Source organism: Tiliqua scincoides, chromosome 4 (genome assembly GCF_035046505.1).
Source record: "Tiliqua scincoides isolate rTilSci1 chromosome 4, rTilSci1.hap2, whole genome shotgun sequence".
Lineage (NCBI taxonomy): Eukaryota > Metazoa > Chordata > Lepidosauria > Squamata > Scincidae > Tiliqua > Tiliqua scincoides.
The window spans coordinates 41,296,033-41,368,121 of record NC_089824.1 but is presented as its reverse complement, the minus strand read 5'-3'; positions in this window follow the sequence as shown (position 1 = coordinate 41,368,121).

The following is a 72,089-nucleotide window of genomic DNA, read 5'->3' as shown; positions in this document are numbered from 1 at the left end:
GAGGGCTTCTTTTTGTTGTTTTCTCCCTAAATTATTTAGAAGAAAGGAACTGCTGATCCTCTGATAACCCATGTTGTGTTCAGCACCATCCTGCTTCAGTATCTTTCTGCTCCTTTCAAATGACTGATTAAAGGGGGAAAAAAGACTTTTTTTCTCATGTAAGTAGAGTGTAGCACTTTAGATAATATCATAGGCAACAATTCTCCATGGTATTCAAGATAAGCAGCCTCTCCTTGCGTTAAGGATATTCAAACTCTTCCCATAGTAATGGAATAATTCAATAACTTCACAGTTTGCTGGGTTTTTTCTTTAAAAAAAAAATAACTGGATAATTAACTGGGTTCTTGTTGGCATCCTTCGGTCTCGGAAGACTATGGTGTCACGCTCTGAATGGTGGTTCTGGAACAGAGTGTCCTCTCCAGTGCGCAAAGCCTGGGTAAAGTAGGTATGGAGGATAGGCTGTAACCCATGCAGCAAATCCCCCCTCTCCACATCGCTGAAATGGTCCAATGGAAAGGCAGAGGCCAATATGGTTGGTTCCAGCGGCGTTGCAGGAGTTGCCGGAATGTGACTGTGTTCAGCCATGAACTGCCTCAGGGACTCCAGCTCCGGATTTTGCCTCGAGGTTGACTCCTGAAGCCTTTTCCATAACTGGATGTAGCCACAAGGCAGTGGAGGTTTGGGATCAGAGTTTTCCTTCTCTAAGATGAGCTGCCTTCCCAGGCTGACGAGTCCCATCTACCCGGTGGCTGTTTATTTGCCTCTTACGACAAGTACAGCCAAACTGAGGGCCTATTCTTATCCCCAGCCCCCAGGGTTAACTGGGTATACCTGGATAATTGTAGGTATGGCTCTCACTTTGGTCACCTCTGACCGTACCAAATAGATACATTTCCACCATGTGACCACCATAATAATCGAAAATGGTGCTTTCCAGCCCTCCTTGTGCAGGATGGAGCGGGATGGAGCATAGGGCGAGTTGATTAGCTGTCTTGCTTCAACAATCAGCTTAACCAGCTCATACAGGGCTGCATCTGCTTAAGGCAGCTGTGTGTTCCTTCAACTATAATTCTTGGTCATGGGTCACACCACCAAGTCCTGGTTATGTGAATTAGCTGGATGATGATGATGATGATGATTTCAAGCCATTCAGCTTAGCTGTAGCAGGAGGTGAGGCAAGATAACCCAATGGGCAGCCCAATCCTGAGTTGCCCGGAACTCCTGGATCTGGTGGCTCCATGGAGGGCTGCCATTGGATCCTGCACCTCCCGCGCTACTGCGGGAGGCTCCTCGGGAGAAGGGGATATTCGTCTCCTTCCCCCGAATAAGGGAAGCAGCCCTGCAATGGGGCTACTCACTACTCCGCAGTGGGGCTATTCACCAAAAGGTCGCCGCTAAAGTAAAGGCGCTCGTGTAGGGCAAGCAGCCCTGCACGAGTGCCTAGGATCCTGCTGAGCTCGGCTCTGTGAATCCGCCTCCCCACGCCCCCGGCCACACCTCTCCCTCCCCAGAAAGCCTCCCCCATGCCCCCGGCCATGCCCCCGCCTCCCATTCCGCAGCCTGGCAGTCCGGGGGACCGTGGAACCTGGGCAACCACTGGGTGCTAGCCTAGTGCTGACCGGCGCTGGGCTAGCTCTGGCGGAAGCCCAGCAGTAAGCCCCACAAACGTGCCTTATGGCATGTTTGCAACTGAGGTCCGCAGCACGGAGCCATACCGCGGACCCCAGGATTGGGCTCTCACTCACTTGACTTGGCTGGTGAAACCAACCACCATTTGGTTTCATTTCTCCTGAGCAGCCTTCGCACCTGATCATTACATAAACCACAAGACTGGGTACACAAGTCTCATTTTCCTCTTCTCTCTCCATCCCTTTTCTTTTTACACGTGTCTATTAGATTGCAAGCCTGTGAGCAGAGCCTGAGTCATGTACAGCACCTTGAACAATTTAGGCCCAAATCCCAACCAACTTCAAGCACTGCCACAGCTGTACCACTGGGGCATGTGCTGCATCCTGCTGTAGGGGGGCAGTGACAGAGGCCTCCTCAAGGTAAGAGAAACTTTGTTCCCTTACTTTGGGGCTATATTGCCCTTACCTCAGTGCTGGGAAGTTGGTTAGGATTGCACTCTTAGGCACTTTTAGCACAGGGCAAAGAATGCTTTCCTTTCTTTTAGACCAGGGGTGTCAAACATAAGGCTCGGGGCTCGAATACGGCCTGTGGAAGCTTTTTATCCAGCCTTTGGCCTTTCCTAGCACCACCACCAGCTGCTCCTAGCTGCTGAGGTGTCACTGCTGGAAGAGCAGCCGGCATAATAACTGGGCTCTCCCATACTTTGAAAACATGATCGAGATTTGCATATTTTCTCTTCTGACACTTGCAGTTAATGAGTTCCTAAGTGAGAAAAAGGTACTTATTTCTGGTCATGACATGTTTAATGACATCACTTCCTTATTAATGACATCATTTCAGGCCCTCAGCAAGCGTCATGAATGCTATATGCTTGCTGTATGAAATGAGTTTGACACTCCTATTCTAGACCTCTGTTTCTCCTTTTCCTTCTCTTTTTGCCTGGTCTCTCCCCTCACTCTGCCAAGTTCTGTATTGCCTTAGGTTTTCCACTGTGCTTCCATCCTAATTTTCTCTCTTGAATTGTGTCCATGCCTCTCCCTACCAGGCCTTGCCCCTCCAGGCCACTGCTTCCACTAGTAGGAATCTCTAGATGACATGCTGTTCATGCATTTTACATTAGCTCCAGATGCCCTTAAAGCCTTCTGTCACTAAGGGATTGCAAAGGATAAAATATGCAATAACATACCTGGAACATACAATGAGAGTGAGGAGAAAGCAACAGCTAGCACAATAGCCAGGAAAAGAAATACCATTTTTGAAGAATCATCTAGCTTGGTTTAATTTAAAAAAAAATGTCAGAAACCATATTAGAATTAAGAAAATATTCATTGGTTAAAAAGCTGAAGGTAAACTTAGCTTTAAAACAAAATCACTACTCTGAAAGAGGAAACTGAATTTGCTGGAATAGTATTTATTTCAGTCACAACAGCATAGCTCTCAGATTTGTCTTGATAGATGCATAAATAGCAATTCATGATTTATGACCTTTAGGTAATACCAAAATTATCATATTTTCTGCGGGTACTGATGTTTCTTTTCTAAAAACTGGGTGACTATAACTGGGTGACTATAACTCCACCCTTTTCCCCCAGGCAATGACTCTTGTTAGCTTCATGAAGTCAATTCTTCAGGTTCACAGTCTGGAAGTTGTCCTGGATCCCTGGATGCTATCCCTGGATGCTAAAGTGATGTCTTGGGCCCAGCTTCAGCTGGTGTGCTGGCTGAGGCTGTTCATGGATCAGTTGGATCTGGTGATGGTGGGCCATACCCTAGTGACAACTTGTTTAGAATACTAAAATGCACTCTACTTGGGGCTAACCATGAAAACAGTTTGGAAATTGTAGTTAGTGCAGAATGCGGCAGCTTGGTTGGTCACCGGAGCTCAGCACAGTAGCATTTGGGGCTCGAAAATACCACAAAATGAGCCCGTCTGCTTGCACCGGCACCCATGTGGCTCCAAATAGAGCCATTTCTGGAGCCGTGGCTGAGCGTGTGCGGAGGAAGGGGGTGTCTGCGGAGATGCGGGGTGTGATGCGATGATGAAGGGTCTTCATCACATCACCCAGCCCGTGTTCCCGTCTCCCAGCTACACACTGGCTCAATGCTGATTTTGCCATGATATTGTTCCAACGGCTACACTAACTAGCCTTTCCTTTTCTCTTCCTCTGATTCAATTATCCATCTGTTGTAAGCAGAGATCTCACCAGGCTATTCCTGGCCAACTTCCTATTAGGGCCCTGTAGTGGACTCCACTTCCTCAACTGAGGCTGCAGAGTCCATGAACAGACCCCAGTAATTTAGCTTACTTCTCTGAGGATGTCACTTCTGAGCCAGGCTCAGATTTTGGGAGCATGAGACACACGTGCAGGTTTGCTCCACCCCGCCAGCAAGCCATTTGTCTCTCCTTTCTTCAGCTGCATCTTAGCTGCACTCACCTTTGCAGCCTTCCTGGTAACCAAGGTCATGACATTTCTCCCAAACTCTACCATATCGATCCCTGGCTCAATGTGATTTTTGAAACTGTACCGGCATACACTCATTAAATATCAATAGAACGAAAAGCGGAAAATAGCAAGCAAAAGCTCTTTGCAACTTTCCCATCTGCTTGAAAGAGTTCAGTGCCGCTCAAATATTAAACAAGGGTATGCTCCTGTAGGTGGGCTACAAATAAATTATTAAGTGTTATTTAGAGGCTGGTGGAACATTTTTCACATAGACTGCAACACATGTCATCACATACAGCAAAAGGATAAGCAGATTGACAAAGACCAATGATGACTTTTCCCTACACAGAACCAGTCCTATCCAGATTAAAGCAGTTGCAGCCAGTATAATCCTCCTCCTTGGCACTACATAATCATTAATATGTGTATATTGGAAAACAGCTTAAGTTTGCTGATTTGAAGACTTTTTTTGAAAGGCATATTTTAAAATGTATTTTAAAACTATTTCCATACTCATTCCAGTGTGCCTAAGGAAATCATTGAGGTTTGGCTACATTTGGAGTTATTTATTGCTGAAGTCACCTTTGACAGTTACTTGAGTATTGCTTGTAAGGACAGAACTAAGCATTCATAGCACACAAGAGACCTAGGGCCAAATCTTATCCAACTTTCCAGTGCTGATGCAGCCGTGCTAAAGGGGTATGCACTGCATCTTGTGGTGATGGGGCAGTCAGAGAGGTCACTTCAAGGTAAGTGAATGGTTGTTCATTTTATTTAGGCAATAAATCTAGTCCTATCATGTGTATGAGAATATGAGAAGTCTTGAAAAATATGGATTAGAAAAAGTTATTTCTGTTTATTTGTATAAATAACTTTTCTTTAGAGCCTTTTCTTTAGGAAAGTTAGAAAACAACCTTCTTTCGTTATTTGTATAAATAACTTTTCTTTATAACTTTTCTTTAGGGCCAGGTATGTACAAGGTATGTACAATCATAAGGTGAATACATAGTTGGCTGAAAGACATAGAGTAATAATTGATGATTCAGCATCAACCTGGAAGGGAAATATCAAGAGACATGCCACTGGGGTCATTCCCAAGTCTGGTGTTGTTCAGCGTGTTCATTATTGACTTGGATAAAGACACTACACTTATTAAATAATGTTGTACAAAACTGGGCGGAAACAGTTAACCGTTTAGGACAGCATTAAAAAAAATCTTGATACATTGGAATGGTGGCTTGATTAAAAAGGACATTTAACAAGGACAGAAAATCAGACACTAACGTAAGACGGGGAGACAACAATTAGATAAGCAATAGCCAAAGCAAGAAAAATCTAGCAGTTATAATATGAGATGTGCTTCAAGACATAAGTATCTGTACTCATATATTATCAGAAACCTTGTAGCTAATGACCCAATCCTATTCTCGCAGTATGTGGGCATACCGTGAGCTCTGTCATCATGGCTTCTCCACTGGTCTGTGTAGCACTGCCACTGGTGCAAGGGCTAGAAGGTCGTGTGCTGCCAGAAGCATAGCACAGATTGGCTGGTCAGCAGAAGGCCAGGAATCAGAGCAGATTGGGGTGCATTGGGGGGCAGGATGGGGGCACATCTTATAGGCACTGGTGTTTGCCATATCCAGAACCATTAGTTCAGGGGTGTTAAACCTGTTTCATATCAAGGGCCGAACATCATTCATAGTGCCTGTTGAGGGCCAGAAATGATGTCATTAGGCAGGAAGTGATGTCATTAAACAGGTCATAACCAAAAATAAGCACTTTTTCTCACTTAGGAACTCATTAGCTGCAAATAACAGAAGAGAAAATATGCATACCTTGATCATATTTCAAGATATGGGAGAGTCCAATTTTCATTTCGTCAGCCCTATCAGCAGTTAACACCTCAGCACTGATCAGCAGCTGAGAGCCTGAGGGCCAGATAAAAAGCGGGCTGCATCTGTTCCCCGGACCCCAGGATGTTTGACACCCCTGCATTAGTTCTTTCACATTAATTAGGGTGCAATCCAGAGGTGCCTATGGGCTGGTGGATATTTCTTGCACAGGCCCAGGAGGGTTGCAAATGTGCCATAAGGCACATTTGCGCCTCCTCAGGAAGAAGCTGGGCTGGCTCTCAGAGGAGTGCCGGCCTGTGGAGGCTGACATAAGCCTCCGTGTTGGCTTCCTCGCTGAGGCTTCTGGCAGCCTGGCTGGGCCGATGCAAGCCTCTGAGGTGGGCGGGGAGGAGACGGGGAATGAGGCATTCCTGGGTGGGGTAGAGTGGGCGGTGGGTGGCCCCAGGGGTGGTTCGGCAGGGAGCGGGAGGCGGGGCTGGGATGCAGCTCTTATGTTGGATCCCAACCCGCATTCCCAGGGAGCTCGGAGCGGTTTCAAGTCGCTCCGCTCTCCTCAGACTTGTGCCACCTCAGGAGGTGGCAAAAGTCCAAGGAGGCCCATAGGGGAAAAGGCGCCTTACCCAGAGGTTAGGGGAAAAGTTTCTCCTTGCCTCTGACTGAGCCATCTTGGACCCCTATCCTGCGCTGGATACAGTGCAAGCCCCCTGGCTTGCCTGTTCCAGAGCAGGTAGGATTGCACCCTTAAAGGCATGTGGTGATTAACAGAGTAGTGTAGCTGTTGAGGACCCTTTTATAGCTATGTGCCTGGAATCCTCTTCCCTAGTAAGTGGTAGCACAAGCTGGATCAGAATGGGCCACGGACATTTTGAAACTAGTTTTGAGACAAGGAAGTTTTGCTTGGGGTAGGAAATGCAGGTTATTCCACTCCAGACCAATTTTTAGATTAATTGTCAGTGGATTCTTTAATAAAAGCTGTGGCCTATTTTACCCTAATTTTTCTTTGATGCCCCTATGTTACTTCTGTGAACTATCTTTGTTTCGAATGATTTGAGTAGGTCAAAGCCCAATTCTCACAAGCTTTCCAGTGTTGATGCAGCCATACCAATGGGGCACACAGTGCATTTTGCGGTGGGAGGGGGCAGATGTGGCAATCTCTTCAAGGTAGGGGAATATTTGTTCCCTTACCTCAGGTTTGCATTGTGGTTGCACTGGTGCTGGAAAGTTGGTTAGGATTGGGCTATCGATATAGTTTGAACCAGGCCACTGGTCTATCTAGCCTAGTACTGTCTATTGTCACTGGCAGTGTTCCTTCAGTGTATCAGGCAGGGATCTTTCCCAGTCCTCTTACCTGAAATCATTTTAATTGGAGATTTCAGAGATTGATCCTTGGACTTCCCAAATGAACCTCTTGTACTGCACCACTAAGCTTGAGTTTTCCACTGGTTCAATTAGAACAGAGAATGTTGGTGTAATGCAAGCTATCTTTCTCTTTCTGTGACTAGCTCTCCTCATTATATAGATCACACTGAAGGTCCTAACAATTAGACCCACTGGCCACATCAATATGATGTGGTTAATAACTAATTTGAACAAAGTGCTTAAAAAAATCAGACAGAGTTAGAGGGGGTTAGAATTTTAGACATAGTTGGAACAAAGAAAACCAAATGTCCTATCTCTATATTGCCTTTTAAAGGAAATATGTAGGAAACCAATTAAAAAAATATGTGTACCGAATTGCTCTCTTGCCAAGAATAAATTGTAGCAAAAGGCAGATCAAGGAGAACTGTCCACTACTCGGTTGAGAGGAATAAAAACATCCAACACGATACCTTGGGGCCAGTAGCTCTAGAATTCCGTTCGTCATAAGCACCAATTCATTTTTCCTAACTGTGTCGTGCTTGTGAATCTTGAGGTTAATTTGTTAGATTATTCTAATATTCATCAAAGACTTTTGGGTGTCCCAAGTCTTTACAGTTTAATGTGTTCATTTTTAAAGAACAGGTAGGAAGAAATGAAAACTAATTAAGTGATTTATTAAAAGTCTTTTAAACATTTCAATTTTTCTTTTACAGTTTCACTCACTGGATCAGCTCAGCAATGCTAAAGGAAGTAAGGGTGAAATCCTACCCTGCACTGGAACAGGCAAGCCAAGAGGCTTGCACTGTATCCAGCGCAGTGTAGGGGCCAACAGTGGCTCAGGCAGAGGCAAGGGGTAACTTTTCCCCTTACCTCCAGGTACGGTGCCCTTGCCCCAATGGGTCTCCTCGGACTTGCGCCACCTCCTGAGGTGGCACAAGTCTGAGGAGAGTGGAGCGATTTGAAGCCACTCCGAACTCCCCGGGAATGGGGGTTGGGATCCAGCATAAGTGCTGGATCACAACCCTGCCTCCCCCTCCCCTCCCGCCTGCCCCTGAGGTCTCCCACCACCTGCCCCCGACCAGGAACACCTCCCTCCTGCCTCCTCCCCGCCTCCTCCCTGCCCACCCCAGAGCCTTGCGTCAGCCCAGCCAGGCTGACGCAAGGCTCGCTGCAGAAGCCACCACCTCTGTGTGCCGGCGTGTCTTACTACTGAGGAGACGCAAACTGGGACAGCACAAGGGACTTGCATCAGCCCAAGTGAAGGGCAGGATTGCACCCTAAAGTGCACTTCTTTTAGCAAGGTCTGAAATTAGTGAGATTTGCCAGTTTCCAGCCCTTGCAATGATAGTAGAGGGACAAGGCCCTAGGGCAGTGTTATATCAATGTATAAGGCAGGGATCTTTCCAAGCCTTGCTTTCTGAGATTATTTCCACCTGTTTTCAGCAGGTGGACCTCATTGCACAGTCACTGAAACCAACAAGCATCTTCCCTCTCAGGTTCTTTCAGATCAACTGATGCTAGATTATAACCTTTTTTTTTTTTTTTTTTGCCCAGTACAAATAGAACTTTGATACAATCCTATGTATGTACGTACTATGTTTCCATATCAAGGATCCACAGCCGAGGCAGGCATTGTGCTAGATGGCACATGTATTGAGAGATGACCAGATTGAAATGAGACACTGGGCATATCCAGTGCTGCATGGGTAATTTTCTTCCTAATGTAATTAGATTCTCTGAGCACTTTTGAGTGGAAAATGTACCTGTTTTACTGGGTTTGGGGCAATGAACTCATTCTATTATCAAATTGACAGCCCAGTCCTAACTCCTTGTGTGATGAGGCAGCAGCGACAACACGGGGTCTGCTGTATCCTGGGGCTGGGATTCAGCCTCCAGTGGCTTTCATGGGATAAAGAAATAGTTGTTCCCTTGCCCCAAGGTAAGCTTGTGGCAGCCTGCTAGGGCTATTCAGATCTGCACCTGCGATAGCACTTGAGCAAGTCCGCATGTTGCATAAAGGCAGATCGTGCCCAGGAAGGCAATTTGGATTTTGTGGATGCTGGTGCCACCAAACCCCCCTTCCTGTTCCTAATCTACCCTCCTCCCCGCTGTGTCACCACCAGAGATATAACTAGGTTAGAGACTGAGGATCACCTGCCCCAGGCGCTACAGCAAGGGGATGCATGACTGCCCCCCAGGCTCCACCCTAGTTACGGAATAGGTGCTGGTGGCTTTACTCCGCTCCCCATTCATTCTCCTTCAAAGGAGAAGGAAGCTGTCACAGCGTGTGTCACTTCCTCCGAGGAGAACCAGAAGTGATGTCACGATGTCACATGCTGTCATGGGTTTGGTCACTACCCTGTTCTGCCCACCCCACCCCATCCCATTCTGCACTCTCCTCTTCCCTTCCACCCCTTAGGCTTACTTACCAGTGCCAGTGGGCATCTGGGGGTCACTGGCCTGTGGAGCAGTCCACTTGCTGGCGTTGCTGGTGGCCAGCCTGTGTTCTCCAGTATGTTACATTTTGTGATCTCTGGAAAGCGCCAAGCACCATTGGAACACTAGGTCCAGTAGTGCTAGCCATTTTAGGATTGGGTTAAAAGGTTGCTATTTTGTACACATTTTCTTGGAGTTAAGCCCCATTGACAGGGGTGTTTGAAAATAGTTTTATTTTTTCACAGATTTCATGATTTGGAAAAAAAAATGAAAAAGGGCAGAAAGTGGTGTTATGTGTTTTTATTCCAGGTTCTCAATACACGTTCTCATTTTTATTCATTTTAAACACTTTAAAAGTATACTAGGTAGGTGATAGAAATGATAGTGTCAGCAGATGCAACCATTGTATTATTTCTAGTAACCTATTTTAATTTCTGGAAAATATCTTAAACACCAAAATGCGGTGTTTTGTGTTTTTATACTGATATTTCAAACACAAAATGCCATGTTTTGTGTTTTTAACAAAAACAAAACTCACCTCAATCCCAATGAATACAATGGGACTTACTTCTAAGTAGATATGCCTCTTATTGCATACGTAGATGCCCTCACACCTTAATGAACATATGGGCTGACAAAGCTGTGGTAGGAGCTTTTTAATTTGCACATTTAAATTCCTTTAGAAGTTTTGAAGTACTGTATACTCTGTTCTTTGAATAGCTTCCAGCAGACAAAATAACCTTCCTCTAATTCAATTGAATTAGCTTGCAACATACTCTTCCCATCTGTTTTTTATTTGTCCTTTCCTTGCAAATTAATATTCTGATTCTAAACTGCTGTGGCCAAGCACTATGTAAATAACTCCATGCTGTATTAAGTCATGGCATAGTTTTTGTCTCCCTACAGGGTCAATGCTGCCCCAGTTCTAGAAACAGTACTCAACACAGTATAAGGAATGGCAGAACTACATTCTGTCACAGTAGAGTTGAATTGTTGGGCTTAACAGCAACAGGATAGCTGTTGCTTCTGCATATGTGTTCTATGTAATTGGGAAAGAAGCAAGTGTGGGGCTCTGGAATGGCTCAGTGCAGAGCTACATTCATTTATCTAGCACTAGATTCAGTCCTCATGACCAAGTCTATTAGTATGTACAGTGAGTACTGTGATATCAGTGCCACTGCAGTAGGAGAAATTTTCCTTGTGCCTATGTGTGCTGAATTTAGCTTTCAGTGATGTTTTTTTTCTCACCCTGAATGTCTGGCATGCCTTTGACAAAATAAGAAACTGTTTAACCTTTCTGTGCTCCTCATTTCAAGCATACATAATGAGCATTCATGACACTACCTAATTATGTTTAGTCCATAAACCCCAGTCTTGCCCTAAAGTGACTCTAATTTCCATTGGGTGCTGAAATATCAAATTCATAGACTGCTCAGGTTTTTGTACACAAAGCTGCTGGAGCAAGCCTGCACTATATTACTTGGCTTGTCCACTGTGATCTGAGACTATCACTTGATAGAACTCCAGACAAAATGATGCTGCAAGGATGCTGCTGAAGATTGTAATTTACAAAACACACATTACATGTAAGTGGTCCATGTGAAGTAATACAGCCTAGAAGTACAATTAGTACAGGGAAGTACAGTTAAGATACACAAGGAGTCCCTCTGAGATGGTTGCACCCTTTGGGGTGTGCTACAGTTCCAGATGCCACCTGACCACCCAGGACGTGGGCACTCCTGTTCATAACAGGAAATTGTAGCATTGCTGTACCTCTCAAGGATGATGCACTAGCCCCAAACATACCCAAATGGCCTCGAGTGGGCTGCTAGTTCACTCTCTTGCCCCATATTCTCCATGTACTGTCTCTTTTCGAGGTGGCAAGGAATTTCAGTCCCAATCAAGATAAACTCCCACTCTGGAATGGCATGCCAAGATCAGGTGGTCCAATTTCCAGATCAAAAAACTTGTGCTGATCTGTGTACCCTTCTGTTATAATATCCTGGTGCCACCTGCCATCCCCAAGCCAGACTGACTCTTGACAGCACTGGGGGAGCAACAGTACTTGAGGAGGAGAATGAACTCTTCCTCTCTACATCCTTTCCACTTGCCCTTGCCTAGTACATGTATTTTTCTCCGCTATGAAGATACTAGCAGCTTCAAGAGTGATTTGCAATCTTTTCCCTCCTCATTGGCAGAGATGTTTAATCCACTCCTTGTACTAGAGCAGTGTTTCTCAACATTTGTCCTCTGCTGTACCACTTCACATGGTCCACCTATTTGAAGTACCACTGGAAATCATTGCCAGTTACTTCGGGGTTGAGAGGCCAGATGTGATATGCTAAACACCAGCATGCTTTAGAGCCCCCTACCACTGTTGTGTTTCTGGGCTTGCTGCCAGGAGGCATGTGTCCAGGGTCCCATGAGCACCACCTGACACCACCTCAAGTACCACTGGTGGTACCCGTACCATGAGTTGAGAAACACTGCACTAGAGCTACTCCTCTTATTCCATTTGGATTCCTCCTGCAATTACTTTTAAGTAAAATGGAGAACATCAGGAAATCTGATGAAGCACTTGTCATTTGTAGTTTGGGTCTTGAAGATGTAAAGTAGGAGGAATTGCTGTTACAGTCTCCTCTTGAACATCTTTATCTATTCCATATGCTCTTCCCAAGAGCTTCTGAGTCCAGGAAAGAGACTTTAATAAGTCAACAAATGCACACACAGTGCATGGATGCAATAGGTTAAGCCATTTCTGCCCAACATTGCATATACGCAACAGGGGTTAAATGTGTACACCTGTGGGCTGGGCAGAAATGGGTTAAATTGGGATTTGACTGAATTGTCTGCTGTTTCAGGGCTGAGCATGTTAGATCTGTGTTCTTCCTCTCTTGCCACATTCCTAAGTGTAGCTTTCTTTACCAGAGAATGTAGCTTCTTTGATTTACTGGAACCTCTCTATACTTCTACAGCTAGGGTGAAATATGGTATCACCATCATCCTAACCTGTGAAAATGAGGTCACTTCTCAGTTACTTGCATGCCACAACATAGGCTTAATAACTGTTGCATTGCCATCTTTGCTGGCAACTGCTGTCCCTTTGCAGTTTGATCTACATCAATTAGGAGGTTTTTTTCTGAATTGTACTGTACTGCATTGCACCTTGATCTGATCATTGTTATGGAATGAACCTCATTTAACACAATGAGATTTGCTTCCAAGTAAACAAAAGCAACCCCTTCCCCACTGCTGGTCTCCTTGTTGGGCCAGTAATCAGATGTTGAAGATGTTGAGCAGCTCTCACTATCACCCAGCCCAGCCCCAAAGATTTCACAGTAAGATGTGGATTCCTTTTTAAAAAAAAACGTTATTGGTGAATAACATACAGTAACATATAGTGATAAAATCTTAAAACAGAATATTATATAGTATATGCAATATAACAAAATACCGTATTGTATTACAATAGATTCAGGTCCATAATGTCCATGGAGTGTATGGTGAAGAGGGTCCCCTTGCACCTAACCCCATTTTTCCCATAGGCTCAATGATTCAGTATCTGCTAATTCGGTATCCACTAGTTTTTGAGGAACCTAACCAGAGCAGATAAGAATGGTATAAAAAGCCTCAGTTTCTGAACAGAGAAACCCCTCCCCCTTTCAACAGTAGGGGAAGTAATTCACTGCTGTTCCCCACAATTTAGATAGTATCATTTCAACAACAAGGTTTATACTCCTGTATTCTTTGATCTAGATGCAAATGACTTTATGCAACAGCCTGCCTTACCCTACAATTTCTGCCCAGTATCAGGAAAACTAAGCATATGCTGTTGAAATTCTCTGCCTCCAAATAATATGTCCTCAGCTACCAGAACCTTAATAATTTAGATCTCAGTTGGTCTAGTTACACTGCTGAACTAAGCACACTGGGCATGAGACCTATAGATAAATGACAAATGGATAAACCAGATGTTTTGTGGCACAGAGAAGGAGACCAAATACTATGCGGCCTGCACCACCTCATATTGATTTGATGAATATGTCAATTACTTCTGGCACCTGTTTTCCTCAGGTCACTTCTCAATTGAACCTCTGGCCACCTGCTTTCTCTCTGCATTCTTTTTGGCTGTATTGATTGCATTCATTGCCATAAGGCATGCATGGGGTGCAAACACCCTTCCCGCTTGCTGTGGAATGGTTAGAAGGACCGTATTGTGGAGAAACACTTTCAAGCACCACCCACCAGCACTATTCATACAAAAGGACCACTGTGCAGGGTTGGCACTGAAATGTTAAAAAAGCAAAATTCAGTCTGAACTTCATGGTTCCTCCCAAGCTGAACTGTGGGAGAACTTGGAAGGAAAGTCAAATAGAACAAAGAAAAGTACTGTATTCCTCCAAATGGAAAGAATAGCTTTCCCTTACCAGTGAACCACTGCAACTTATCCTTGCCAGCTCAGAATTAAGGCTCAGGGATTTCTTCAGGATTGTACTTTTACAGGATTGTACTTTGTCTTAGTGTCTCTTATAGTTTCTGCTCCAGCAGCTTCCAAAGTCCATTCACACATCAGCCCTCAATTCCTCTGTCCTTCCTCAAGCTTTGCTCCTTTGCTACCCACACCAAACTCTCCCTTCATCAGGTGCTTTTATGCCTGAGAGCCCTATTACCTTCAAGTGGCTGCAGCTGTGCAGCACACTCTGCTGGATGCCCAGGCCTTACCCTTAAAGGGGCCACTGCTGACACCACATCTACCTCCTCGCCAGATCTTCCGAGATTCCAATACAGCTCTCTCCTTTCTCAACAGCATTTCAAAAACACTTCTACAGCCCAACCCTAACTAAATGCTGCCTGCAGGGCACAGCAGCGCTGGCATAAGAACATAGGCCCATCTAGTCCAGCTTCCTGTATCTCACAGCGGCCCACCAAATGCCCCAGGGAGCACACCAGATAACAAGAGACCTCATCCTGGTGCCCTCCCCTGCATCTGGCCTTCTGACATAGCCCATTTCTAAAATCAGGTGGTTGCGCATACACATCATGGCTTGTACCCCGTAATGGATTTTTCCTCCAGGAACTTGTCCAATCCCCTTTTAAAGGCGTCTAGGCTAAACGCCAGCACCACATCCTGTGGCAAGGAGTTCCACAGACCGACCACATGCTGAGTAAAGAAATATTTTCTTTTGTCTGTCCTAACCCGCCCAACACTCAATTTTAGTGGATGTCCCCTGGTTCTGGTATTATGTGAGAGTGTAAAGAGCATCTCCCTATCCACTCTGTCCATCCCCTGCATAATTTTGTATGTCTCAATCATGCCCCCCCTCAGGTGTCTCTTTTCTAGGCTGAAGAGGCCCAAACGCCGTAGCCTTTCCTCATAAGGAAGGTGCCCCAGCCCCATAGTCATCTTAGTCGCTCTCTTTTGCACCTTTTCCATTTCCACTATGTTTTTTTTGAGATGCGGCGACCAGAACTGGACACAATACTCCAGGTGTGGCCTTATCATCGATTTGTACAACAGCATTATAATATTAGCCATTTTGTTCTCAATACCCTTCCTAATGATCCCAAGCATAGAATTGGCCTTCTTCACTTCCTCCGCACATTGGGTCGACACTTTCATCGACCTGTCCACCACCACTCCAAGATCTCTCTCCTGATCTGTCACAGACAGCTCAGAACCTGTCAGCCTATATCTAAAGTTTTGATTTTTTGCCCCAATGTGCATGACTTTACACTTACTGACATTGAAGCGCATCTGCCATTTTGCTGCCCATTCTGCCAGTCTGGAGAGATCCTTCTGGAGCTCCTCACAATCACTTCTAGTCTTCACCACTCGGAAAAGTTTGGTGTCATCTGCAAACTTAGCCACTTCACTGCTCACCCCTGTCTCCAGGTCATTTATGAAGAGGTTGAAAAGCACCGGTCCCAGGACAGATCCTTGGGGCACACCACTTTTCACCTCTCTCCATTGTGAAAATTGACCATTGACACCCACTCTGTTTCCTGGTCTTCAACCAGTTCTCAATCCATGAGAGGACCTGTCCTCTAATTCCCTGACTGTGGAGTTTTTTCAGTAGCCTTTGGTGAGGGACCTTGTCCAACGCCTTGTTGAACGCATGAGCACCATTGCACCCTGCAGACAGCTGGGGGCACAAAGGGAAGTAAAAGAACGTTCCACTTAGCCTCTTCTGCTCCCACATGGTCCGCAATGGTTGTACTCGAACATGCACCAGCTATTTAGCTGGCCCAAGTTTGAGAAGTGTGAAAGAGCAATCAGGGACAAAACAGGAGTTAGGATATCGCTGAGCTCTCTCCACAGAGACCTACCCCATCTGCTCTCAACATGGCCCCCTATCCGCCCACTCCTGCCTTGTTCAGCCCACCCTCCCTTCCCCATCTGGTGGCTTACCATGGGGGCAGCAGCGCCTGGCAATCTTCTTCTGCTACTGCTGCCTCTTGTGTCAGCACTTGGAAAATGGCTGCCACCTGCCATTTTATGGCAGAAAACCTTTCTGCTGTATAAATGGCTCCTAGTGAGGATTGGGCCATAAGTCTTTTTAAAATAAGTGACAGCACTGCTAAACCATATGTCATTACTCCAAACCCAACCACAACAGAATCCTTTCAATACTGGGCAAGGAAAGCTCTGAATGATTCTCTAGCCAGGACATACAAACCTAAAACCCTGTAAACCCAGAGAGAATTATGCCTCGGTTATAATTCTCATTGATCAAGTGATTTTTACCTAAATGTTTAGGGCATGAATTGTCATATTAATGTCCTCAAACATAGATTCTGGTTTTCCAGTGCAACAGGCTTGTGAATATAAGAATTTGTGTGTTTTTTAAAAATTCCCAGACTTCTTTCAGGAAAAAGAAAAAAGCAACATCCTAGGTTTTGGCAGGCCGTATTCTTAAGAGTTTCTGCTCCAGTTGTCATCCTTTCACCTGACTTGTGAACAGCCCATTATCTTTATGGTCTAAGGACGCTGGCTACAACTTCATGGTCCCAAAGCAATGAAGCATATCAAGCTATCTTTTATTTATTTATTTGGATTTTTTGCTCTGCAAAGAGATGTAAGTGAGCGAAGTGTTCTGTCAATCAGAGTTAATTACTGTAATGCTTCTTTGGCAGGTCCTTCTTAAAATCTGTGGTCTTGCATCCAAAATGATGTTGATTCTTACCTGCATAGGACTTCATCAGTGCATGTCTTCCACTCCATGCAAACTGAGCACTTCCAATTTTAAAGTGGTACAGAAACTGAGCCAGTTTTAGAACTGTCAAGAGTGCTGAGAGACAGAATGTTTATATCTTTCTGACATTGGTCAGAATTATTGGCTTTCCATAACATCACTTCATTATGTTTGGATACTTGCATATTAAAACCTTCTATATAAAAATGCAATGCCTGGTTTTTCATTTTGAATATTTATTTTTAAATCAAAGATATTTGATGGAAGTGGCCTCATTAAAAATGAATATCCAATGACAGTTTTGTGATAGGGAAACTTCTCTTGCTTTTAGCATCTTTGTATCTAGTGATCTCTTGCATGTGACATAAACTATTACACCACTCAAATGCTGTAGACAGGTATTTCCTCATCTTGCATCAAAAGTTCATGGTTTGTGGTATAAAGCCAACCACCTGACTGATGGATGGGTGCGAGGACCATCATCTCACACCAGCTCACAGAGATGGAAAAACACTGAGGTGGCTGTTATCCAGCACAGCCCTGCCCCCATTCCCATGATGGCTCCAATGAGCTGTTGCCTTTAGGCTCACCTGCGCTGTGGGAGAAGGAACATCACACCTTAAGAACAGTACGGGATAGGCAAAAAAATTTCCCCATCAATGGTAAATCAGGTAAGAAGTAAAAAAAATTCCTACCCAACCCCAAAAAGTGACTGACTAGACTCAGACTATCCTGACCAGTAGGTGTGGAATACGTGCAACAGCAACAGAATGCTTGAATTGTGAGTTGAGGCTTGCAACAGCAACATCTGGCTAAGCTTCACCACCAGCTGACCCAGACACCCAATCAGCTTGCCTTGCATGGGGGTGGGATGGGGCAAGGGATCTCATCAGTGCTTTTTTCAGTGCTGTCTTAATTAAGCATGACATAGGAAATAACCAGAGATATTTATTTTCTTTCTTCATTCCCTTCCTGACCCTCAGAGTAGCTAACAATAAATCCAACATCAAATATTAAAAACGTATTGTAAACATACACTGTCATTACAAATAAAGGACCAGTCAGAAGAATTCAAACCAAAGCAAGACATAAGCCCTGACAAGAAGATCTGAGTGTTAGTAAGTTATCAGCCAGTTACTGGTCCAAAAGCACATTGAAATAGCAGTGTCTGGACCTGCACAATCCCAGAACTAAGGACTTGTTACAGAAATTTGTATCATGTAAGGTTAGCACCACACATACCAAAACAGAGAGGACATGATCCAGAACCACAATGGAATATTCAAGGAAATGAAAATTCTCAGCTTGGTACAACTGACAGTGCAATCCTATGCATGTCTTTTCAGTGCATGTCTCATTGAATTCAGTGGAACTTACTGCCAGATAAGTGGGTGTAAGATTGCAGCCTTATGCTCATCCATAGTCAGGGGAAGGGATCGGAATAGGACTTTTTTTAGACCAAGGATCTTCCATGCATAAGTGCTGTACTCATGGTAGACTGAACTGTGTCTGGACTTCTGCAACTTTATGTCCCAAACAGTCCTAAGAATCATTGGTCAAAACGTATATCCCCACTGCTTGCATGTCCAAAGTGCTGCTATAAGCATATACAATCCCAAAGCACCATCTCTTCATCATGCTGAATGTGAAGCCAAGCAAAAGCTGGTGGAGAGGGGGATGTACTGCTGAATATCCAGATGAAATCTGCTGCTCAAGACCATATGCTATTTTGTTTAATTCTAACAAAGGTATTACCAGGTTGTGGCCTTTCGCTTTTTGCTAATGGCCTTGCATAATAACCACTGCTGGCCCTGCCGTGATGTGAGCCTAAGGTCAAGAGGATTGCTTCAGTGGTGGGTTATGAGGGGCTGGTGTACTTGAAATACACTTCACCCTGAGTCTGTTGCTGTCTTCTTCCAGCCTGCTGCTAATGCAAACCACAACTCTCTGCTTTGGATCATCTACTTTCTTACCATGCTCCCTGTGCAGTTTCTTTAAAACGGGAAGTGCAAGACTTCCAGTTCGACTTACAGGGAAGAGTGCACCATCCCTTTTAATGAGGGGTGCCCAAACCCTGACCTGGGGGCCACTTGCAGCCCTCAGGGGCTCCCTATCCTGCCCTCAGGGAGCCCCAAGTCTCCAATGAGCCTCTGGCCCTCCAGAGACTTGCTAGAGCCCGTGCAGTCCTGACGCAACTGTTCACAGCATGAGGACAACTATTCGACCTCTCATCTGAGCTGTGGGCTCCCTCTACTACTTGCTCTTTCACGTCTTTGATGCTGCAGTGGCAGTGAAAGAGAGCCTGGCCTTGCTTTGTGCAAGGCCTTTTATAGGCTGTTCTGCCAAATCCCAATCCAAGCTCTGCCTGGATTATTATACCCACTTTAAGCAAATTAGCTCCCCTTCTTTCCCCCAACAAATGACCCTGGTTCTGCCCTGCAGTCCTGCTGGACCCCACCTCCAGGGTAGCTTGCCTGTTCAACCTGCAGAGGTCCTCTCTCCTGCCAGCAGCCTCCCGCCACTACAGCAGATCCTTGGTCCTCAGCAGGTCTTGGGCACAGCAGCCACACACTCCAGTGTCTCCAGCAGTCCCTTAGTCAGTCCTTTAGTCACAAAGTCAGTCAGAGTATCCAGGGCAAAGTCCAAAGTCCATAAGCCAAGTCACAGTCCAAGGTCAGATTCCAAAGTAAGTCAGTCAAATCAGTCAGAGTATCCAAGTCACAGTCTGAGGTCAGATTCCAAAGTCAATAAGCCCAGTCAGCCTACACTCCTTCTACAACCCACACCCCCTTCCTGCCTCAGGTGCTCCTTATATCCCTGAGGGCCCTATTGCCTTCAAGTGGCTGCAGCTGTGCAGCACCCTCTGCTGGATGCCCAGGCCTTCCCCTTCAAGGGGCCACTGCTGACACCACATCTACCTCCTCGACAGATCTTCCCAGATTCCAATACATAGGCCTTGAGCTACTGCAAGACCTTCATTCATCCATATAAGTTCCATTCATTCATATAAGTTCATTTATGTAAATTTATTCAAATTTGAAATGTAAATTAATTTGTTTTTTTCCTGGCCCCTTGACACAGTGTCAGAGAGATGATGTGGCCTTCCTGCCAAAATGTTTGGACATCCCTGCTCTACACCAAATTGGATGCTTCACACTTCTGGGTTTGACAAAACCATGTGAAAATCACAGTAAGGAGCTTCTTGTTAATTTTCTACAGTGCATTGGTAGAAGCAACACCGTGGCATTGGCATGGGACAGCCCTCTTGGTCGTGCCATCCCTACCAATGACCTATGATATTTAGGTTGGTGGAGACATTTATTTCATTCATCTGTATCTGGTGACAGCCTGCCACATCCAGTCTTATACGGGATCTGAACAAAAATAACTGCATTGCAATGAATGTGCATTTAAATAATGAAGAAGTGAAGGATACAATGCAACAGTTCCTCTCAATGCCATTATAACTTCAGTAGCTGAAGACACACATGCAAACTCACCTTATCACTGGCCACTGTTCAATCTTCTAAATATCATGTGACTTCACTACTCATGCGTTGGTGGACTGTAGGAGGACAACTTCTCAGGAAGCTTCCTCTTCTGATCCTCTTTTGTAGCCTTATTGAGGATGGGGAAAAAAATGACTTAATAGCAAAACTTTGGAACAGGAAAGCCATATTTGGCATCATTGGCAGCTTTTGAACCTACTCACATTTTGTGATGCACTATTCCCTGACTCTTTCTAGCAATCTAAACTGGGGGGGGGGGGGGTCACAATTTGTTTTCAGAATGAACTAGGAAAGCAAATATCACTGAGGCCTCTGGTACAGATGGATGATCCATAGTTCATCATTGATCCAAAGATCATTACTATGTATACTGTGAGGGCACCCCACCCTTTTCATATTTTGATCTCTGGTTGATCAAAGACTCTTCCATAATGTTGAAAAAATGATGTTTACATGACAGCTTATTTTCACAACCTGAGATTCTGAGGCTGCAATCCTACATTCACTTTCCTGGAAGTAAGATCCACTGAACACAATGGAAATTACGTCTAAGTAAGCATGCATAGGATTGTGCTGTAAGGCTTAAATTCTATTCCCATTTACCTGGAAGCAATTCACATTGAATGTTGGGACTTTTGTTGGGCAATAAGTGGGACTTATTTCCGAGTAGACATGCATAGGATTGCACTGTTAGAATACACTATGGATATATTTGATCTCACTATTAAACAACCTCTCAAAAATATTTCAATAAACCATCAACCCCACTGTTGTTATTCACTCTGTGCTACTTTATTTTCTCATCTTTTGGGAGCAGTGAGTGAGAGAGAGAGAGAGAGAGAGAGAGAGAGAGAGAGAGAGAGAGAAAGATCACCCAGCAGTTCGTTTCAAACAAAAAGTTTGTTCTTTTCCTTTTTCATTGGAGACATTCATGATAATTATTCTTCTGCACCTGCCTAATGGGGCTGAAGTAATTCAATTGTCATATTGGTGTAGATTGTTGCTTTGTGTAATGTATCACCCCTGCTGTTTCTCTTTTAAAAAAATTCTATACGCTTCCATTATTCAGCAAGGCCTAATGATTACTCCAGCATTTGCACAGGCTGCAGTATTTTGATTTTAATTGACTTCACTCTTTTAATTAAATACATTTGGTTTTTAACGCTGTTGTTGACATGCATGGTTTTGTCTTTATCAGTTGTTTCCTCCATTTGCTTCCTAGTGTCTGTGGACACTGTTTAGATTCATTTTAAAAGAAGAGAGATTCACAAAATATGCTTTTCCAAATATCAAAGGCTTAGAATGACTTAGGGCCCAATCCTACCCAATTTTCCAGTGCTGGTGCAGTTGTGACAGTGGGGTGTCAGCTGTATCCTGTGGTGGAGGAGTCTTAAGGTATAGGAACATATTCTCCCTTACCATGGGGCTGCATTGTGGCTACACTAGAGCTGGAAAGATGGATAGGACTGGGCCCTTAAACATTACATTGAAAAAGCTGATCTTGGTGAGATTTTAATTTCATTAAACCTTTAAATACTATATTCTCAATGGAATTGTCAAATCTACTTTTTAAAACTTTTTATATAGTTTCAGTTATTATTTATCATTTCAGTGGAATCTTTACTATATGCTGTGCATGGTGGAATCAATGCAGATTTTTCAGATTATATTTTAAAAGGACTTGTATTTGAGTTTGGCTTCCATTGCTCATTGTTTTAAAAGTATACTTCACATTTCATTCAAAGAAGCAGATTAGCCCCTCCCCATCACCATTAACAAACAAAATAATACTGTAAAATAAAATAATAATGTAAAGTAATACTAAAATCAGTGTAAGGCTGTAAAATCAAACGCATCATCATGAATGAAAGCTAAGCCAAAAAAGACTTAAAACAAGTTATAAAACTTTTCAAAAGCATTGATAAAAATTGGGGAGGGGGTATGGGGTCTACAATAACATGCATATAATTTTTTTAAAAAATAATAACTGACAAAAATGGAAATAAGAATGATTTCTAGTTATTAAAGAATTTATTAGAATACCTTTAAATAAATACCCACCATCTTTTAAGAATGCAGTAATGTATATATTTCACAGACGTTACAGTTACACCATTTAAAAATAGCTCATAATCTGAAATATTTATTTGAGAATAGATACTCTCTTTTAAAACATTTTTGCATTATGCATTGTGACAATTAAGGACAATAAGAATAGTCTATAAATAAAATTGATTTTCTGAAGATGCATTATGCCCTCATCAATGGGTCGGATCTGCTGTCAAACCAACTAATGCTAACTGCCTGAGTGTCCATGATGATATATCCAAGAAAAGAAACAACAGCTACAGTCCTGGATATTCAATAACATATAGAGAGGCACACAGCGCCCAGGGATGTTCTTGTGGCAAATTCATATGATGGTCCATATTGGCTAAGAAAAATATTTGCACTTCTGTGAGAGCATAACCACTTACTTTTCAATAGCTACTAAAGGAACCCTCTTGCCCAAGCAGTCCGGCAGATCAAGATTACTAACAGAACGGGCATGGATCTTCATACATTTAGACAAGACACATAATCAGTTAAGATAAAGTATTTACTTACATCCCAAGCTATTCAGGGTGGCAAACATGATGCGCGCATGTATGTCACACCCTCCATTTCATCTTCTCAACAATTCTGTGAGTTAAGTGAGTGGCCTAATGTTGTCCCATGAGCTTCACAGTTAAGTGAGGAATTGAACCCTAGTCTCCCCAGTCTCACACTCTTATCTACTATGGAACACTGCTTTTCTGAAAACTCTTCCAAGCCAGAGAGGAGTTGAACCAACTACTTTTAATTCATAGTCAGACATTATTCCACCAGCCCAGCGCCAAGTACTTAGATTTAGCCTGTTGAGTCCCTGTCCATTTGGCACAGCTAAGCTGCAGTACTGAGATGTATGCCAGTTTTGACTTCAATGGGACAAAATGGTCTTAAATACAACTAATGTGTCAGCTTAATTGGGCTGTAGGCTGGGCTGCCTGACCCAATCACCACAAAGGGAAAGAAATTGACTTCAGTCATCCTTCAGTTTAACTGAGTTGAAGAACAAACTATGAAACACTTAACAGGCTTTTGCTGGATGTGCAGCTCCAATGCCTAGGAGACCCAGGACCTTGGGGAAAAGAATGTCTATGGCGCATGGCCAGTGTGTTCAATAACTGTGAACAATCAAACTAATTTCATCTGCACAAAAGGAATGAATCCATAACGAGAATGCCTAGGCAGGAACTGGCAGGCAGCCAGCAAAACATGGAAGCAGGATGAATCAATCTGAGCTTGTACGTCGGGGAAGGGGGGTGGCAGGGGAGAGGGGGTCTGGACACAATGTATGTGTAACCACTTGAAAAACATATGGATTCAGAAAGACAACATTAACATTTGTCCAAGGGAATCATGAAGAAACCTGTTGAACACCATCTCATTTCGTGTGTGTGTGGTCAGGTGGGGGGGGGGGAAGCAGACACAAGGTGAAGTGCTTGGATGAGTGAAACTCTCTCTCTCTCTCTCTCTCTCCCCCCCCCCCCCAGGTCACAAAATGCTGACATAAATTGGTAAGGTTGCTATAATACCACTTTTGCATCAGACCAATGGTTCCCAAACTGGGGGTCAGGACCCACTGGTGGGTCACAACTTGATTTTTGGTGTGTTTTGAAGGCTGAGCAGAGCCTCCATTGTAAACAAGGGTAATGGCAAGATTGGATAACTAATTGCCTCAAGCCTTGAGGTGTTTCAAAAATCAGATACCTCTTCTTATTCTCCGAGCAGCTCAGGCTCAAATCCTAACCAACTTTCCAGCACTGGCATAGTGGTGCCAATGGGTCATGTGCTGCATCCTGCAGTTGGGCGGCACTCATCAAAGCTTCCGCAAAGTAAAGGAATGTTTGTTCCCTTACCTTGGAGTCGTATTCTTTTTATGTCGGTGCTGGAAAGTGGGTTAGAATTGCACCCTCAGCTCCTGGAGTTTGCAAGATAGCAGCTAATTTCCTGCTAAGAGCTCAGCTGTTGGAGTTTGCAAGGAGCTGAGCGCCTGCAATTTGCAAGCATGTGTAAATATAGGGCAACAAATGTGTCTTAGTTGATGCCTCCTAACAAAGAATTCCAAAAAAACAGGTTTTATGTTGTTATGGTGAGTGTCCCCCCCTCCCTGGAGAAATGTGGGAAAGGAAGGAGAGCATTCATTAAAGTTCATTAAGGCTGCTTCATTATGAGAAATGAATTGAGATTTTTTGTAAATATATAAATAAAAATATTCTTACTTGTAATTAAATAAATAAAAATTCATTCATTCATTCATTCATTTAAAAGGTTTTTATACCATTTTTCTAAAAATCCAAAGCTGTTTACAACAAACCATAAATATATCAAAGTGACAGGATAAAGTATTAAAATAAAAACCATTTAAAATCATAAAACAATTTAAGCAACAACAATAATAAAAGAGCAGATAGGAGATAAAATAATAGTAGCATAAAAGTTTAAAACAGTGGTTCTCAAACTTTTAGCATTGAGACCCACTTTTTAGAATGAGAATCTGTCAGGACCTACCAGAAATGATGTCATGACCAGAAGTGACATAATCAAGCAGGAAAATTTTTAACATAGGCCGCAATCCTACGCACAGTTACCCAGGAGTAAGTCCCATTGACTAACATTATTAAAAACATATACACAGTAGCCTGTTAAAGTACAGATCTGTAACATTTCTCCAAATGCAGTTACATACCATGGTAGCATCAAGTCTAATATATTAAAAATAAAGCAGTGAGATGAATGGTGACCTATCTGAAATTGGCGTGCGACCAGTTTGAAAAACACTGATTTAAAGAGTTTATCCCTAAGGAGGCATCTCCCTCCCCAAAGGCCAGACAAAACAGATGTGTCTTCAAATCCCACTGGAAACCATGTACCAAGGAATCTGTTCTCAGATCTTCTGACAGCTGGTTCCAGAGGTGTGGTGCCACAACTGAGAAGGCCCTACACCTTGCCGCCATCCCCCTGGCTTCAGATGGCGGTGGTATCCTGAGAATGGCCCATTCTGATGACTGCAGGGGACACCAGAAATGTATGGGGGAAGGTGATCCCTGAGGTATCTTGGTCCTATGCCATATAAGGCTTTAAAGGTGATCACCAACACCTTGAATTGGGCTTGGAAAGGAATAGGCAGCCAGTATCGCCGCTGGAGCAATGGCATAGCACATTCTGCATGCCGAGTCCCAGCGACCAACTGAGCCCCATTCTGCACCAACTGCAACTTCTGAACTGTTTTCAGGGGTAGCCCCACGCAGAATGCGTTATATTAGTCTAACTGAGATGTGACTAGAGCATGACCACTGTCACCAGATCCAACTAACACAGGTACAGCTCTCTCTCTCTCTCTCAATCTGTCACACACGCACACACACACATACACAAAAGAGAGAGAGGGAGGGAGGGAGGGAGGTACAAGTTGCTGGTATTCTGAGATGTTTCTCAGTTCTATTATTTGAATCCTATCTCTTTATATTTTTCTATTTTAAATAGGGGAGAAAATATAGCTCCCATTGAAGACTTCATGGGACAGAATGATAATTAAGCTAAGACATTTCCCCTTGTTTCCATTTAATTGTCTGCAGTGTATTCAAGTAGGGAAACTGCAAACTGCACTGAATGATTTTTTAATGCTGACTGTGTATTTTATATATTCCGCTCTTTGCATGCACTTTAGATCTTTTATTCTATACTCTTCCTATTCCTTTTTATGTATTTTTAAAAACAAAACTTGACTTGGGTCTTCTGTCTTCTAGATTAGATCCATTTGCCTTTGCTGTAATATTGCAAGCAAAATACCATTCTCTTTGTTAATATGAATTGATCAGAATTTCATGTGTAGCATGAAATTCTATTAGAATTCTAAATCTTATAGCGAGTTCTATCTTCTGCACATCCAGAGAAAGCCTACAGATACATTGCTGCATAATTCTGAATTCTGTTTCAAGCCAAAGTGTTGCTTTGAGGAAAAGACTTATTGTGCTCACTCAAATACATGTTTTGCCTCAGCAGCAGACTTGCCAGCCCCGCACCCAGGGCAAAGGTCTGCAATGGCACCACCCCTCCCACGAAAAAATCCACTCCCCCTACTCACCTGAGGCTCGCAGAACCTCGCGCAACCCAGGGCCGCATTGGGGAAGTCTCTCTGAGGTTCCTTGATGCTATAAACTCAGCCTCAGAGAGGCTTCTGCGGGATCCTAGTGGCTTGTGCCTGGGGCTTTTGCCCCATCTAACCTAATGGTAGGTTCGCAACTGTTTTGCCTAACTGCTAAGTTAAAAAAAAACACCACACATTTAGATTTTTCAAAAAGAAAAGGCTTGTGGAGGCCAGCAGTTGAATATCATTGACATCAGTGCGCCATCAGCATTTGATTTCTTCTGAAGTTTCAGGTGCTCTTAAATTTCTCTGCTTTGCCACCTGTTGCTCTGATTCAGTAAGGGGGTGCCACATTCAGACACAGCATTCTACACAGCCTCGTCTCCTACCTGTGCCCATGGTTATTGCAATAATAGAAGAGAAATCTTGCAACTACCACCTGGGGGAGCTTACATGAAGTTCCTGTTGAGGAGCTGATCAACACTATAAACTTGAACAGAAGTAATAAATCCTTGTGCCCCCTCCCCTTCTTCCATCATGATCAACAGGTGAAATATTCCTGGCACTGGCCCAATATAAGTTAGAGCACAATCCATAGCTCTCGTTGAGCCAGTGCAAGTCCCTTGCACCAGCCCAGGAGGGTCACAAATGTGCTGTAAAGCATGTTGACGCCTTCTCTAGAGTTGGCTGGATTGACACAGAGGCCGGCCCACACAGGCTCTCAGACACTAGATCCAGGTCCCAGCCTAATAAGTTAGCGCTGGCCCAGGCAGGCTGATGTGGGGGGTGGAAGAGGGTGGCTGGAGGGTGAACGGAGGTGGGAAGGGAATGTTTTTGGCTGGGGGAGGGTGAACCAGGAGATCAATCAGGCCCGGGAGGGGAGTGGGATTGGCCATGGCAGTGCAGGCCGAATCCTAACCCCCATCCCTGACCCGATCAGCCTTTCATGGGCTACTTGGATTTGCACCTGCAAAATTGCTGGCACAGATCTGAGTAGCCCCTTAAGGCTGGCTGGGATGTTGGTCAGGATAAGGGGAAAAATATCCCCTTACCCTGAGTTGGCCTCCAGCCAGCACCTACCTTGTGCTCGATACATCGCAGGTCACTTGACCTGGCTGTTTCAGCGCATGATAGAATTGAACTGCCCATCACATTATTGCTTTTATAGTAGATACCAGAAGAATTTTAATCTGTGATGACATTTACAAGATTTGCTTATTTCATTTGCAAAAAGCAGTCAACCTACTATACAGCCTACTATAAGATCATCTTGTGCTCATGTATGGTATTCTGTTCCTAATCTAATGAACAAGCAACAGTAGTTCCCACTGAGTGCTATTGGACAAATTAGATGGCTGCCAAGTAGGATACAGCTGAGAAGGGTCAAAATTCACCACTCCTTCCAGTCATTGATGCCTACAGCATCTGAAATATGTGGCCATGCCAACCATTTCCTAATAAATCATAATGGCCTTGGACCACTTTTATGGGAGGAAAGTTGGGATATAAATATTTCAAATAAATAATTAAAATATGAGTAGATCATCAGAAGTTGGCCATCCAATCATCAGGTTTCATGGCAAAGCAATCTTCTTAAGGAATGCGAGTATTCAGAAAAAGCAACCAAGGTAATCGTCTTTTGTTCCAAAGTGGAGCAGAAACTCTGAGGCAAGTCCTACCTGTAACCCTTGATACGCATAGCCTAAACAACCTGCTACTTGTGGGGAGCACTTCAGTCCAATCACCATTATAGCCACAGAGGCTGGAGCAGTTGGTGAAGTGAAATTTTTGTTTAGGTTAGTCCCAATGCTACAGAATTTGGGAACCACTGATATAGAAGAACCAGCTTTGCTGAGAATCAGCATGGCGTCTGTATCTGTAAGGAAAAGTCTTGCCTCACAAATCTTTTAGAATTCTTTGACAAGATCAGCAGGCAAGTGGATGTGGGTAAGCCCACTCATATTATATGTTTGAACTTCCAGAAAGTGTTTGACACAGTCCTTTACCAAAGGATCCTGATAAAACTCAATCGTCAAAGAGTAAGAGGGCAGGTCCTTTGATAGAGTAGATCAGCCATTTTCAACCACTGTGCTGTGGCACACTGGTGTGCCGCGAATGGTCCCCAGGTGTGCCGCGTGTCCTTATCAATAGGACCATTGGGGGATGTGAGCCCCCATTGACAGCACAGTGTGCCTTGACAATTGTCAAAAAACTAATGCTGTGCCTTGACCATTTTAGTGCCTTGCCAGTGTGCCGCGAGATGAAAAAGATTGAAAATCACTGGATTAGATACTGGTTAAAGAACAGGAAACAGAGTGTCAATGGACAAGTTTCACAATGGAGAGAGGTGAAAAGTGGTGTTCCCCAAGGATTGGTTTTGGAATGGTGCTTTTAAATTTGTTCATAAATCACAAGGAGTTGGGGATTTGCAGCAAGGTAGACAAGTCTGCAGATGAAACTAAACTTTTCTAGGTGGCGAAGTCCATGGTAATGCATAGCTTGATAAAAGTAGTAGCTGTGAAGAAGGCCAATTCCATGCTCAGGATAATTAAAAAGGGATTGAAAATAAAACTGCTAGTATTATTATGCCATTGAATGAAATGATAGGTAAGGCCACATTTGAAGTATCATGTCCAGTTCTGGTCACTACATATCCAAAAGGTTAAAGTAGAACTGGAAAAGGGCAGAAGAGAGCAACCAAAATGATCAATGGGTTGGGGCACATCCAGGGCCTAAGACAGGGGATAAAGGAGGTAATTTGTACCCAGGCCCAGGGTCAGAAAGGGGGCCCAGGAGCCAAAGGAGGGGGCTCAGAAAGTTCCTGGGATCTGACATTTTCCTATCTCACCTGATCGTACTGTCTGCACATGAGGCTAGGGCATAACCATGTGCATGCAGTGTTAACTGCTGCTGCAAGCCATACACACCAGGCTCAGGAATGCATCCATGACCCTCCTGATACAGTGTCAAATCTGGGAGGAAACTGGCTTGCTACAATAGCTCTTTGGCTTGTGGATCCCATAACCATGAAGGAGTGTATAGAAGCTCAGGGACCCAGGTGTGGGGCTGCTGCTGCAGAAGTTCATTTTGGTCCATTCTAGTATGAGCCTTTCCCCTGGGGGCTGGGGATAAGAATAGGCCCTCAGTTTGACTGTACTTGTCGTAAGAGGTGACTAAACAGCCACTGTGTAGATGGGACTCGTCAACCTGGAAAGGCAGCTCATCTGAGAGAAGGAAAACTCTGATCCCAAAACTCCACTGCCTTGTGGCTACATCCAGTTATGGAAAAGGCTTCAGGAGTCAACCTCGAGGCAAAATCCGGAGCCAGAGTCCCTAAAGCAGTCCATGGCTGAACACAGTCACGTTCTGGCAACTCCTGTGATGCTGCTGGAGCTAACCATACTGGCTTCTGTCTTTCCATTGGACCATTTCAGCAACATGGAGAGGGGGGATTTGCTCCATGGGTAACAGTCTGTCCTCCATATCTACCTTACCCAGGCTTCGCGCACTGGAGAGGACACTGTTCCGGAACCACTATTCAGAGTGCGATACCATAGCCTTCTGAGACTGAAGGATGCCAACTAGTATGAGCCTAAATACGTTGATGCTAATTTTTTGCAATCAATTTTCTATGTTCAGGTAGACCTGGGCTCTGCATCAAGAAGCTTAGTAGAACTGGGCTCCAAAGTCTATTGTGGCTGTCAGATCTGCCCCCTGCCTTATTTTGCCTCCCATTCTGCCTGCCCCCATTGCCCCCTCCCCCTTCGGAAAGGGGCCCAGAAGAAACTTTCTGATAAAATCCCTGATAAAATTCCTCTCATAAGCCCTGGGCACATCCCTCACAAAGAAAGGCTATAACATTTTGGGCTAAAACAAGACACCTGAGAGGGGCCATAATTGAGACATATAAAATTATGCATTGGATGGATAGAGTGGCTAGAGGGAAGTTCTTTTATCTCTCTCACAACACTAGAATCAGGGGACATCCACTAAAAGTGACTGGTGGGAGAGTTAGAACAGATTAAAAAGAAACATTTCTTTACCCAGTGTGTCACTAATTGGTGGAACTCCTTGCCAAAGGGTGTGGTGATGGTGTTACCAAATGAGGGCTGTTTTGTTTAGGGGAATCAGTACACTGCCCTTATTGGAAACTTCAGGACCATAGGCTGGATAACAAAACAGCGCAATGCAGAAAAATTCCCTTTTAGCTTAAGGAGGAGACTGGGAGAAAGATAACTTTCAATAGGATTATATTTTTATTGCAAAAACACACAGGTATACATAATGCACTTGGAAAAATGGTAAGTATATGTCTACTTGAATCCTAGTACTTGGATCTAGTGTACCTAACTTTCATGGTGGTTGCGTGTGGAGTGTATTTGGTGCATCCGAGGAAATCAGAAAAGGATAGGTTGTAGGGAAGGATTTTAGGGGTCCCTGATCTGCCAACCCAGTTGCTGACTAAAGATGGGGTGAGAAGGGGAGAAAAAAAGGGGGGGAAGAAGGGAAAAGGTTCCACACGCAGATATAGTTACCTGTCTTGTGGAGCAGTTGGATGGGGGGGGGAAGAGTCCTGGGAGGAGGACCTTCTGCCTTGGGGGGGGGAAAGAGTCAGAGAGAAAACACATGGCCAGAGCCCTCTCTTAAAAGGGATTTTGCTGTGACGGAAATGGGCTGGGCGCTGAGCTGGGGGGAAAGCTGCCGCCCACCAGGGTGTTTGAGCTGGGGAAAGTGCCATCCACTGGGTATTTGGGGTCCAGATGTCCCTTATCAGCAAAATTCAATGTGTCTAATGGCTGGCTTCCTACCTGGCGGACCTTATACAATAACCAGTAAATACAGCAGCTCAGGAAGGCAATTCAACTTTGCATAGAGTACTTAAGCAGTGATTGAGTTAAGACAATACAAAGAATAGGCGATCTTCCTCAGGAGGTGCACACCGACTTGTTTTGCATACACAGTGATTGGATCAGGAGACACTTTTGCATATATCTCTTAAAACAATACAATGCATACATTGACCTACAGGGAAGTGGGGGTTGTGTAATCCATGTGCTTGTGGCTTGACCAGGGTTTTTGGAAATTGGGCCTGTGAGAAGTTTGGCCTATAACCAGATATAAAATCACAACTTAAAAGGAAAAAGGGGATTTTCACGTAACAGTGGCACCTGGCCGAGATGCTTTTAAAAGGGGATTGAACAGATTTATGGAGGGAACATCCATCCCAGATTACAAGCCAGCATGACTACATGCAACCTCTTAGCTGTAGAAGTAGCTTATCTCTGAATGCCAGGTGCAAGGGAGTGGGAGCAGGACACAGGTATCTTATTGCCTGGTGGGCTCTCAGACGTTTTTTGGGGGCTACTGTGAGATACAGGAATCTGGACTGGATGGGCCCCTGGCCTGATCCAGCAAGCCTTTTCTCATGTTTTTATGTAATACAAAATCCTTGCTATTGCACATAATCGTGTCTAGGCATATTGAAAAAAAGTCAGGATTTGAGCATGCCGATGATCGATTGCTAATGGTCAATGCTTTTACTTGCTTTCAGGATAGTATAAATTCAAAAACAAAGTTATAAATAAACTTTGTTGTTTCTGATATTTCCCATTTGATAGTGTCCTGCACTGTGCCCATAACATTTCCTTTTATTTGCCAACAAGCAAAAAAGGAGCATTTTTGTCGCTGTTAGGCAAACTATCATGATTTGATATTTTCTTATTCAACAACATAAGATATGAATATTGAATGGGTTGAAAAGTTACTAGTCTCCATTCACTATGGAAAGCCTGTCTTGATTCTGGGAACTTGGCTCATCTGGTCTGATTCTGTGTGAGACATGGCTTGACTCAAATGGCAGTGCTGTCTTTTGGATCAGTCTAGCTTCTTTGTTTCTTCTACCTACTGAGGAATTTGATATTTTAACAATGCTCAGTTTTCATCCAAGTACATGCCATAACCAGGAAGAGATGGACCCTGCTGCAAGTAATTAAGGCTGCGGGAGCAGCCCTGGTTATTTTTCATTGCACAGATAATCAGAATGCTGCTGCTCAAGTGTAAAATGTAAAAATTAATGATCCCATATAATACAGATTAGAGATTTTTGTTTTGAAGTCTAGAGGTGGGGACCCCGGCACCACTGTGAAAACTGTTCCTATAACGGATTTGGAGAGACTGTATCAAGATGCAACCCAGTTGCATTAGTATGCAACATAATTAAATATTACACAAACAATGGGCGCTTGATCAGAATTCTAGTCCAAACCTTGCTTAGATGCACTTTCAGAAGAATTCACACAGAATCTTACACCAATGCTTTCTTTCTTTTTGATTCACAACAAGCACTTAAAACTGGGCTCCACTGTGATCCAGAGGAATTTGCATATGACTCCAGGACAGTCAGAATGCTACAGCTATGTCTTCAAATCGTGCAAGGCTGATTCCTTAATAAGCAGAGTACATTTAAGACAACATCCTTTCTTTTTTTTTAAAAAAACCTACTATTTAGAATACCTAACTTGCCTTATAGGATTGCTAATGAATCGATTTTAGAACAACGTTGCGTTAACTCTCACATAATGAGAAGTGTAGGTTTTAATAAACTATCTTATTCAACTGGAGTCTTGAAACAACATCATGATTTGCAATACCATGGCAACCCAAAGGTTCAAACAGCAGCGAGTCCTATTATGCATAGGCTTAGATAAAGATGCTGAACAATCTGTTTAATCTGGAAGGAATGTATGTCATTTGGAAAAAAAATGCAGCATAAAAAGAAAACAAACAGGTTTTACTTGGGGTCACAGAATGGAATGATCACTGCATTGGAGATCAAGAACTACTGGCCTGTATTCTTAATGGAAGTACCTATTCTCAAATACACTTCCTGCATCTGCATAATGATGCCATGCTGATTCTCATGATGCATGATTCTCTTATTAGCATTCTGGCTCGCTTAGAAATATAATGCCATGCCCATCATTGTCTAGTACAGGGATGGCACACTTTTTATAGGGTGAGGACAAGAAATTCTCACTGTTATGTATCTTTTGAGGAAAAAAAAAATGGTGATCAGTGTGAGTGATAATGCATGCCTCTAAGGTTGTGTCTGTTCACTGGAACAGAAAAACATGCTTCAAACAGATCAGTCAAAAGAACAGCCACATTTCCAGGGATGATTATTTGAATTTGAAAGTAACTGCATCCTGTATTCTATGCCACATTAACCATCTTCACAAGATTTGGGGGGGGGGGGAGAGAGTTAAAGATGACTGTAAAAGTGCCTTTACTGCATAGCATGTAACTGTTTTCTTTGTACCTAACCCTTAAGCACTGGAATCTTGCATAGGGCCTTAGAGGGGGGGAAAAAATGTGTTCTATTAGTTTCTACTACTATACCTGCTACTAATGGAACCAGTAATTTCCTCAAAAGTGAACTGAATAATAATTCTGCTTCATAAGAAAAACATAAGAAGAGCCCTTTCGATCAAGCCAAGGGCCCATCTTGTCCAGCATTCTGCTTTTCACACTGGCTAGTCAGCTACCACTGGGAAGTCTTCAAGCTGGAAATGAAAGGCATATCCTTCTTCTCTTAAATCTGTGATATGATTTGGCTGCTTGATCCATCTAGGAGCATTCTATCAATATACGAACAGGAATGTTGGATCTGACCGAGGGTTATCTAGTGCAAAATCATGGTTCCCATGGTGACCCTATATATTTATATAGTTAAAAAAAAAAAAATCTGCACATACCTATTGTACAAATCTTACTCTAGACTCATCCTTCACTCCACTTGTGGTAGTCTAATCCCTTCAAGCTAATCCCTTCACGACATTGGATATGGAGATTCTTGTTTTGATGTGAATCAGGGCCTAGGAGAGGGGATAAAGTGGGTAATTTGTACCCAGGCCCAGGGTCAAAAAGGCGGCCCAGGAGCCAAAGGAAGGGGCCCAGAAATTTCCTGGGATCTTCCATTTTCTAATCTCACACAGATTCACTGCCCACATGGGATGCATTATCGTGGGTATACTGCCACAAGCCAAACACACCTGGCCCAGGCATGCATACATTCCTTAACAGTGTCACATCTGACCAGGAAACTGACCTGCTACAGTAGCTCTTTCCCTAGTGGATCTGCTTATCATGAAGGAGTATAGAGGAGCTCAGAAGTCAGTTTTGGTGTACACAGGACACTGTCCATTCTATTGTGAGCCTAAATATAATGATACTGATCTACTGCAATGATTTTCTCTATTTGAAAGACTTTTTGAGAGACTTAGGAATGTGTTTGGTTTTCCGTATTACTGTATCTAGCTGCCAAAGCCAGGCAAGCAGGTAGAACTGAGCTCTGCACTGGGAAGACTGGTAGACCTAGGCTTCAAAGACTGTTACCATTCTCCCTCTGCCTGTTTTACCCCCATTCTACCCACCCCCATCGCCACCCCTCACTCTGTTTCACCCCCTCCCACTCTGGGAAGGGGCCCCAAAGAAACTTTGTACCCCCTGATAAAATTCCTCTCAGAGGCCCTGATGTGAATGACTTACATGACCTGCAGTTACCTCCCAGTGTTTGGATTTTTTAGAATAACATTAAGACGAAGACGTTTAGGAGATTTCGATATCTTTGCAGTATCAAGAGGTTCAAACTACATTCAGTTCATTAATTCTGACCCAAGTTCATCATGCAAAGATTGGAGGAAGGTATGGAGCAAATATATACTGTATAACAATCTGTGAGCTAATATATACAATTCATAAACAATAAATGTCCATCCAGTGCTATTACTAATCAGTAAGAAAGTGCCAATTCTATATTCCAACAATATTCTTGGTTCTAGACTGATGTAAAAACCCTCAATAAGCTAGCTAAAGATCCTGTGGTAATTTAAAACGTTGCAAGTGTCACTGTAATTCAAGATGGCAATAGAAGCAAGCTGGTCTTTTGTCCATTGCTTCTTCACGCTTAATTTACAGTTGCCTTTCTGGGCCCATTTCTCTTTGGTTGTTTCCCTTCTCTTTCATTTGGCTCAAGCATTGCTTTCCTATGAATCTGTCACCTGTTTCGTTTCCAATCAATAGTACATGAGTGTACTTGCTACAAGATTAATTCAGCTATTCCTTTTCACTGGAGCCATGGTGTAAAGGCCAGTAACTCAGTGGGCAAGATCCCACAATAAATTGCATCAAGATGGAAGGAATCATCCACAAAGAACCACTTCAAGGCCAATGGTAGTAGTTTCTATTTAATGTAATGTACGTTAGACACAGGATTTTCATTGCATCCTTCCGTTGTACTTCTCCTTAGAAAATCTACAAAACGTAGCCAAACAAGAAGGTCAACATATATGCTTGGCCCATCTAGTGTTATCTATAGAGGGGAGAGGTGTGATAGAGAGATGACCCAATTTTATTTATTTATCTAAGGATTTATAGGTCATCTTTCTACCCCAATGAAAGATGCTGTAAGGTGACTTACAATTTCATTATAACAACAACCATAACAATTTAAAATCACTAAATAGGAAAACAACCAAACTAGCACAGTGCACAAAAATGCAAATTAAGAAAAGGTCAAACATGGAACAAAGGTTTTTTTACTGCCCACTGAAAAGTGGGCAGCACTGGGGAAAAGTGAAACTCACAGGGCAGGAATGCCAACATTGGGGTCACTACCAAAAAGGCTCTACCAACTGTACCTCGTTACATTGCAGGACCTAGAGCGTGGCCTGTGATGGTGGGTGCAATGTGCAAGCAACAAACTTCTCCATCTCATGTGGAAGAAGACAGTTTTTCTGTAACCTGTGTCCCAAACCATGTAGGGCTTTATAGGCCCCTTGAATTCTGTCTGACAACACACCAGAAGCCAGTGTGCATCATAGGTGTAAAGGCACAATTAAGCAGTCATATAGTGTTTCTATTCTGACAAGCTTTTGCAGCCCAATCCTAACCAACTTTCCAGTGCCAACATAGCTGCAATGCTGCCCCCAGGTAAGGGAACAAACATTCCCTTACCTTGAAGAGGCCTCCATCCCCCCCCCCCACTGCAGGATACAGCACGCACTCCATTAGCATGGCTGCACTAGTGGCAGCATTAGCATTAGTGGGCGGGCCCATAGCCAGGTGGTGGGTAAGGGGCTGGGTCATGATCCACCACTTATGCCACTTATGCTGGATCCTATTCCCATTCCCAGGCAGCTCGGGGCAGCTCCGGGCTGTTTGGATCTGCGCCACCTCTTTAGGCGGCACAGATCCGAGTAACCCCATTGGGACTGCTGCGGCTTTACCCGGAGTAAGGGGAAGCGATTTCCCTTGCCTCATGCTGAGCTGCTTTCAACCCCAACCCTGCTGTGGATGCAGGGCAAGCCCGCTGTTCTCCCTGCTCCAGGGCAGGTTCGGATTTGGTTGTTAGTGGCTCTACAGCAATACGTATATCTATAAGTCTCAAGTCTTCATAGGACTTGTTCCCAGGAAAGTGTAAAATGGATTGCAGTGATTAACAAGTCCTTTGTTACTGGAATTTAAGTGCTCTTGTTGGATTCAGCTGTCTTGGTTCTTTTGCTATTCTTATTTCTGTTATGAGGTGTGTTTTGGCTCTCTTTTGATTTTTCATTGCATAGCTGACTGATTTATGTTTTGTAAGTGGACCTCAACAGGTGGGAAACCCTGGCCTCTGAGTGGCCCGCTTGGAGGCAGGCTGTGCAGCATGGCCTTTCCCAGTTTGAAGAGACACTTGGCCAACAGACTGAGACTAAGAGGCAAAGAAGGAAGGCCCATAGCCAGGGAGACAGACCAGGGACAGACTGCACTTGCTCCCGGTGTGGAAGGGATTGTCACTCCCGAATCGGCCTTTTCAGCCACACTAGACGCTGTTCCAGAACCACCATTCAGAGCGCGATACCATAGTCTTTCGAGACTGAAGGTTGCCAACCAATGTCAATATAATACACACACGACAGACAGACAGACAGACAGACAGACACAGACACACAGACACACACACACACACACACACACACACACACACACACACACACGGTACGCCGCCTTCAACTTCCTTTTGGATACGGAAAGGTGAAGGTAATTTTAAAAAATAATTAGAGGGGAGAAGGGAGTTGAAATAGGAGAAGGAGAAAGCCCCACCCCTCAAACTGATTAGATCGGAAGTTTACTGGCTCAACAGGAAGGGACAAACTGGTGGACTTGGATGTCACTGGAGTGACGAAACAAAAAAACTTCTCCTTAAGGTTTTTCAAGCCCACCTGAGCTGCCTGTCAAGGAATAGGGCTTGTTCAAATCAAGCTTGTTGGACTGTTGTTATACCTGTGATTAACAGCACTTCATCTCTTTTCACTCACAGTACACGTGGGAGTCTCTATTCTTTTTAACAGTATTTCTAAATTTAACTTGTCACCAGCTGTTCGCCGCAGACGATTTTCAGCCGATTGTGAAGTGGAATCTCTCAAAAGAAACTCTCACATGGAACAGCATGGTCTCTCGGTTAAAATAACAACAAAATAAAACCCAAACAAAAATGCTCATTTGCTCGACCTGGCAACACAAAATAAGAGGACAACTTGATCAAAAATAGGAGAGGGGATTTGTATCGAATTGTTAGCTAATTTGCCAAAAGCTCACACATGAATAATTCAATGGAGATCAAGTGACAAAAATATTGTCACTTCCACCTTCATTTTAGTTGCACACTGACATCATCATCCTGTACTGGGAGACATTTTTTCAAAAGTTGTTTTCTTCCATAATGCCAAAAGTGGCAAAAGGTGATTTTATGCATATAATTTGTCTTCCTCGGTGATGTGCCGAAAATTGAATAAAGAGGATAATAGGTGATTTTTTTCCCCTTCACTGCAGCTGTGATAGTCTGACATCGTTCTAAATCTTATTGGGAAGAGTTCTGCTCATTTTGAATAACGCTGGTGCTGGAGTGGCAGCTAGATTAGCAGATGTCTTGTTGAAGGTACCAAGAAAAATCTCTTTCTTCTGACAGAGTATTTTCTGGGGATGGGGTTATTTAAAAAAAAAAATTATTAAAACCCCAGTATGTTAGATTTTCACATAATCTATGGTAATTAATTAATTAATTAATGTATAGTGATTAATTTATACTGACAAATTGCAAAACACACACACCTATCTATCCATCTGTGTGCAGATAGGTCAGTGGGCGAGGTGAGTGAGGGGAGGGTAGAATGGGGGAAGGTGAGGAGGTTGCAGGACAGGGTGGATTCAGTGGCAATGGCACACATCAGATCCCATCCCCCTTTCTGGCACCCTCCCCACCCCTTTCTCTCCTCAGACATGCGTTAGTAAAATTGCTAGTACGAGTCCAAGGAGACTGCTGCAGGTTGGGAGGAGTACGTTACAGAGGGGTACATTACATTAATTTCAACTTCCCTTTTGCCTCTGAATTCTCCCTATCACCTCTGAAGCCTCCCTATTCGCCCCCTCCCTCACTGGATATTGGGGCTTTTGGTGGGCCGCTGTGAGGTACAGGAAGCTAGACTAGATGGGCCTATGGCCTGATCCAGTGAGGCTGTTCTTATATTCTTATGGATACAGTGCACCCATTTTTGATGTGGTTGCACCAGCGGGGGAGGGGAGGATAGGATTAGTGTGTTAGGGCCCAATCTTATCCAACATTCTAGTGCTGAGGCAGCCACAGCGCATAAGGGAACAAATGTTTCCTTACCTTGAGGAGGCTTCCATGACAGCCCGTCCACCGCAGACTGCAGTGCTTACCCTGTTGGCTTGGCTGCATCAGTGACGAAAAGTTGGACAGGATTGGGCCCTTAGTTTTACAAAAGGGGAATCTAAAACTGAATGAGAATAATTTTTCCATGGCTGCATTCCATCGTATTTATTGGAAGGTAGAGCTTCACACTTGTTCAGGAGGGAACAGATACCATTTCCCTCTGTTGATGTGAATGTTGAAGCCGTTATCTGCTTGGTTACTTAGTGCATGCATGTGTAGTGCATGTGTGTAGTAAAAATGTCTAAAGACATTTACGAGTCATTTTGTTTATGAGATTTAAGTTACGGACTGGGAAACAAAAGCAATGCCTTTTTTAATTTTGCACATTTACGTGTTGAGCACTGTTGGACAGAGTAACTGTTTCATATACTTATGGTTTCAGTTCATCAATAAGGTGCATAACAAAATAAATGTACAGAAGAAAACAAAACAAAACACAAAAGTTCAGATTTGTTTTATTTTTCATAAATCTTCCAATTAAAATGCTTTCAATATTAACAGTATTTATATACTGCTTTTCAACAAAAAGTTCACAAAGCGGTTTAATATCTGAGTTTTAATTGTGATTCACCATCATGTAAGTTCAGAAAAACTAAACGCAGAGAAACTTGAAACAGTGGTCACTTGTTTGTATCTCTTAAAGATAGGGTTTGATGTTGGAACTGCACAAATGATTCAGCATCTGCCATTCATTTTACCGAAAACTTCATTGAATGCTCCATTTGCAAGCTGGAATTTTAAAGGCCACTTGTAGGGAGAAAAGGGGATTTTTGCATGTCACGCAGTCAGCGTCAATATGAGCAAAGTCAGAATTTATACACTGTCAAGAAGATGCTGCGTGGGTGTATGCGTAGGATCTGCCTATAATTTCAATTAGGACCAAACAACTGTCACCACATCATAATCTTTACAGGTTCATAAACCATGGTGCCACCCAAGATGTTAACAAGCTGGCATGGTTTGAGTATCAAAGGCAGAGAGGAAACTGTGTTTGTCTGTTTGGCACACAAACTAATGAGGAAAGTCAATTGGTCCTTTGTCTTGAGGGTCTGAAGAGCTGTGCTTGAATGTTTGGTTTCTTGGTTGGCACTTGTTCAAGTAATCGCTCATGGCTTGACAAAGCCGCATTTGTGTTTTATTAGTGGCCACGCTGAACTCTCCTGCCTGGGCTGTGTTGTCTCTCAATAGAATGTTGCACCAGAGGGCACACTTATTTGAAAACACTAAATCAGAGCATGATGATCTTTGCCCAACCAATGTAACTAAGACAACAACAGAAGTGAATACAGCAGCTTTCCTTTTGTTAAAAAGCAGAAGGCCACTGCATAGAGGCTATGAGAACAAAGATTGCAAACAGTGGTGAAGGTTTTGGGTTGCAATTTGCACCCTGACTTCAGGACCTGTCACTGTGTGCAATACAGTAGAACCTCTTTAAGTTGACCACCCAAGGGACTGGAGGAAATTAATCAACATAGGGAGGTGGTCAACATATGGGGAAAAAAGGCATTTAAATATTATCATGTTTAACTCCCAGGACAACAAATGCAAGGCCAAGTTATTATTTAGATTTGATTTTTAAAAAGTTTTATTGCAAATATCAATGAGAATTGATCTTCTTGTGATGCTTACTATATATCATCTATATCTATATCAAGAGACAAAGAATAATCAGCTTACAATCAGTGTTTTAAAAAAACCCTGAAAATTCATAAGCTTAAAAAAATGGTAAGTTAAAAAAATACTTGGTTTCATAGCAGACAGGCAGACCAATGCTATCCCTTGCCAGCCCATAGCATGTAGCATGTTACATAGCCTCAACAGCTAAAAAAACAACACTTTTTCACTTAGGCTGCCTGACCTCCACGGGATCTCCTCAGATTCACTAAATGCCAGAAGGTGTTTGATATGGTCCCTCACTAAAAGCTGTTGAGAAAACTCCACAGTCAGGGAATAAGAGGACAGGTCCTCTCATGGATTGGGAACTGGTTGAGGATCAGGAAACAGAGAGTGGGTGCCAATGGGCAATTGACAAAAAAAGTGGAGAGAGGTGGAAAGTGGAGTGCCTCAAGGATCTGTCCTGGGACTGGTGCTTTTCAACATCTTCATAAATGACCTGGAAACAGGGATAAGCAGGGAGGTGGACAAGTTTGTGGATGACACTAAACTTTTCTGAATGGTGAAGACCAGAAGGAATTGTGAAGTGCTCCAGAAGGATCTCTCCAAACCGGGAGAATAGGCAGCAAAATAGCAGTTGTGTTTCAAGTAACTGTAAAGTAATGCACTGGTGATGGGAACCAAAGTGAAAGGACAGTGGCTTCACTATGCACAAGCAACCTCATGTCCCTCACAACTTGGTACATGTCCCAGGTACAATTGGCAGCCGGCGCAGGTCTGTCGGCTATGTGCAGTGTGCCCACCTATAAAAACCCTTTCGCACATGCGCTAACAGGCGTAGGGGAGGGATTGTTGCGTGACTTCTTGCTTTTCCAAGATGGGACAAACCAGACAAAACACAGGCCCACAGTATCGCATTCAGTGGGCAACTTACGGAGGGTAAATTAATACTTTGTGCAATGGTCAAAGTGGTCAAGATACAACTTACGGAGGTGGTCAATATAGAAAGGTTGGTATCCCATAGTGTATATGCAGTGCCTGTCCATACTGTAAAAATTAGGTCACCTTAAGGAGGTGGTCATTATAGAGAGGTGGTCAACTTTGGAGGTCCTACTGTATATGCACAAAGGAAGGTGGCAAAAAATCAAAGTGGTTGAGAATCAATATATCCTATTCTTTCTTTACAAAAGTCAAAGCTCCATACAGGGTTGCCCAAATGTCTCCCATCCGGGCACTATGCTTTAGCTTCAGCAATGCTGTGGCATCAAATTTCTTTGACTTCAAAGAACAATTTTTCTAACAACCCAATCCTAAGACCACAATCCTAACCACACTTACCTGGGAGTAAGCCCCACTGACTATAATGTGACTTACTTCTGAGTAGACATGCATAGGATTGGGCTCTAACTCCCTGCATGGCGATGCAGCAATGCCAATGTGGTACCTGCTGTATCCTGCAGTGTTGACCTCTGCATGCCTTTGTTCCCTTGCCTGGGGCTAAGCCTCTGCTGCCTTCATGGGTTTACTTGGACCTGCATCACCTGTATAGCTAGTGCAAGTCTGCAAGGACCTGGACCATTTTCAACAGCTGGAAATGCTTGTTCCAGCGGTGCTTGGTGCCAATAGGATTGGCCGGTATACCATCTGGACTGCACTACGTATTTCATCAATATAAGCGGCACTGACAATTTATGGGTACAGTGCACGTAGATGTTATGTCAGCATGTAGGAAATGGCACATCAATTCCCTGCTTTCACTTTCCATGCTTTCTTGGATGGAGAGTCTGCACACTCCACCACATTAGGGGAAATGTTTGCATTTCTTGTTTGTGTTTTCTTGGTCTTGATTATATTTGGCATGAATTCAGCCTCCATATTCCCTTTGATGCAAAAGGATACTGAGGCAACAGAAGCAGAACTAATAACAGTTTTTTTTCCCCTGCGGTTTGTTTTCTTCTTGATTGTACATGACACAATTACAAAAATCCAAATCCAAAACTCCAAGTTTTCTGTGATGAGAAATGAAATATAAAAAGACATGTGAAACGCATCATTCTTGCCAGAGGTGATCTGATTGAAAAGCAGGGCAAGGAAACAGATTGAGGCAAAAACTAGGAATCAAGGTCAGACAGCCAGAACAGCATCGTGTTTCTTTTTGAATGATCCAGATGTGTGTGGGAATAGGATCCACTTCTCAAACCTAGCCTACCTGATAGATGTGCTTGCAAGATTATAAGGTCTCAGCAACAAATGGAAGTTAGTAAACGTGATCAATAGAGTACCTAGCCGGGGACACAGAAGGGCGGGGCATCACAAATTCAGTCCCGGAACGTCATGTGGGGAGGTTCCAGGGTGGGCCAGTCAAGATGGCAGCCACCACCACTCTGTGAGGAAGCCACATGACCCAGCTCTGAGTGGCTGCTTCTTTGTGCTCTCCTTCTGAAGGTGGCCTGAAATAGAAAGCACAAAGAAGCCCGCACAAAGAAGTGGCTGCTTGAAGCTGGGCCAAGCTGCTTCTTCCTCATCAGCTTCTTTCCAGTTTTTCTTTAGATTGAAAATGAATACTGGCAAGACTGAGGATTGACAATCCTACTAGGCCAACATTATCACAGGAGTTAGTACAGAAAAGGAGGGAAATGTAAAGAAAATAGCTAAAATTCTATATTATAAAACTCTAAAATTACTTTATATTCTAAAATTTTCATATGTGAGGTCTCAAAAGAAACCAAAGCAGTCTACACAAAAGAATTAATTCTGGGACGTCTGGAATCCATCTTCCTTCCAAGTAAATGGTTGTTTAAACCAGGGGTGCCCAAACCCCAGCCCTGGGGCCACTCGTGGCCCTCAAAGACTCCCAATGCAGCCCTCAGGGAGACCCCAACCTCCAATGAGCCTGTGGCCCTCCAGAAACTTGCTGGAGCCTGCACTGGCCCAACACAACTGCTCTCAGCGTGAGGGCAACTGTTTGACCTCTCGCGTGACCTGTGGGATGAGGGTTCCCTCCACTGCTTGCTGTTTCACGTCTGTGATGCGGTAGCGGCAGCAAAGAAAAGGCCAGCCTTGCTTTGCGTAAGGCCTTTTATAGGCCTTGACCTATTGCAAGACCTTCATTCATTCATATAAGTTCCATCTCTAGTATATTAATTTATGTAAACTTATGTAAATTTATTCAAATTTAAAATGTAAATTAATTCATTTTTTCCCTGGCCCCTGACACAGTATCAGAGAGATGATGTGGCCCTTCTGCTGAAAACTTTGGACACCCCTGGTTTAAACTGCAGAATACCCACCCCCAATATACTCAGGATGATTGAGATATATTTTCTAAAGTACCAAATCTAGATTTTCTACCCTCTGCCCACCATTTAATAAGTGCTACTTGAATAAAGACTTAACAAGCTTTTGACTAAGAACCATTCGTGATACTTTATTGACAGAACTGGGACCACAAGTTTTGGTTACAGGATCGGAACTTTAATAATATCTTTAGAAGAATTCTTGACATAGCAATCAACAGACTGGATATGTTCCAAGTATATTTTTGCACAAAAAAGTCAAAGTGTGTCCTGAGCCATATGGCCGATTATTTTTACCAGCCATATGGTCTTCCACTTTTTAACAGAATAAACACTATCCTTAGTTTGTTTGGTTCATTTTTTGAGGCTACTTTGATTGCATTTTAGTATTCTGGATAAATATTGTGGTTTGTCTAAAGTTTGGAATCTATTCATAGAAACTTGTAAGTTACTTTAAAAAAAATCTTCCTTGCAATATATTATGCTAATGTTTTAAATCAGCAATGGTAGGACAACAAGAGCTCAGAGATGGGCCTCAGTGTGCCCGGTGAAATCTTTGACTTTTGAGTGACAGATCCTCAAGCCAAATCACAACTTGCTTTGTTTTGCAAACTTTCTTTGAAGTCTGAAAAACAGTTTGTGATATGGCATGGGGACCTGTCATTCAAAAAAGGAAAAGGTAAAAGTCAAAGATTTAATGTCCAAACACATCTTTGGATCCAAACTAAGGTCTGAATCCAACCAAATACCTAAAATGTATGTGCAACCTACCAATCAGTGGTGTCCCTGGAGTTAGAGGCAGGGGGACACATGGTACCAGGTGCAAGGTATTCTGTGGCATCCCAGAAAACTTGGAAAGTTGTCTGAGCTTCCAGAGGGCTCTTTAAACAGCACTTCCGATTTTCCAGAAGTACTGCTTAAGGAACTCTCAGAGGCTCAGTAGGCTTTTCGAGCGCTCCAGAATGCTCTGTGAAACTCCAGAGTGCCTAGGGAAAGGGGGGTGCTATTCTTGGGGGGTGGATACCAGCTGGGAGGGGTGCACTCTATGGTCTTGGCTGTGGGCATGATGTCGCCCAGGGTCACTACTGCTGCCAACAGCTGAAAAACACATTCCCAGATTAGCATCTTACACGTTTAGTCTCCCTGTTCCATTTCTCAACCCGTCCCATGCAATCTCACCTCCCTCTCCACCCCTGCCACTGCCTTACCATTTGTCTGCATCCTCTGCTGGGCTCAGATTGAGCCACAGAGCTAAAAAGCTCACTTCCAGTTTCTCCGTGAAACCGTAAGTGATGTTTTTAATGCCTTATGAGGCATTGGGAGGCCTGGGGAAGTCCTGGAGGATATGGGGCTTGCCTGTAATATAAACACAACATTTGTATATGAGCATGCAGCATTTCATGTATATTATATTGATGTTGCCTTTACAACAATATTGTAAGGTAGATAAGATTGCAGTCCTATACATTCCTACCTTAGGGCACAATCCTAACCAGGTCTACTCAGAAGTAAGTCCTATTTTGCTCAATGGGGCTTACTCTCAGGAAAATGTGGTTAGGATTGCAGCCTTAGTGGAACAGCCCAAGCCAACTCTTCCCCCTGCCACTGGAATAAGTGTTCCAACAGTGGGACATGCTTTCAGGATGTCATGAACAGCCTTCTGAAAGCATGTACAGCCACATGCTTCCAGAACACTGGTGGAGAGGTCAGAGCAGCTCTGTGCATGACGAGAGTATGCACCAATAAGGTATGTCAAAAGGGGAAGTGGAACTGAGCAGTGGGTGGGCAGAATGGGGCAGTGACAGGGATGGGGAGGAGGGGGCAACTCTGCCAAGAAGCAGGATCAGACCATAAGAAGCATCAGGAAAGCAAAAGTCTTTTGGTCTCTCAGTATCAGCCACTGGTCATCTGCAATGTGGTGGTAACAACACTGACCTACCTTACACGGTTGTTACAAGGATTGGATGATATATGTGAAACACTGTATCAGTTTTAGGTATTATTAAGCATTTGCTGTACATACACCAGTTTTGGCTCCTGGGACATCACATTTTCTGAGCAATCAGCAAATTGCTATAGTTCCCTGGCATGATGCATTCGCTGCTAATATGATAGCATTGTGGAATGGATTTGAACAACACTGTCAAAAGCTTTCTGCTCCAACCTACTAGGATCAATCAGCAAATTCAGGTAGAAAATTCTGTGACTTACATGCCGAAGACACAGATTTCCTGAAATCCCAGAGTCCTCTGTCTGAACTAAGCATAAATGGTGTTACTAAATATGCTGCACGGTCCTAGGATGTTATTGCAGAAATAGACAATACAGCATGTGTAACCATTTGAAAACTGCATGTTATTTGTTCGGTCAATTCATCTCTAGTGGGCTGAACTGAGCATTTCAAACAAAGAGCCGTATATGATATTCAGCAACAGATCATGCAGTATATAATTGAAAGGAAAGGACTTCTTTAAGAGGGCACACTATCTAAACAAGATTCATATGTGTGAAGAAGATCCAGTGGGGAAAGAGATTGCTTTCTCATTGGTGCTAATATAGACATCTTTGTACCAACCTAGCTGAGTCTTAACACAGAAGCTTGTCATCCTTGACTGCCATCAGTCACAGATATCTGCTCACAGATGCAGAAAAAGTAGGTTATTTTGGCTCCTTCCAGAAAGTCTGCACGGCAAGTTCCCTGGACATAGGGGTCGTTGACAGTTCCATAGACATAACCCCATTGTTGGTGTCACCTATGCATGAAATGACAAAATGGGAAATGTATGGTTTGCTTACTCTATTTGCTCTATCATTCGAAGAGAATTCCATTCATTAGTGCCCTGAACAGGTTATGTCTTTTAAAATAATTAGGTGTAAGGATGAAAGACGAGAGATGACTTCACCCACTAATTCCAAACACTTTCCAGTGCCCCACAGAGATGGAAGATAATGCAAATGGACCAAAGCACCAAGCCAGGATTCAGCACTGAAAAACAACATCCTGTAAGTTCAAATAAGCCAACTAATTTCCAGTCAAACAAGGTAATTTCCAGGCAGATTCTTCTGATGTTTTTCTCTGTTTGTAATTTGCATAATTAAATAGCTTGGTGTTTCAAAGCAGCCACAGCAGTAAGGTCAGAGGGTTATATGTTAAATAGCAACAACCTCAGCTTTAAAAAAAGAAGAAGCAGAGAGCAGCTGATCTGCTGTCGCATAATTCTCTTCTTTTCTCCTTTCCTCCTCCCCTTTGGGGTGAGTGATCACAGACATTTTACTTTGGCGGTGGTAGTAGGAGCTCTGTGGACCTTTGTGCTTTTTCAAGCAATACAGGATCACAGATGTCCTTGATTATTGAGAAATCTCTTTTAATGATTTCTTTGCACCCTCCCCCCCCCCCCAAACAGCAGGTCATCTTTCTGACGTGAACATCTCATTTTAAGAGGTACAACATTGTGTCTTTAAAGCATACCAAAAAAAAAAAAAAAAAAGTAAAATAAAAAAGGTCATGCATTGAATTTTTAAGGCTAAAATTAAAAACTAAGGAAAAATGCTCCAGTGCCCTTAAAAGTGATTTTGAACCAACTGGTCCTTATAGATAAACAGATACTTCACAGACGTTCATGTTACGTTTTACCTCATACAAGGATCAGCCACAACATAAAAGGTAGTGTAAGGACACTATCTCCAAATTTAGTCTTCTGTTTTGTTTTGTATTGATTTATCACATTTGCATTGCAAATCAAAAGGGCCAAAATAATTTTATTCTTTTACATCCTTCTTTCAAGACACTTAGTGCAGCATCCACAAGGTTCTGTCATTTTATCCTCTCAAGAAAAGCTTTTAGATGGTTTTTTCAGAGACTGACTTTTCCAAGGGCATCCAGTAAATTTCATTGCTGAGGGAGGACTTAAACCTAAACCTGCCTAGCATAAGACTAGCACTCTATTACATCATCCTGGCTTTGCAATTTTCACAAATTTCACAAATTTTCACAAATCTTGGACAAGTTTCTGGAGGAAAAATCCATTACTGGTTACAAGCCATGATGTGTATGTGCAACCTCCTGATTTTAGAAATAGGCTATGTCAGATGCAAGGGAGGGCACCAGGATGCAGGTCTCATTTGATGGGCTGCTGTGAGATACAGGAAGCTGGACTAGGTGGGCCTATGGTCTGAACCACTGGGGCTGTTCTTATGTTCTTTTGCTCTGAGTCATTTTTTTAAATTTTTTAGTTTTATGGAAACCCAAAGTAAGATATAGAAAACAAGCATTTAGAAAAAGTAAGTTTTCTGTCTCAGGATACTTGTCAATGGTCTCAAGTCAAGCCTAAATCATCAGTTCCAAGAACTCTTGAGAGGCCATGACACATAACATGTAATGTTATATAGACTTCCCCTTGAGTCTGGAGCCATATAATCTGCACATCTTAGTACCACCAGAATGAGTTGCACAAGGCTAACTACTACATTTCCCACTATTCATTTCATGTGCCAAGTGTAGGTGACAGTGAACTACTAATATCCATAATTCTGCTCCATAGGCTGGCTCATATGTATTAGCTGGATGCTTATATGATTCCTCTCTAGGCCATCCCTCCTGAGTATAGTGGTCATTTCCATAACCATGCTAGCATTTTATTCAGCTTTAGTACTCATGAAAATGGTTATGATTGTGGCAGCTTGCACAACTGAAAAGCCCAATTGTAGCTTTATCCGTCTCTTGACCCCTTCTTTTATGCTTCTGCAGATATGACAGTTTCTGTGCAACCAGGAGAAGTGGACATGTACTTTTACTCAAGCATATAACATTAAAATCTTATAGCACAATCCAATCTTGCACTGGAACAGGCAGGCTAGGAGGCCTGTTCTGTATCCAGCATAAGATTGAGGCCTGAAGCACTGGCATTACTAGGGAGGTGCGGGGGGTGCAGGCCGCACTGGGTGACATGCCAGGGGTGTGTGACGCGTCCTGGGGGGAGGACGTGCTAACATCGTGGCTTCAGGAGCTACCCCATCATGCCATACAGCGTTGGATGCGAAGTTCCCAGCGGAGTGCAATGCATAAAACAGAATTGAAATAGCTCCTTTCCTTCAAAAGTTATGGCCAAAAAACCAGAAAGAAAAATGCATGGAGCCCTAAGGAAACCGAGCCATATTGGGCATTTACTCGCAAATAGGCATACTTGCCATAGTCCGTCAGAAAGAGCAGGCTGAGAGAAATCCAACAACACCAAAATGGTCCCAATCCAATGAATGCAGCCCCCCAAAAACACATGAGAAGTTCCCTCCCTCCCAGCTGCAAGTCCAAAATGAAGCCACGTGACTGCGTTTACTCATGAGTAGGCGAACTTGGCTTAGTCCGTCGGAAAGGGCAGGCAGAGAGGACTCCAAGGACTTTGAAATGGTCCTGATTCAATGGATGCAGCCCCCAAAACACCTGAGAAGGAGATTCCTCCCTCCTGCAGTCTACTGAGCTCTATGGAAAGCAAACAGCCACATGGTCATGTTTACTCACGAGTAGGCAGACGTGCCTTGTCTTTTGGTCAGGCCAGGCAAAGGGGAATGTGAGGCCACCAGAAGGGTCCTGATCCGATGGAACTGGAGCACAACAAATGCTCCAGAAGACAGCCTTCCCCCCCCCCCTACTAAGAAGGACAAAGAAAAGAGGCTTCAACTGGTAAGGGGAAAGTTTTCTATTTTGCACTTGCAAAGCCAGGAGGGTCTATCTTGATATGCTTGAAATAGAAGAACTTTAAACTGGGCACTGGGGAGGGCTGGAAATATCACTGATTCTTTTTTTTGGGGGGGGGGGGTATTGCAGGCAGTCTACAGCAGGGGTGCTCACACTTTTTTGGCTCGAGAGCTACTTTGAAACCCAGCAAGGCCCGGAGATCTACCAGAGTTTTTTTTACAATGTTCGCGCCATCATAACATATAACATTTATGTGTACAATGTACGTTGGTGTACCTTGAGCCCACTGAGTATAACAGGACTTACTCCTGAGGACATGCCTAGGATTAGGCTGTGAGGCTGCAATCCTAGCCACACTTACCTGGGAGTAAGCCCCATTGAGTACAATGGGCCTTACTCCCGGAGTTTCCTCCCAGAGGCACCTGAAGGGGGGGTCGGCACTCCGCAATCTACTCATTTTGCCTCTCGATCTACCAGTAGATCGCGATCCACCTATTGAGCACCCCTGGTCTACAGAGTAAGCTCCATTGACCACTATGGGACTTACTTCTGAGTAGACATGCATAGGATTGGGCTCACAAGCTGCAATCCCACCCACACTTTCCTGAGAGTAAGCCCCATTGACCACAATAGGACTTACTTCAGAGTAGATTCACTTGGTGGAAAAGGACTGGCTCCCCCTTATTTAATTATTTCTTTTAATTTAATTATTTATAATTATTTATTTTAATTTGCTTGATGATGTCACTTCTGGCCATGACATCACTTCCAATGGGTCCTGGACAGATTGTCATTCTAAAAAGTGGGTCCCAGTGCTAAAAGTTTGAGAACTGCTGCAATAAGTTGTTAGTAAGTTGACATGGGTGTGTGTGTGAGACTCTACAAGTGTTCAAAATCACTAAAATCAGAGTTTGCAGGAATAATACCATCATGTTATATATCAATCAATGCGTAATTTCATGCAGAATGCAATGAAACAAACCACATTGAAATATCTGTGTTCTACCTAAAGGTACAGCCAAAAATCCAGTGGGGGCAGGGTGATGGTACATCACCATGCCCACCACCTAGGGCATTGCCCCGCCCACTGCATGGGGTGATGCCTAGGCCTCCTGCACCAGGTGACGTGAATCCTAGTGACGCCACTGGCCTGAAACTCATCCCCTTCCCCCTGGGTAAGCCACCACAGCCCCAATGGGTCTCTTCAGACTTGCACCACCTCTGGAGGTGGCATAAGTCCAAGGAGAGCGGAGCAGCTTGCAGCATAACAGCTGGGTCCCAGCCCCACATCCCACTCCCCGCCTGCCCACCCCAGGGACTGGCCTCTGACTTTCCTCCCCCGCCCTGGAATGCCTCCCTCCTGCCTCCTCCCTGCCCTCCCCAGACCCTTGTGTCGGGTGATGCAACCCTCCCTGCCCAAGTCAGCACGGAAGCTGGATTCAGCCTCCACAGTGTGCAACCCTGTGCCAGCCCAGCCAACTCTCAAGGAGGTGCAAACGTGCTTTATGGTACATTTGTGATCTTCCTGGGCCAGCACAGTCAGAATTGCATCCTTAGGACACAATCCTAAGCAGGTGTACTCAGAAGTAAGTCCTATTGTGTATAGTGGGACTTACTCTCAGGAAAGTGAGGTTATGATTGCAGCCTTAGGGAGCAATCCTAGGTGCGCCTTATGCGGCCCAAATCCCGCATGTTTGCGCCTCCGTGGGAGGAGGCTGCATCGGTGCATTTAGATGCGCCGACGCGTGGAGGCCAGCAGAAGCCTCCGCTACAGCTTCCTCACCGTTGCTTGTGTCGGTGCGCCATGGTAGGTGTGGGGGGCGGGAAGGAGGCGGGAGGGGGGTATTTCTGGGCGGGGGAGAGCGGGTGATGGGCAGCCCCAGGGTTGGGCGCGTGGGGAGGGTGCATGGGGAGCCAGGGCGGGGCTGGGACCCGGCAGTCATGCCGGATCCCAACCCTTGTCCCCGCGGAGAACAGAGCGGCTTCAAGCCGCTCCACTCTCGTCGGATTTGCGCCACCTCCAGAAGTGGCATAGGTCTGAGGAGACCCATTGGGGTGAACAGCCCTTACCAGGGGTAAGGGGAAGAGGTTCCCCTTGCCCCTGGCTGAGCTGCTGCATCCAACAAACCTGCGTTGGATGCAGTGCCAGACTCCTGGCTTGCCTGCTCCAGTGCAGGTTTGGATTGTGCCCTTAATGTCATAACTTAATCTCAGCTTAAGTCTTTGCTGAGTTTCCATACAAAATTGATTCATTACTTATTTTCCTGAACAAGTAAACAAGCTATTTGCATAAATAAGCAGCTGCTTCTTCCCAAGATCGCTACAATTGACCAAGAGCATTATTTTGACCGTGCAGCCACATGTTAAACTCAAAAGGCAAAAATGGAGAAAGATATCCACAATGACTGATGTAGAATTCCAATATTACTTTCTGCTTTATCTGCTGTATCCCTAAGACATCAGGGTGGGCTACAACTATTGCCTTGTGAGAACAACTGAAGGTACTGCTTTTGAGATCTGAATAGTTATGGGTCCATGTACTATTGAGTTATCATCATGTGCTTCTTTTTCTGGAATCATTTTCATGCATTTCCTGTGCATGAAATGCATGGATGTGTATGTGCAAGCATTTGCATGAGTGCGTGTGCACATGCACATTAGAGTGTTTCAAAATTTTCCTCTTGTTTTCTTTCGCCTTCCCCCAAATATCACAGGCAATGACAGGAGATTATCTTCACATTTATCAGTAGCCCAACAAATTTCAATGGTGTGGGGGGATTTGGGGGACAGCAGTTCTTTCGTTCTTAACACTTCAAAAGCCACTGCTCTGAAGGTGGCTGAATGCCATCTTCAGTCCCAGAGTGCACTGGGACATCACATAAGATCAGTGACAGGATTAGAAGGGGTGGTAATTGATAGAGTTGTAAGATATTAATAAAGTTTACATAGGAAGCCACTTTGATGCCTGACTACGCTATATGCAGATTTATTCAGTTGATGGTGCTATTCCAGCTAAACTTGCTAGGTTAAATATATATCTTGGGATAATGCCATCAAGGGGCAAGAGGATGCCCATCATTCTGTTATCATTGCCATGGTTTGGCTCTCCCTCTCATCACATATCACTGTTTATTGAGGTTTGTTCCCTTTCTTGGGGCTAAGCCCTGGCAGCCCAAATGGGTCTACTGGGACCTGCACCAGCAGTTTTGTTAGCTGAGTGTACCTGGGAAGGCTGGGAAGATTAAGATTAAGGCTGGGAAGCAGGGTAGGAAATTGGCAGTGTTGCTGGCCTCAATTCCCCCCCCCCAGGTCTTTTCCTCTCCATCTCCCCATCCCATTCTGCTCACCTCCTGTCACCTGCCTGCCCCCCATGCTGACTAACCAGAGCTGGGGCTCCTTGGCAGGCTGCTGGCGAATGGTGGTGGTTTGGCCATGCTGTATAGAGTGTCACCATTTGAGATAGCCATAAAGCATGCGCTGCCTCCGATGCATTCTCGGCATCACCTGGCAGGACAAAGTTCCAAACAACACAGTCCTGGAACATGCTGGAATCCCTAGCATGTATGCACTGCTGAAACAGAGACGCCTGCATTGGCTCAGTCATGTCATGAAAATGGATGATGGGCGGATCCCAAAGGATCTCCTCTATGGAGAACTCGTGCAAGGAAAGCGCCCTACAGGTAGACCACAGCTGCGATACAAGGACATCTGCAAGAGGGATCTGAAGGCCTTAGGAGTGGACCTCAACAAGTGGGAAACCCTGGCCTCTGAGTGGCCCACTTGGAGGCAGGCTGTGCAGCATGGCCTTTCCCAGTTTGAAGAGACACTTGGCCAACAGTCTGAGGCTAAGAGGCAAAGAAGGAAGGCCCATAGCCAGGGAGACAGGCCAGGGACAGACTGCACTTGCTCCCAGTGTGGAAGGGATTGTCACTCCCGAATTGGCCTTTTCAGCCACACTAGACGCTGTTCCAGAACCACCTTTCAGAGCGCGATACCATAGTCTTTCGAGACTGAAGGTTGCCAACAACCAAAGCATGCTATGCTGCTAGAATGCAATTGGGGCCTAAATGTGAGAATGAGGTAGGCCGAGAATGACTCATCACCAGTTCAAGAGTCACATGGGATGCGAGATGCAATTAATCAATTTACAGCGGACTCCTATGCATGAATACTCAGAAGTAAGTACTATTGAGTTCAACAGGGCTTACTCCCAGTAAAGTTTGTAAAGAATTGCAGCCTTAGGAATTAAGCCTGTTGCAGTTTCCTTAAATCAGTGGTCCTCAAACTAGTGGGTTGCAACCCATCAGCCTGAGAACCACTGCCCCTTTCCCTTTATGGGGCGGCGCAGGGGGAAAGCAGCGACGTGATCCCCAAGGTAGAGCCACTGCAAGGATGGGAGTGCTGTTTTTAAATTAACTTACCTGCTGCCCAGGTCCGGAGGTGTGAGGGGCCCTATAGAACCTTCTGCAGGCATGTCCGTGACTTGTAAAATGTAAAAAAAAATAAAAAATTGTGACCAACTTCTGGGTTGCAATTGCTAAACCGGAAGTGGGTTGCAATAGTTTTCTTACATTCTACAAGCCACAGGGAGCCCTGCAGAGGGATCCACAGGGCTCCCTGCACCCCTTGGACCAGGGTAGCAGGTACATTAAGTTAAAAACAGCCCCCCTTCCTCAGCAGCAGCACCATCCTGGGGATTGCGTCACCGCTTCCACTCTGCCCCCGCAAAGACTTACCCTGGTTCTCAAAGTCCTAGAGAGTTTGAGAACCAGTGCCTTAAATGACTGGTGCAATCCTATAAACACTTACCTGGGATTAATCCCACCTAACTCAATGGAACTTACTTCTGAATAGTCATGAATACAATTGCACTGTAATGAAGTTATGTCATATGTTATGTCCAAGAACGTGTGTATAATCTTTTCTTCCTTGATCCAGATGTGTGGGTTTGTTATCATTTGGCTGTTATGAAATGGATATGCATTTCAAGTTACTGCCATGAACTTCAAGCCTTTCAGATATGACAGACTTGTATATCTAAGTAAAACAACAGAACAGATTCAATCCAGTCCTATGCAGAATTAGCTGCTCCAAACTCTATTGACATCAACAGGCTGAGACCACTTTTGCACAGGATGGCAGCCAAAAATGATTACAATCATGGTGACCTGAAATAAAATCTCTCCAAACCTAATCAAGCTGAAAATTGTCTACAAACAATTGACTTTGTAGTCAAAGTCTGAACCTGAGTGACTTGCAAAAATACTGTAAATAGGATGAGGTGTGGCAGTTTTGGTATTTCTATGTGTGTATTAAGGAAAAAAAAATAGATAAGTGTTTCTCAAAGTGCGATCCCGGGAGCCCTGGGACTCCTAGAGACACCTTCAGGGGCTCCATGAGCACACCATAAGTGGCTGCCACCTGACCCTTGCTTGATTTGTTCATCTTCCCCTCCTTCCTCTTCTGTGGCTCTCTCCTTCCTCATTCCCCTGCTTTCAGGGCACCAGAGATCAAAAAGTTTGAGAGCCGCTGAATTAAATTATCAGATATGCCACCAAGCATAGCTTCCCAATTGTTTTCTTGGACTATACTGCTCCCAGGTATTACTTGCCAGTACCTCACATGCCCCTGAACCATCATCATCATGTCAGCACTTCCCTTAATCTTTTATCTTCTTCTTCCCATTGAGCATTTCATGTTGATTTCCCAACCCACTTTACCATAAATAAAGTATTATGCTAACTAGGCCACACAGTGGTCTCCAGTATATATGACTGTACTTTGTCTGCTTCTACTGGAACAATAATATATAAATATGAAAAATCAACCAACAATCAATCATGATAGCTGAAACAGTAAGACGAATGTCAAATACTCCCAAACTATTTTATGAACAGGTTCGGTCTTTTGGATCTGCCAAGAAAAGCACTGGAATTTGGGCTGATTTTGGTCCTATTTAAATATCATACTAAGGGCACAATCCTAACCGATGTTTGTGCCTGTGTAGTGACATAAGCATGTTGTGACCGTGAACATCTAGGCCTACCTGTGGGAAGGCTGAAGCCTTCCTGCTGGCACCAGTGAAAGGAGCGGCACCCACCAAAGCAGGTAAGCTCCTCACTGAGCAGTGCAGAGGTAGGAGAAAAGAAAGGGGAAAGGAGAGGTGTAATGGGGCAGGGGGAGGGTATAATGTGATGGGGGGTGGGCAGATTGGGCTGGGGGATCAGCGACACCAGTGTACAACATATCTTCAACATATCTGTATACGTGTGTGTATGTATGTGCGTATACATATGATATACACACACACACACACACATACGTACATACGTGTGTGTGTGTGTGTGTCGATAAATAAACCAGCAGCCACAGGGACAAGCAAGAGTAGTGCCAAGGACAACAACCTTCTCCAGGCTTTTGCCACCTGCCAGCCAGGACCAGTCTCGACCTAGCCTGAATGTCACCATGAAAGCTCTTGATCAGGTCATGACCAGAGAGGAGGGGTGAGTTTAGTCGCCTTCCTACCTCTGCGGTTGGGCAGCCAGGACCGGGCTGGGAGCCCTGCCCATGGCAACCAGGGAACCAATCGGCGGCACGCATCGGTTGCTAAGCACTCCTGGAGAGGACCATGGCGGCCTCCAGGCCTGGGTCTCGCCTCAGGGCCGCAAAGGAGCTGCGGCGCGACGGTGAGAAGGGTGGCAGCTCATGGGCTTCCTCAGACCAGGGCAGGCGCACCATGTCCTGCTGAGGGGAAGCGCCTGGCCACCGAGGCCAGAATGGAGCCTCCTTGGGCAGCAGCAGTCTACCTGTGGGGGACTGCATAAAAAAGGTGCCGGAATGCCGTTCTGGTGCATTCCATTAGAAAAAAAGCCCTGGTCTTATACTGGAAAACCTTTAAGACAGGGGCTTGACCTTTAATGTGTGGGCTATTCAGTAGTAGATTAATATTTTAGGGTTTTATTGCATATAGTTTTTATACTTTATTCACGCCAGCAGTGTCTTTTCTAGTGGCTGTCTGCTAGTGTTCTTTTTGCATCTTTTTAGATTGTGAGCCCTTTTGGGACAGGGAGCCATTAGTTATTTGATTTTTCTCTGTAAACCGCTTTGTGAACTTTTAGTTGAAAAGCGGTATATAAATACTGTTAATAATTATAATTATAATTATAAGCTTTAGCTTTGTTATCGATCGTAACCTTTCCTGAATTTTCAGGAAAGACAGATACATTTCTAAATAAATGAATGGTGTTTTCTATGAGATAAAAACCTGCATTGGGATCTAGTAAGCAAATGTAGAGACGGATGCTGGGAATATGAGAGAGTAACCAAAAGAAAAAAAAATGATTCGATTATAAGAGTGTCACTTTAGAAAGGTTGTCATGGTATTCCTGGAAAGCACAAAGATGCATGTATGTACATGAGCTAAAGAGACTTAATGCAATGAATATGGTGACCTGTGCTCATGAATAAAAGATAAATGTCAAATTCGGGGTGCAATTCTGCACATTGGTGTTTATTTGGAGAAAATTGCAGTTTGTGCTGCCCTGCAATTTCCCCTAATATGCTACTTTATTTACCACCCTTCGAAAAAGAGACTCAAAAGAGGACACACTTTAATTCATTGCACATTTACAATGCCATCCTCTGTGTAGCAGTGAAGAATATATATCCTTCTCTACAATATTGGTGGGAGAAAGTATCGGCCAGAGAGCAGTTTTGGAGACAACAAATGACATTTTCTCCCCAGCACATAAGAGCCCAGCACAACCAAGAGCTGCAGCTCTGAAGGCCAAACAACATGGGAACAAGGAAGAGGATTATATGTAACAGACACTACACCCCCCCTTTGCACACACGCACACGCCCACACACACCCACAATTAGTGACTATAGAGATCAAGGTGAACTGCTATTCTCAGAAATCCAAGAATGTTAAGAGAACCCGAAAAAATTCTCTTTGTCATTTAGATGCTCCAGAACAGAAATATAGTACAATAAGGCAAAAAGATCCAACAGCACATTATGGTGTGTGCAAACATGACAAATTTAATTAATATTCCACTCTTTTTCTTTATAAGCCACCCAAGACTTGAGAGTGGATAATTACCTTTGAACAATGCACAGCTGCTAAATTTCTCAGGTAAATGGTATCCTGTGTACACCACAAACAACTGCATTTAAACGTGAACATTTGTAAATGTCAGGTCACAGAAGAGAAAAAAAATAAAATAAAACTTGTGTGTGTGTGTGTTGCCTTTTTTTTTTTTTAAGGACACACTTGGAATTCTTTCAGATACAGCAAGGCCTCAGCATCTCACACCTATGCAGTAATCAAACATGATTAAAGCCAGAACAAACAAGCAAAACCAGCATTAAATAGATCATGGATTTGCTTGTGGGCCTGTAACAGATGCTTTGTTTATCCAGTTGCAAGTCTGTCAAAACGATTCATGCCCTGTGATGGTGCTTATCGCGCTTTTAATTCTGCTCAGGCAGAACGGTTTGCCTTGAAAAAGCAAATTTTTGGCCCCATTCTATCTGGCTGCCCAGAATTTTCAAAGCAGCAGAATGTTGTTTAAAAAAAATGCCCTTTTAATCAGATTACCCTTGGCGAAGGTCCCAAACTCGGGCTGAAGTGCAGTGCTTGTGGTTTCTCAGCAGCTTACACTAAGCCTGCACCATGGAAATAATCTACTTTTAAAACCCAGGAAACAAATCGACTGCACTAAGGACATAAGTCACTGTCATTAGGGAATGATTAGGCTAAACATTTTTATACAGTCTGTAGCCCAGTTTCATGTTATGCTTCATCTCAGGACACAGGCACTGGCCAAAGATGTATTTTTTTTTTTTTTTGACTGACCAAAAACTTTGATCTTCGCACAAATTCATTTCAGTTTCTTTCTATTCCAGATTGCGAGAGTAAAACACACACAAACAGAAGCTATCAGATTTAACACATAACAAAACACTAGCTTTTTAAATTAGTTGAGCAGGTGTGTGTGTGTAAGGGGTAGTCTTTTGTAAATGTTAGGCACTATGTACATAATAATTAAAGTCTTAACAATCATTTCTGTTATTGCTCTTAACATTACAGTCAAACCAAAGTGTTACGGTTTCATTAAAAACTATGCTCCCTAATATTTTTAGCAAGCAAAAAAAATCCCTGTCAACCCATACACAATTATTGTTCCTAGGCATTTCCTTTAAAAAAAACAAAACATTATTTAGGAAACATTTTCTTTTTTAGAATGAGTTGACCATTTTCCATTGTAACACATTGCTTCAAATTGTGCTCTATCAGATTCCCCCCACGTAATAGCAATGAAAATATTTGTGCAGAACTTCTTTGTTTAAGGAAATGTATAGGGCGGAAAAAGATCTGATGTGGCTGTCTCCTCTAATTAAATTTCATTAAGAGGCAAGTGCACTATTTTTGTGTACAAATATCCCAAAGAAGAAAGAAAATAAATGGCAAGCAGTAATGATCATGAGGTCCTGTTTTCCTCAACAAGACTCAGGTCTGACATAGATGGGATGCTCACTTCATCCAGTGGGCAGCCGGCTGGTTCACTACTGTTTTTCAGTTTGGACAGTCTGCAGAAAGAATCATTCCTAATTTTTGAATCATGTCATTAATCCTTAGTTTGTCAGAACCTTCTTGACAATAATGCATCACGACAGTAGAAGGATTAATATTTATTAAAGCGCTGATTCTTTGGACGTTGCGGAAACATTGCTGCATCAATGGCAACTACCTTCCACACCATCTCTAGCCTCTAGTACAAGGAAGAAAGACAGAAAGAAAGGGCTGGTCGACTTGATGGAGAAAGTACAAGAGAAGGACCAATGCAATTGCGTGGCGTAATCCTTGAAGAAGACTTTGGTGTCGAAAATACTCCTCGTTCTAAGCATATGTTTTTGCACTCTTTCTACCCCTCCTTCTTCCCCCCTTCCAAGCTCATAAATAATGCATAGCCTGATAAATATGCAATTTCCAAAAGTGCAGACACCGCAGCATGTCAAAAAAGGGGGGGGGGAAGGTCTGTGCTTTTCACACACAAGACCTGAACTGCACTTAACGGATGACACATTTTCCAGCATTCAAAAAGCTTTAATATGTATCTGTACACACACACGCACACACCTTTGTTGCATTTCCTTTTGAGCATTACACACATACACACAAACACACACAAATACATACACACAAGTGTATTTCTGGCCTGGGCTCTTGTCTGATATGTTGTGAATTATACATGGATTGATGTAGTATAAAACAAAAATATTTTTTCTTTCTTTTCAAGAGTGCTCAACCTGCTCTAGATTTTCACGTCATTGCGGATATTTAAACATATATGCATGACTGCCAGTCTTCTATATACCACGCACGGTTCAGTAGGCGAAATCCCAGAAAGATCTCCTTCTGCTAGTCTCCTCCTGGTCATAGCCATTAATTTAAGATCTATTGGAACTTAGTTCAGAAGCAGTTTGAACATGATGTACGTGGCGTGTTTTGTTTGTGATGCTCAAACAGGTAAACGTCTCTGAAATCAGTGAAGTACCATTTGAAAAAAAGAGCAGAGGACCTCCATTTTGTGGACTGATTACTTGATTACTAGACTGAAACAAAATGGTGGAGCATCTTTTCTACCCCACAGCAGCTTAATGCTGACGCAACAGATAAAGGAAAATGTACACAGACAGAAATAGCATTTCAAGAACACTAGCCATAAAATCGAAGCATAAATATAAAAAAGTGGTATGAAAACTACCATTGTACATAACAATGCACAGTGCAGCGCTACGCTGCAGGTCTAGTGTGGATATGGCAATTTTAGGTTTGCAACAGTTAAACATAAAAATGGTTTCATTCTGTGAAGGGTAACCTTTTGGATGACTACTTAAATTGGAATCACCATGGGTAAGAAATAGACCACAGCATTTAATTTAGACTGGCTAGTTGGATGCCTATGTGTACTGTACAATAATTTCAGATTTAATTAAAACACACTGCTGATGCCAGTCATCCCAACACTGTAAAGATGATTAATTGCCTGATTAAATGAAATATGAAAACTGCCTTAAAAGTAACATCAATGCATAGTCGTGAAAAAGGCAGCCTCTAATAGATTCAAGAGCAGGAGCCTACCTGTGTCTCATGCCACTGAGAGAAAATGGGCCTTGCATAGCAATATAAGCATTGCACCCGCAACATAGACTTTTATGTGGGGATCCTTACTGCAAAGCCATGGGGGACTTTCCACACCTCCAGACAAGCCATTCCTGAGCCGACTTCCTATCTTGCAGAACACCCTTTTCACAATTCGTATTGTCGTCGTACAGAATGGCCTACACCCAGTATACAAACAAGGTCTGACACAATGTAATACTGGGACTCTCCTGTCACAGCAAAGCAGCTGGACGGTTATATATACCACTTTCCTTCCATTGTATTTCAATTCAGAGCAGCAGCAGGACAAAGGGCCTGACAGGGCTAACCATGGATTGTCACCTTGATTTGTCCAGTCGAGCAGATATGCAGAAATGAATTATATTCTCTCACTGATGAACGCAACAGAGAAGCAAGTAAGCTTACAGACAACATTTTCCAAATTACAGCCTTCTATCTGAGAAACATCATGCAGCTGTACAGATGCTACATACCGAAGGGATCGACAAGGAAAGAAAAGTGCGGTGAACTTTCAGAAATAAGGAAATCCCACTATAATGATATGTTTTATGTTATAGATGGTGGTAGTAGACAACAGGGTCTTTGAAAGCCAGGGAGGAACCAGTTGTACGGAGCCTAACGCTGAACTTGGAGGAGGAGGATTAAGGCAAACTGGACTGCAGTTTTCTCTCAAATGTAAGCTCTTTGAGGCAAAGAGTCTGGTCACAGTCCAGAGAACTATGGGAGGAGCACAAGGCTGCAAGAGCAAATGTGCAATGCTTAATGCACAAGCGTAGCATACACAGTTGTAAGCAGAGTTCTGTGTGCATTGCCAGGTTTCTGGATGTTGTCATTCCCTCACTGGAAGACTTTCATGTGTGGGCTTGCATTCACACAGGCGCACAACCATGCACTAAGTGCAAATGACCCGTGTGCGGAAATACATGGTGTTGTCATCATTCCGGTTGCATGTCTTCCACTGTGTTGTGCATGTATGTATGCTTCTGCCCCCAGTCAAAGATAATGGGCTGGACACATGCTTTCTCGAATGTGGGTTTGTGGTCCATCCACATAATTGACATAGTAAGAAGTGGATGATGTACTGAAGGTGAAGAGAAAAGAAGTGCCCCAAATCAGCCCCCCTTCCCTGTGCCCCAAGCAGACAAGCAGGACGACAGCATTAAACAGCTGTTTGGAGGTGCATGTACAGTATGGCAGCAATGTTTACAGTTCTTAAACACCCACTGATGACTTTTACTCTCCCCCTTTTCCCTTTTTGCAATATATAGCACCCTTTTGTATGTACAGATCTGGTGTAGATGAGCAATCCATGTGCAAAAGCCTATTTCTCTTTTCAGATCAGCCTTGCTGAATCGGAGCAGTAGGATTTTGCATGAAACATACATGTAGGTGGAATTCAACATAGTATGCTATGCTACTTAACAAAAAGCAGTCACTATCTACAGCTCGTTGCTATAAAAATAAGATTGCCATTGAAAACTTGAACCCCAAATGATTTTTTGGAAGCAGTGTCAAATGTATCACCGGTCAAATGTATCATCTGTGTATTGCACCTCCAAACAAAATATTTTTTTTAAAAAAAATTCCTGTTCTACCCATTTGTATTTTTCTTTTTCCCCTGAAAGGAAAATGTAAAAGTTATGGAGAGGCAAGTGCTGTGAAGATTACAAGTGGCAGACATTTTTTTCTCGAAGAATAGGATTCCATTTCCAGTTCTGTGAACAGGACTGTTTTCAAAACACGTTTGGAAATGTACAGAATTTTTGAAGCTCCATTAGCATAGCTTGCATCTGCGCCATGTGCCCCAACATCTGATGGCTTCAAAATTGTCTCCATTTTGTGACATCTAAAAGAATATTTGGGAATGAGTCCATGACCATTCACTCTAGCAAAAGACCACAGAAATGTATGGGATTACACCAGAGTAGGCAATTATTGAACTGCCACTTTGAGTGTATGAGGTCTGACATCTGCTGCTTATCAGCTGCGTCAAATTCTTTCAGTAAACGGCTATGAGGGACACAAAAATAAGGAAACTGGGGGGAAAAAAAGATGATAAGAAAGCCTATTATACAAATACTGGAAGGAGTATTTTTTTTGTTTTGTTTTACAAATAAGAAAGCAATCAGGGTTCTCTACAAGTACGCGTTGGTTAAATAAATGAAAAGCATAATGAAAAACCTTCATTTAGCATAGTTTTGCCCTAAACACTTGTCTCTTAAGAACAATACTTTCAGAAATACCACATTTATACATCCCTTTGTTCACAAAGTACACCTGATCAGAAGATGCACTGTTAACACACTGCAGTCAGGGGTTCGTTTCTGAGTATGCAGCATGCAGCCATGGAAGGCTCAGCATATGTAATGCTTGTCAGGTTCCAGCACTGGATCAGAAATGGTGTGATCTTGCAGACATCTATACATTTGGCTCTTCCATTCCATGTACACCTGGATCTATTAACAATGGCTAAAACACATACCAAAATGCTACATGCGCCTGGTTCGCTTCTAAGCCATACAAGATAGACAAGGAAGAATACAGACAAGGAAGAATACAAATAAAAGCTTACCCAGATATGGTAATGCTAACGTGTATCCATCAAAGAGCTATATATTCATGGTAACGGCTTCAGCCCAAACAAAAGCCCTCTACATTTTGGGGTGAACGTGTAAAAAATGAAATAAATAGCCTCGTGATTTCTATAATTGTTTAGGAAAACCCTAAAAGCACCAAAAGAATCATTTATTGTCCAAGGAGAAATTGTACAGATTTGTCTTTCCTCTGAATTCTAGGCAACCAACCATAATAGCTCTTTGACAGTTCACCTGACTGCAGCAGAAGTGGGGGTGTGATGGTTACGGTGGATGACAGAAAGGGGCCATCGGAAGTGCTAGTACACAGCTTACATAAGAAGATTTCAGCTACATTATCTATATTTGGAGCGATTCCTCTAATTGTTCATGGCTCATACAAATAAAAAGAAAAGTTGCATTCTGTTACAAGATGTTTACATTTCATGTTTAACAAAAGGAGTGTCTCATTCTTGTTCCTTAGAAAAGTCAGACAGGCTTGCCCATGGTCTTTATCTGAAAAGGCTGAACTGTTTAATCTTAATCCATCTGGGTGATGCTGTGATTTCACCTAGACATCTCTGTACCCGTAGCTATTAATGCAATACACAGGTTGAATAACATGCAAATTTTAGCTGCTTGTGAAAACATCATGTACGGAGACACACTTTCTATTAAAAATAGATTCATACTCACACAAACATACACACAAGAGGAAGCTTCTGATACTGGCTACTCCTGTATATCTAATTGGTTTGGGTAAGGCCTGTGACTCTCCTGAGGAGCATAATATGTTCTCACATGATTTAGGGGTTGCAAGGTCAGATTATTAATAGACTAAAATGACTCCAGTATTATTGGTGGGCACCTGTCTCTTTCAGTATGGCAATAGTTTGCGTAGGTAAATATTTAAACAAAAAGAGTGGGTTAATGTTTTCTAAGGAGATCTTGAAAACAATAAACATAAGTGATGGTGGTAGTGGGGAGGGCAGAGAGGTTTTTGTTTTTTTACCCCCAAATACTCCATGAAGCACAGTGTTTTTTAGGATTACATATACAGCCAGATCCTATAACACTGGAAGCAGCATGGATTTCATAGATACAAAACTGTATCTCTATCTATTTTATCTGTTACCCAGTCTCTATTGCTAACCTGTTTGTCAGAGTGTGCAAAGCAGGAATGAATGGGAAATGCTAGGCTCAATATGCATAAAGATGAACAGAAATCACTGTCCGTTAGAGATAAGTATGACAAGGTCCATTTTTTATTTTTACACCAGGAGACAATTTCATCATAAAATGGAAAGGGAAGGATGAGATCAAATCTCTTGCCAATGAAGACGTGAAAGCGAACCCTTAATCCTGTGTTTTTAAAAATAATTATCCATAGCTTTATTTAAAAAAAAAAAATTAAATAAAAGTGACTCAGTATGTGTTTTCTTGAGTGTATTTGCATTTGAAAGGTCATTTTCCTATGATGTGACTTCAGGTGGATCAAAGATTTAAAATACACAGCAAACACATTGTTCAGCAGGAATGAATGTGAAAACCATGTAACCCAACAATCTTTCAAAGATGCTCTGTTGTCTTTTAAAAACAACCTCTTGCAGAAGATAAAACAGGGTGTCTGCAGCCCATGGGCAGATTAATAATAGTTTTGTTCCTATCAATGATAAATAGTTAATATCTGCATCCAATATTTAGAATGTTATTTAAAGCTAATCTTTCATCATTTTTGTACTTAAAAAACTATTTTGGTCAAAACAGGTCTTGTATTATTTATAATATAAATGATGTACATTTGATCTCTCTCCAGGTGTAGTAATATTAAAAGCAAAAACTTTACAATATGTTTTATTCATTGTCTGTACATATGGGGAAAACACTTAGAAGCATTACCACACTGCTACCATAAAGCATTTCCATAAACAAAAAAAATGTCATTCAAGTGGTGAATAAGTTCAAATTAAATTTATCATGACTTACCATGATAAGCAAGTTGATTAAGGAATTAAGTAAAGTCATAATTAACTATCCAATGGTTTTTTGTCTAATAAAAATAAGTATTCCACAGTTTTTTAAAAAAATAACTATATGCTTATATAATTTGGCATATGGAATTAAAAAAATGGGTTTCAGGTTGTTTGAAAAACCTACTATTGTCGTCCCCCTTCCCCCCCAAAAAAATAAAAATTTAAGCAAAATATTTAATACCAGTTTTCTAGTTGGCCTTTTTATGGTGCTGCGTGCTGCTAAAGTTTTGCTTTCATGTAATTTTTTAAAATTAGTAAATACACAATTAATTGGGTCAAAAGAGTTCTAAAGTATGCAATGTGCCAACTCACTATCTTGAGGTTTACTAACTATTGTTAGTACCTAAAGAGTAAGTGGAAGACTTTGGAAAAATTGAAATAAATATCTCAGAAATACATGCAGTTCTTCAGAAGAGGAATCAGTGTGATTCAATTCACGAAAACTTCAATTCACAAATACAGCTGTAGCTGATCTGAACTTAATTTTACATTCCATTTGCTTTGCACTGTGAGGTCTGAGTGGAGAAAATTTCCCCCTTTGCCACCCTGTTTTCAGGCAGCATTCTTGTAGGGGAGATTATGTGATTTTCATGGAGCAAAAAGGGGAGAAGCCTGGGATGAACTTATCACTGGTAGCAACAGCACTCCTTAGAGCAGCCATTTTCAACCACTGTGCTGTGGCACACTGGTGTGCCACGAATGGTCCCCAGGTGTGCCGCGGGAATTTGGGAGAGGGTCATTTATTAGAAGGGCCGTTGGGGGATGTGAGTCCCCACTGGCAGCATGGTGTACCTTGTCAATCGTCAAAAAGCTGATGGTGTGCCTTGACCATTTTAGTGCCTTGCCAGTATGCCACAAGATGGAAAAGGTTGAAAATCACTGCCTTAGAGTCCTGTCATCTGGCAGTTACCATTTTTCTTCCCCAGATTTCTAGAGTGCAAGTATGATGATGCAATCAGAGTGAGGACAATGCTTCCTGCCCTGAATCTGGGGAATTCAGGAGAAGGGGAAAAAATGGTGTCTGGCAGGTGCTAGGACTCCAGAGAGCACAGTAGCAGCAGCAGATGTTGCCACTCCTGCCACCAGGACAATAAAATACATGATGACAGAGAGAGAGAGAGAGAGAGAGAGACAGAGAGAGCGAGTGCATGCCTGACTGATCCTTTGGGTCACTATTACCCAACATCTGTCAAAAAACATCAAGAAAGAACTTTCAGGTCAACTTTAAGCTCCAGTGCATGGAATAAACTTATTCATGCAGTTGCTGGTTTCTGATACATGCACTTCACACACATGCAGAAACAGTTTACTGCATGCTCATCACATCCTTCCCATGCCCAAGAGGCTATTTAACACTTTTATCATTGTTAGTTTTAATTAAACAAATGGATGAAAACAAAACAAAAAAACTAACCCAAAAACCCCACAACATAAATCCATAGTTAAATACAACTATCATTTATAAGAATATTATACATAATAATAATGATAAACAATAAGAAAAAAATAGTTAAGGAAATCAGCTTAAGATGCTCTTTTGGGGGAGTTTACAACATGGATGTGCGGTGGGGGGCAGGTGTGGCAGGTAAGGCAGAACTGGCATACTGTAATCTACAAGAAATAGCTGCAGCTACTTCTGCAACTATGCATGCACATCAAGTGCACATGCTGGGTCAAAAAGGGGATACAGCATGTGTGCAATTACAGGGAAGGCTGCAGTTATTTTCTGTGGACTATGGTAGCATAGTTCTGCTTCACCTGCTGCCCTCACACTTTACATCCCTGGTTTACAATCTCCCACATCCATTAGCCTTGGAGAGTGTACCGCCTTCCAGGGAACCATGCATGCAGCAGCATAATGCATGCCATCTGCTATTTGTGACATGCACACTCCCAACCAGCATTATTATTAATACAAGCATTTATATACTGCCTTTTAACAAATAGGAGCTCACAAATGCGTTTTTTCAGAGCAAAAATAAATACGTCACCCACCTGTCCCCAAAGTGCTACAATCTAAAAAGAAACAAAAACACCATCAAACAGATACTAAGAAGAGACACTGCACTGGGGTTGAATAGGGACAGTTGGTCTCCCCTGCTAAGACATCCACCAGTTTGGTGCATCTTTGCCTGTCAATCAGAAAGCCAAGTACCTTGAACAGGTAAACAACTAGCAGAAGTTTGGGAAGATAGAGACAAAAGACAGGCAGAAAGCCAGCATTCTGATGAGTAGACCCAAACCTGGTGGATGACCCTAGCAACAAGCTGCCCAGTCTGGGTGAAGGGAACACGATACCAGTCATTGTATCCATTGTGTCCTCTGGTGCCACTTTTTCCCATTATCACCTGACACCTCTGACTTAAGCCATCCCAAGCTTATGATAGCCTTGGACTCTGGTCTGAATTTCTTTGCACAAACTGCTAGTACATCCCTCCTTTGACCAATAGCCCTGTGATGGAGGAAACAGGCTAAATATCTGGTAAAGATTCAAGGAAAGCCATTGAAGGTCAGGCGGCCTACAGAGATGTAAGTGAAGAAAATCTTTACTTATCTCATCCCAGCCAACTGGTCATCATCATCCCGCTTCCCATAGCATGCAGCGTTTTCAGGGGAACTGGACTGGGCCCTTACTTTGCTAGTGCCTTTTCCCCAGAAAAGGCCAATCCATTTCAGAGTTAATCATGGTACTTTAGTATACCTTCACATTTTCCTATGTGTATTCAAATCCAATAAATTCAGGAGACAACTATTTAGTTAAACATAGACACTTGAAAGGAGAATACAAGGCTTCGGTCCTGTCATTTGAAATTCTGGAACACTGAATCCTGAGGCACTTCAGGCTGCCCACACTGGCCCAATACAATTAGCAACACATGCATTCATGTTGCAAGCACATTCTTTCACTAGGGTTTGCATCACCTGGTGCTGGAAGCCAGCGTGTCATCCCCATGAAGAACCTCCTCCCATGCGGTGGGAGAATGAATGCCCTGAGCAGTGGACATAGTGATGTACCATCACCCCACCCCCACTGGTTTTTTGGCTATAACTTTTGATACAATATAGATATTTTGATGCGGTTTGTTTCATTGCATTCTGCATGAAATTACACATTGAATGATATGATGGTATTATTCGAAAGTACCAAGATTTTAAAAATTTGGGCCAATAGTGATGTCACCCCCCCGTGTGTGTCACCTGGTGCATTCTGCATCCCCTGTACCCCTTAGTGGTGCCACTGCCTGGACCCTTCCTTCACTTCCATGATAGTTTGATAGTTGTCCAATTGTCTGAGAAGAGTGGTTTAGTGGTTCATTTGAACTTGTAGAAAAATCTATGCAAGGGGGGCAGGGCCTGATTGTGTGCAGCTGGTTCAGTGACAAAAGTATCATCTTGGCTGTAATCTAGAGCCGCAATTATCACACTCTCAGGGAGAGCTGGAAAACTGGTGTTTGCGGGGGAGGGGGCAGCAATGTGATTGCCATGATTGCACTGCTGCCAGGAAGGAAAGGGGTTTCTCAACTTACTTGGGGCTGCTATGGCTCTCTGGAGATTGTTAAAAAAAAAAAAAAAAAACACTTCCCATCAGTTTGAGAACCACTGATCTAGAGGACCACGCGTGTATCATCCAAACAGATGTGTAACAGTAATGTTGTATCTAGCACTAGTATGGAGCAAACTGGAGATCTCCTCAGGGTAAGGGAACATTGGTTCCCAAAACTCATGTAAAGCCCCAGCCTGCTCAATGAGTCAGTTCGAATCTGTGCCTGCTAAATAGCTGTTTAAAGTCTGAGCTGCCCTGTGTTGGGTATTCAGGCCTGGGAAGGGGGGCAAGATTTAGCATGCACTAGTGCCACCAATCCCAACCCCTCCTGGACCCAATCCTCCCTATTCCAGCACCCTATACAGTATTGTGCTCCTGTTTACAAATATAACCAATGCTAGTCCCCTGCACACTGTCCAAAGAAGGGGAAAAAATTATAGTCTCCTATTTTGTATTCAAATGAACGGGGGTTTACAAATGAAAGCAGGGCCAACGCAGCAGTGCTGAGAATTTGTGAATTCTAACAAAGAAAATTGGTTGCCCAGGAACTGATGTTTAGGCTGCATCATAAGAATATAAGAACAGCCCCACTGGATCAGGTCATAGGCCCATCTAGTCTAGCTTCCTGTATCTCACAGTGGCACCACCAAATGCCCCAGGGAGCACACAAAATAACAAGAGACCTCATCCTGGTGCCCTCCCTTGCATCTGGCATTCTGACATAGCCCATTTCTAAAACCAGGGGGTTGCACATACACATCATGGCTTGTAACCCATAATGGATTTTTCCTCCAGAAACTTGTCCAATCCCCTTTTAAAGGCATTCAGGCTAGACGCCATCACTACATTCTGTGGCAAGGTGTTCCACAGACCAACCACACTCTGAGTAAAGAAATATTTCCTTTTGTCTGTTCTAACTCTCCCAACACTCAATTCTAGTGGATGTCCCCTGGTTCTGGTGTTATGTGAGAGTGTAAAGAGCATCTCTCTATCCACTCTATCCATCCCCTGCATAATTTTTTATGTCTCAGTCATGTCCCCCCTCAGGTGTCTCTTTTCTAGGCTGAAGAGGATGAAATGCCCTAGCCTTTCCTCATAAGGAAGGTGCCCCATCCCAGTAATCATCTTAGTCACTCTCTTTTGCACCTTTTCCATTTCCACTATTTTTTTTTATTTTTTTTGAGATGCGGCGACCAGAACTGGACACAATACTCCAGGTGTGGCCTTACCATCGATTTGTACAACGGCATTATAATATTAGCCGTTTTGTTCTCAATACCTTTTCTAATGATCCCAAGCATAGAATTGGCCCTCTTTATTGCCGCTGCACATTGGGTCGACACTTTCGTCGACCTGGCCACCACCACTCCAAGATCTCTCTCCTGATCTGTCACAGACAGCTCAGAACCCATCAGCCTATGTGTGAAGTTTTGATTTTTTGCCCCAATGTACATGACTTTACACTTACTGACATTGAAGCACATCTGCCATTTTGCTGCCCATTCTGCCAGTCTGGAGAGATCCTTCTGGAGCTCCTCACAATCACTTCTGGTCTTCACCACTCTGAAAAGTTTGGTGTCTTCTGCAAACTTTGCCACCTCACCGCTCTCCAGGTCGTTTATGAAGAGGTTGAAAAGCACCGGTTCCAGGACAGATCCTTGGGGCACACCGCTTTTCACCTCTCTCCATTGTGAAAATTGCCCATTTGATACCCACTCTCTGTTTCCTGGTCTTCAACCAGTTCTCAATCCATTAGAGGACCTGCCCTCTAATTCCCTGACTGTGGAAGCTATCAAGGAAGCTTCTGGACTCAGACTGTCTCAAGCATGAGGAACAAGAAACTAACTGCCTTCTTACCACTAGATTAAGAACCGCAGGAAGCAATAGTGATCTGCATGTTCCATAGTGAATTTACTATACTCAAGATACTCAAAACAACTTTTTAGTAGCTGCCTCCCACAACCCTCTTCCCAAGAATAACCCTGCATCAAATCCTAAGAATCTGCCTCGGCCTCCCTACATTGCCTATAGGTTCTCAAACTGTGGGTCGTGACCTGATTGTGGGTGGCAGGGTCCATGGGGGGGGGGTTAAGGGAGTAATTTGTACCTGGGCCCAGGATCAAAAAGGGGACCCAGGAGCCAAAGTCAGGGGTCCAGAAATTTCCTGAGATCTTACATTTTCCAGTCTTACCCAACTTACTGCCCACATGGAATGCTGGGGGCACTAGGGTGTGCAGCGGTGGTTGCTGCTGTGAGCCATGTGTACTGGACCCAGGAATGTACACATGACAATCCTAACACAGTGTCATATCTGGGAGAAAACTGGCCTGCTACAGTAGCTGTTTGACTTGTGGGTCTGCTTGCCATGAAATTGTGCTGTGAAGGACACAGCTGTGGAATTACAGCTACTGCAGAACACGCAGGACACACAGAAGACACAGGACACACACAGGACACTTTCTATCCTAGTGTGACTCTAAATACAATGGTGCTAATTTTCTGCAACGACTTTCTATATTTAAAAGTTTTTAGAGAGGAGTGTGTTTGATTTCCGTATTATTGTAGCTAGCTGCTGATGCCATGCAGACAGGTAGACCTGGCCTTTGCATTGGGAAACCCAGTAGACCTGGGCTCTGAAGATTTTTTGGATGTTGCCACCCTCCCCTTGCCCTGTTTTGCCCCTCCCTGCTCCTGCTCTGACTGTCCCCATCACTACCCTTCCACCACTCTATTTTCCCACTGCCCTCCCCCTTGGAAGGGGGCCCCCCAAGAGAAACAT